Raw genomic sequence first — 72089 nt, forward strand, 5'->3', positions numbered from 1 at the left:
ACATTTTATATTTTTGGCGGATACACATGACAGTAAAGCTAGATACACATCTTTTCAAACCCAGGTACACATGTCAATAAAAGTCGGATACTTGATACACATGATATAACTACTAGATACACATGTATCCCGCAGTAATACCATGTGTATCCCGCAGTAATACCACCCAAAATCTTTGCATCTACTGACATCTGAGATAGATCACTCCCATTTGTTATCAGCATTCCATGAATTTGCTTGGCTAATTTTGAATTTTTTGATTTTGTGCACTTTTGTAGTATTAAACTCACCTCATCATATGATAATTTATATCTCCTAAACAATTCAAATATTCCCATGCCTTTTGGCACTGTGCTCAAGCTCATCTGATCTGTGAAAACACTTATAATCAACCCAGAGCATTGTTTCAGATTTTATCGAAAATTAATGATTGGGACGGAGGGAGTATTCGTAACAATGGACAGCAGTTGCGGAATTTCAATCACAGTCCAGAATTTAATTAATAAGTGAGATTAGAACAACAACCTAACGCAGAAATTCAGCACATGAGCCTCAGCGCATAGCCGCAGAGTACACGGCCTCTCAAAAATCGTTTGAATTCTTGACAGGAAAAAATTGGGTAAAGCCGTACTTCAATGTGAACTCAGAGCAACACCCCCTAAGCCATGAACCAAATCCATTATCCAAACAATGAATCACCACCAAATCACCAATATCAATCCCAACCACATTAACGCCCAAGATAACCACCACACCGACCACCAAAACATTTCTCAGGGAATTTAAAATCTTCGCCGGATCTACAAATGAAACGATGCTCAGATTTAAAGATTGTGAAACCTGTGCCGCACCACCACGGTCATAGCCGCCTCAGATCCACTGTATTTGACACCAATGGCGCCATTTCTGACCGACGATTACATTATGTGGATCGAAATACTCCGACATGAACCCCGGCGTACTCGATTTTTTGAAAATAGTCTTCGATTGTTCTAGATCTATCACCAAATCAACACGAACCATCTCCCATTTCAATCACCGCCATTCCGAGCCCATAATTAACCACGAACTGCTACTACCTGGGTCGTCGACTTCAGGCCACCACTTCATGCATCCACAAAGCAGCAATGGCGGCACTAACATCGCCATAATGAAACTCGGGATCAGAATACGAGTTTAATGCGAGTTTAATCGAGCCCGGAATCGGAATCAGAGTTTAACCGAGACAAGAGTAGTTCCGACGAAACGCTAGCAGAGTAATCGACGGTGACGCCACCGTCGAAGGGTGGTGATGGTTGGTGGATGAGGATGATATAAAGTATTAATGTGGGGGATTAAGGGTGAGTGTTCGGCAGCAGACATGGTGTTAAGCAAGGTTGTCGGCGACAGAGAGGTCGGCGTCGGAGTCGCGTCGGAGTGGTCGGCGTCGGGCGGTAGTGTTTGGGGGAGGTGGAGGGAAGTTATATGGTTGGTGGGTATGAAAAAGAAAGGGAGTTGTGGTTTTTGTGTTACTGTTAGTTTGTGAGGTAGTGAAAGTATGAGGGGAGTGTCTGTGATTGTGATTAATAAGCGTTGATACTTTAGTTCGCACAGTTCGCACCGAACTTTAGGTTCGCACAGGATCCTATTTCTATATATATATATATAGAGGAAGGATCAAGTGAGTCCACCCAAATTGATTGAGTCCATGAGTCCTCTTAAGGGCCATTGAAAAGATAGGATGGAGGGTTGAGATTGAAGGGGAAAAGGGAGGGATTAATGCTAAATGGAAGGGATTGAAGCTAATTAATTACTTTCCCTCACTACCATCACTAATCCACCCCATAATTACACTATATAACCCTTCTTTTTCCACTCACTTCTCTCTCATATAACACAAATATCATTCCTCTCATCTCTCTAAAAACCAAAAAAATCAAAAAACTCAAAAATCAAAAAAATCAAAAAACTCAAATCATTTCCCTCATCTCTTCCTCACTCACCCACCTACCACCACCAACCACTTTACACCCACCACTACGCACCACTACGACGACACCAACGCCACCCCACACGCCCCACCACCACCACCACCACGACAACAACAACGCCACACACCACGACCTCCAACCACGCACCTACTCCCCCGACCACCACGCACTTGCGGCTGCCGCCCTCAACCACCACAACAACATCCTCCCTATTCCACAACATCCTCCTTCTTCCACTCCCTCCACCCGACAGACAACCCGACACCAATACAAGATCTGGCCCCACGACCTCAACCCGACAACTACCCACCACAACCCGACACAACCCCCACCACCACCTGCCCACCATTCTCACACCGCGACACCACCATGCACCACAACAACACCATCGCGCAACACCAGCAACACCACCCTTCTCTCTCCCTTCCAGATCTGATTTTTAATTGTTTTTTTTTCTGTTTTCGATCACCATCCACCATGTCTTTCGTGTTTCTGATTTTAGTTTCTGTTTTTAAAATGTTTCCTGTTTCGTGTTATTGTCTTTTGTTTGTTTCTTTTTTTTTTTTCTGTTTGTTTGTTTTTTTTTAGTTCTTGTCTTTTTTTTTTAGTTTTGATGAGTTGTGAATGAGCGTGTATTTCAATTTTTGTCTTTGTTGTTTATTTTGTTGCTCCTTTCTTCCAGACCTCGTTTCAATTTTTTTTTTTTTTTCTGGGTTATATTTTTTTTATTAAAGTTAGAGATCTACTTTTTAATTTTGTGTGGGTTGGTGGGAGAGGACGATGGTGGTATTGGTCTCATTTTTTAGATTTACGAGTGCAAATCTTAAAAAAAAAATATCACATTTATTATTGTTATTATTATTAGATTTAATGTTATATTTTTGTTAGATGTTTTTTTTCAATCTCTCTTTATTTGATCTAGTGTTGTTGATGTTGTTTTATCATGATTTTTATTCTAGATCTAATAAATATATTTATTATACTCATATTTTTTTACATTTACACTCATATTTCTTTGCATTTACACTCATATGTCTTTACAATTACACTCGTATTTCTTTACATTTACACTCATAATTTTTACATTTACACTTGTATTTCCTCACATTTACACTCGTTTTTATTTAAATTTACACTTGTATCTCCTCACATTTACACTCGTATTTCTCTTAAATTTACACTTGTATCTCCTCACATTTACACTCGTATTTCTTTAAATTTACACTCATATTTCTTAACATTTACAGTCGTATTTCTTAACATTTACACTCGTATTTCTTTACATTTACACTTGTATTTCTTTACATTTACACTTGTATTTCTTTACATTTACACTCGTTAAAATTATATAAATTTGCACTCATATTTTTTGTGGATATGAGTTGGTGGGGAAGGACGATGATGGTGGCGTTTTTTGGTAGTCGGACTAAAGTTTTACTCGTAAAGGACAAAGTTACACTTATAAAGGACCAAATTCACACTCAAAGGACAAAATTTACACTCTAAAACCTTCAAATTGACTAAAAAATTAAATTTACACTCTTAAAACGTTACATTTACACTCTTAAAACATCAAATTTACACTTGTAAAATGTTAAAATTATATAAATTCAAAATTTCCGTCTTAAAAAATCAAATTTACACTCTTAAAATGTTACATTTACACTCGTAAAACATCACATTTACACTTGTAAAATGTTAAAAGTATATAAATTCAAAATTTCCGTCACAAAAAATCAAATTTACACTCTTAAAATGTTACATTTACACTCGTAAAACACCACATTTACACTTGTAAAATGTTAAAATTATATAAATTCAAAATTTCCGTCACGAAAAATCAAATTAACACTCTTAAAATGTTACATTTACACTCGTAAAGCATCACATTTACACTTGTAAAATGTTAAAATTATATAAATTCAAAATTTCCGTCACAAAAAATCAAATTTACACTCTTAAAATGTTACATTTATACTCGTAAAACATCACATTTACACTTGTAAAATGTTAAAATTATATAAATTCAAAATTTCCGTCAAAAAAAATCAAATTTACACTCTTAAAATGTTACATTTACACTTGTAAAATGTTAAAATTATATAAATTCAAAATTTCCGTCACAAAAAATCAAATTTACACTCTTAAAATGTTACATTTACACTCGTAAAACATCACATTTACACTTGTAAAATGTTAAAATTATATAAATTCAAAATTTCCGTCACAAAAAATGTTACATTTACACTCTTAAAATGTTACATTTACACTCGTAAAACATCACATTTACACTTGTAAAATGTTCAAATTATATAAATTCAAAATTTCCGACACAAAAAATCAAATTTACACTCTAAAAATGTTACATTTACACTCGTAAAACTTCACATTTACACTTGTAAAATGTTAAAATTATATAAATTCAAAATTTCCGTCACAAAAAATCAAATTTACACTCGTAAAACATCACATTTACACTTGTAAAATGTTAAAATTATATTTCCGTCACATTTACACTTGTAAAACTCATACAACATTACATTTACACTTCTGAAATCTAAAACTCAAAACTGATTAATTAGGGGCTAGAGAGAGAAAGAAAAATTAATTAGTGTGTAGAAATTTGATTAGTGGTAATTTTTTTGGGTAATTTTCAATCTCAACCATCTATCTCAATCCAACCATCCACATTTTTTTCCTTTTCTTTTTAATGACCTTTAATCAAATTCATCTCAACCTTCCATTTAGTCCATCCAATGGCCCTTAGAGGGACTTATGGACTCAATGGCCCATGTTGGACTCATTAGATCTTACCTATATATATATATATATATATATATATATATATATATATATATATATATATATATATATATATATTCCCAAATGCTATCAACATAAGCATCGAAACATATAAACATTAGAGATCAAAGAGTGAGGCATCACAAAAACCTTGTAAGAGTGACAATGGGGAAAACAGCTGAGTCGCAAGTTGGGTCGAAAAGCGAAGACGCAAATGAGATGGTGATGAACGGTGACATGCAGTCTGAATGTTATGACATTGTGGAACCAGAAGCTAATAATGGCAGCGAGTTAACTCGCTATTCCGATACGCGTATCACTTCTGTCTTCACCTCGTTCAAGCAATCTCTTCAAAACACTAAACTCAATCTAGGTAACTCGTTATCCCTTCATTATCACTTACAAATAATGTTATGTAAAGCAGTTTTACATAAGCAATGTGTTATGAAGTCTATCGGGAACATCGTCTTCTCACAGGATATGGGCTCAATCTTGAGTATGACTATAGTGCCTTGGACGATTTATCAAGTCATCTAATCAACAACTTTGGTGATCCATTCATGGGCTCCAAATTTCATGGTAACTCGAAGAAATTTGAGGTGGCGGTTTTAGATTGGTTTGCTCGTCTTTGGGAAATCGAGAAGGACGAGTATTGGGGATATGTTACTAATGGTGGCTCTGAAGGAATCCTTCATGGCATCTTTCTTGGGTAATTCTACTCTTTTCCTATATCTTTTTATTTTAATTAAATTACTCACTCCGTACTAGACCAAATGTAACACTTACTATAAACGGACGTATACATCAAAGGTAACATTCCTTATTTAGACCACAACATTACTAAGTTATCCTTATAACCATTTGATATTTATACAAAATGTCATTACATACTCCAACTACTAACCCACAATTAAACCCACAATTACATACCCCACCTATTTTTTCCTTCTTTACCCTTACTTTTTCCACATTTTCTTAAATACTCCACTTTTCCCTACGTTATCTTTGGTGTGGTACGGAGGGAGTAATTGTTTTTATAACCCATTTTATTCCAACCACTTATTTCTCTCAACTTTTTTTCCTTTTATTGGTGATTCATGAAACTATTTAACAAAATAGTAGTCGTTTTAAACTAATTATTCCCTCCTATTCATTTTAACATTCTCCCTTTCCTTTTTCATCAATTCATATAACTCTCCCCATTTCCTTCTTTAGTAAGTTTTATACTTATTTTAATCACCTTACATCACAACAATATTCCACAATACTTGTACCTTATCTTATTTTAATCATCTTACCCCATAACAATACTTATTTTAATCATCTTACCCCACAATAATATCTTCCCTCCCTCCAATTACCTTACACCACCACAATACTTTACAATAAAATAACTCTCCCCTTAATTTGCGTGTCTTTTTGAAAGGGGGGAGTTAAAATGAATAGAAGGGAGTAACATTTAATGGGTTCACGTAAGCGTCAATTTAAAAAAAAAAAGGAACGTGGGTTTTGTCTTCTAAGCTAACTAATATTGGTGTCCGGTGTCCGAACTACCTCTATTTAGCATTAAAAATTATTTTTAATTAAATAAAACTACTTAAAAGTTGCATAACTCACAAATTTATCATCAATATATTTTCTATGATATATTTTAAAATTACGATGAAATAAATTATGCGATAAATTCACTACTCCCGCTATTAATATTTTACTCAAATCGATTAGTTAGCTAATTGTCAATATATACTTTCTTTTGTTGTTAGTAATTTTACTTTTATTATATTCGTTATTACTACTGTTACGTTCACTACTTCTACCGTAATTATTGTTACTTTCACTATTGTTACATTAATATTGATAATTTCACCTACTCCCGTTGTTACTTTTATTACTTTCACTACTCCCGCTCGCTGCTAATATTATTACTTTGACTATTCAAATTCAAATGAGTGAGTACTATCATATTACTATATACAATGCTACTATAATTCTTTTCACTATTAACAAAATACTTTTACTATATAGGCATGCAATTTAATTTTAAGAGACTTATAAATTTATATAAATATATTACATAAATGCATTAAATCAAATCGAAATAATTATGGAATATTATATTTGTCTGGAAATCTAGCGTGATTTATTTACCTTTTAACAGTTTCTAAAATATAACATATATATTATATTTGTGTATGTTAAATAAATAACATCTTTGTACTAACTAATACCATAAGTGAGGCATGTTTATTTTAAAAAAAAATTATCATATTCTGGTGTTCTCTAAATTTATACTTCAACCAAAGCTATCGATTAAAACTGGTGTTCTCCAAATATTTACATTGAATTCCCTTGGTCAGGTCTATCACACAACGCTATCGATTAAAACTATATAGTATAATTAATTTGTATCGATTTATTTAATTACGTTGAAATCCCTTGATTTTCGGATTATATAGAAGATTGATAAGCTGTGAATTTGCAGAGTTGCACCCTTGGCATGCACAACGTAAATTCTTATATCCTACACCCATGTGTAGGATATTTCATACTCCCTCCATCTCCCCACTCATTCTTAACTTCCTATTTTATACTCCCTCCATTTTCTTATTTTTACCCCATTTGCTTTATTGCGGTCTTCAAGATGTCACTTTGACCGTATTTTTCGATGTCTATATGTTATTTTTTTTCCTTAAATTTTTTTTCGTGAAAGATGCCTTGATATTAATTATAAATATTTTAGTATTATAAATAAATAATTTTTATTGTCCAATTTATTGATGGTCAAAGTTCGAAAACTCACCTCCAAAAAGCAAATTCGGTGAAAGTAGGAAAATAGAGGGAGTATATTTTTTTTTTTAAATAAAAAAACTTTCAGTTTTGAAGTAGTTACCACTATCATATTCACTTTAAGTGTTATGTAACGTTATATTCACGATATGATGGTCAAAGTTCGAAAACTCACCTCCAAAAAGCAAATTCGGTGAAAGTAGGAAAATAGAGGGAGTATATTTTTTTTTTAAATAAAAAAACTTTCAGTTTTGAAGTAGTTACCACTATCATATTCACTTTAAGTGTTATGTAACGTTATATTCACGATATGATACTATCATATTCACTTTAAGGGTTGTGAATGTGACAATATTGTTTAATGAATATGTGTTATATAGGACGATATTCACAATATGACACTATTATATTCACTGTCAGTTAGTGGATATGAAAGTGTAGTTTGATGAATATGTATTATGTAGTGTGATATTCACCACATGACTCTATTATCTTATCTTCATAAATAAAAGATCATTTAGAGAGTTTCTGTGCGTCCTTATCGTCATCTCATGCAGTTTTTTTTTTTTTTTTGTTGAAATTGTTAAATGTGGGACCCACATTAAAGTAAAGGAATTAATTTTTAAAAAACTGTCGTTGTTGATGTTTTGTACGTAACTTTTTATACGTAAATAATTACGTTTATGATTTTTTCAGAATCGAAAATATTTATTTATATTACATTTACACAAAAAATTATGATTTTAACAGAATAAATTAATCATAATTTACAAATAAAGTTTATTATTAACAAATAAAGTTAAACTATTTATGAATAATGAATAGTTTATTATGAAATTATGAATTTTTTATATTATTATATTATATTGCATTGCATCAAATAACAATAAATTACATCAAGTTTATATTACACTATATAACGACAAATTACAATTGATAAATAACAAAAAAAAAATTATAATCTTATCTTTATTAAAACACAGACATTTAAAGCTACCACGTCACAGATTTGCTTTTTTACATAATTGTTAGCTTCCTATCATGCACAAATAAATCAAAAAATTATCCACCGCTCTTTGTATTCTTTTCCTTTATTTCAGCCTTGCAATCAGTTTTTTTCATTGTTTGTAAACTAAATCTTCACAACAGAACAAAAACAATTATCATCATTTTTACAATCATCCCCAACCTAACATAATACGTTAACCAAAATTCAGAAATTATTTAGATTTTAAATAATTAATCACAAAATGCCGTTTTTTTAAAAGACGAAAATAATCAGTCTGAAACAAGGATTTAGGTGAGTTGCGGTATTGTTGGGTCTTAATGTTATTTGTATTTGATCAATATATAGCAGGCCAAAAATTAACATAAACTATACTGAGTAGATGGTTTTTATTATAGGGGTTGCTATAAACCATTGACAAAATATTATACATAGTTATGCATTTTTTTTCCCACTTTCTTAAATTTTCCATTAATTTTAAAATCTTCTTTTTTTCTTTTGGGGGTTAATTTTAAAATCGTATTCCCTCTATATCGGTCATTTATTTACTTTTTATATTTTTAAAGGATATTTTAGTCAAAGGTAAACAAATGATAATTGAGATAGTGGATTACTTTTTATCTCATTTTCACTCTTTTAATAAAAAAAATTAAAATCAAATCAATTGAAAAAAAATTACAAATCTATACAGATTAAAAAAAAATGAATAAATTCGACAAATGTCAATCGCATTGGCGATAATTCTAACATTTATAATATATAACAATGACTGGATGTGGGGGGGTCCACGTCTAAGATTCTAAAGTCGACTTGGATGCGAATCTCCCATGTCCCTGGGTCAAAATGTGTGAGATCCATGTTTAGAAGCAGATAACTATTTAAAAGAATTTAAAACTTAATTGTTTGAATTATTCGTAGAAATTGTATGGAGTACGGCTTGGTAGGAGCTTATTAATTTGTTTGATGGAGTTATAGGTTTTGATCATTGTTGGACTGCTTAAAAACTTTGGCCAATTTTCTAATTGTATGGCATACAGGTTAATAGAAGGATTCTGTTTTACACATAAATTCAACCCAATTATATCGTTTATGTTTTGTAATAACAATCAATTGTACTACATTTTCTAAAACATACCCATGCAATGTTGCACGGGTGTAAAACTAGTACTCACTTTAAGTTGAATAAATATGACATCATAGTTTGATTAATATTTATTATCTAATATAATATTTAGTTTGATCATGAATGTTGTATTCTATATCAAAACCGCATAATGTAAAATAATTTAGAGGGAATAAAAATTATTATATGCTATGAGATGTATATTATTATGAATATGTTAATTACGTGATGTGAATATGTGAGTAACATCAATATAAATTGAAGAACAAAAATATTCCAAATATGATCTTTACCGGAATAAAAATTATGAATAATGGTATATTTTTTTTCTAGTTTATAAAAATTTAAGATTTAAATCTTTTATTAAAAATAATTAAGGGTGAACAATTAGTTTTAGGTGTACAATATAGTCATACTGATTCTGTGGCATAGTTGGTTTAATGCATAGAGCAGCTGTCTCCGCAGTTTTCTGTGTAAAAAATTCTTCTTAACAAGATTTGAACCTTCGACCTCAATTGTAAAATGTTAATGTTTCAACCATTGAGTCACTAGTCTTCAATGTTGCATATGGAAAAAATTTAATATATCTTAAAAGAGCTTTTTTTCAGTGCTATGAATTACGTTTTGTAAAAAAATAGAAATTCGATGTACTAACTCATTAATTTTTTACTTTTTTTATTACTTTATACAAAAAAAATTATAATATACAAAATATGCCTTATAAGATGGAAGACGATTTGTTTAAGAAAAATTTGTGTCCCCCTTATCCCAAATTCCCGCGTCCGCCCCTGAAGGTGAAAGTACCATGTACCATACGCATGGGAGCATAGTATAATTTATCAATATCATTACTAAGTATCTTTTAAGATGATACTATCCGTCTTACTGATCAAGATATACCACTTGACACTTGTGTGTATAAGAATGCATAGAAAAAAATAATATATTTATCTTATATGTACAAATGGTATGATATTTAACCCATCGAAAACATAAGACGGATAATACCGTCTTAAATAAAAATCTGGGTATTATTGTATAAGGTGTTAATTATACTATGCACCCAAGAATTGAATAATATTGGGTGTATAATAACCACAATTCTACTCCGTCAAAAGAAATACTCCTCTCTTGGTTGGACTTCATTCACTTTGATGAGATTTTACAACAAAGATAAATGAATGACTTGATAAATAGCGTATTATTACTTCACCTTACATTGAACATAAATGAATGACTTGGACAAATGGAGTATATTGTTATTCCATCTCTTAGTAATTTATTTACTCTTAATTAAAATATCATCACAAAAAACAAACATAAAAACAAAAAAGGTTAACACATAATTGAGAAAGTATAATGGATCAAATGCTTAGCCATATTAAATTTGTTTCAGTAATATTCTTGACGATTTTTTCCAAATTGTTAAAAGTGAGAAGTGCTTCAATTACGATATCTTCCTTCTATTAAAGGAACACCATTTGGTACACTTTGGTTAATCATGTCATCCTTGTAGTTCCAAAAGCAAAATATAATGGCAGTTAAATTTCCTTTTCTTTTATATGTGTATGCATAAATTAACAATATCAATAAAAAATACAATAATTATGGTTAACCTGGTGTATATCATAAAAATATGTTATAAAAAGAAATTTAAAAGGTTTCTATTGCAACAAATTATGTCTTATGTTGGTGGGAGAATATGGCTTTTGTGGAACCCTATCTTAGTACAGGTTAAGATCTTTGAGATGAGTTCTCAGTATGTTCACAGTATGACACTCATATCTTAACTCATAAGAACATCTTGGCTACTTTTGTCAACGCTTATAACAGGTTTGTGGACAAGCTGGCTTGATGGATCAAGTTAATTAAATATTTCATGGATCATCACCTTCCTTGGGTTTGTTTAGGAGACTTTAAATTTTCCTTAATTGTTGAGGAAAGAGTGGGTTGTATTACTTGTGATAGAGAGATGCTGGAGTTTGGGGATTGCTTGCTTAGTTGTAAGCTAGTGGATCATCCTTACACCGGGGTGTGTTTACTTGGCTGTCAAACACTCTTATTGATATGGAAAAGTAATGTTTACAAACTTATTGAACTCTAAAGCTAGCTGAAATGAGAGCTTCGTCTCAAAAAGCTAAGATCTATCACATGCAGTTTAATAACATGAATTCTAAGTGTTTTTATGCTCATATTAAAGCTAGAAAACTAAAGAATACTATTGGGGTTACAGGGGGATGTTAGTGAGTTATTTTCATGGTTAGGAACACGTTGCTAAGGCCTTCCTGGATTACTACATGGCCTTTTGAGGACTATAGCATTTGTCACTCTTATTCCTAATTTTTGTTTACACAAAATTCCTTGATTTCCCCGCTTCTATTCTTGAGGTTATGGTCATTCAGTACGACATTGAGTCAGATCTTTTTGTTATTGATAGGAACAAGAGTCCAAGAGTTGTTGGATACTCTTCCGGCTTCTTTAAATATTTATGGGCTATTACTAGTCCTGACTTTAAGGAGGCAGTTATAGAGTTTTTAAGGAAGGGAAATATGACTTGTGCAGCTAATTACATTGTCAATGCTTTAATTCCCAAGGGCGGTTCTTCTAAGTCTGTATCTCTTACTATATACTCCCTCCCATCCAAACCAAAGGTAACATGGGAGGGAGCACAAGTTTTAAGAAAAGAGAGAAAAGTTAAGGGCAGTATTGGAATTGAAGTATGACCACTTTTAACTTGATTAAAGGAGGGCCACAAACATGATGGCATTGTATGTAAATAACAAAGGTATATGAGGAGTCTTTAGTAATGTTTTTTTACCAAAAAAGGAATGGGTAGTTTGGTTTGGATGGTCCGAATAAGGTAAGTGTTACCTTTGGTTTGGATGGAAGGAAGTAGTGTTTTTATAAAATTATAAGCAAGATTCTAGCAAATAGATGAAATTTAATTTGTGCTTGGTGAAATTGTGGGTCTGGAATAGGCAGTTTTTATAGAGGAAAATGACCTTTTTTATAACTCCATGTTGTGAAAAGGATAAACAAAATGTGAAAGAACTTTTTATGGGGAATTGAAGAAGGGGACAAAAGGTTGACTTCAAAAGTTAGGAGTGATTTTGTCTTCTTAGAGAGGAAGGAGGGCTAAACATAAAGGAGATTTTAAGCGGGAACAAGTCTCAAATAACGTCTTATATTAAGAAATGTGTTGATCATTTAGGTTCCATTTGGTAAAGTGGGTTGAAACTTATATTCTAAAATGTACGAACTTTTGGGAATTTCAACTTACTTCTGCCTATTCGTGGTTTTGGAGTAGTGTCATTCATTGTAGAGACTTGCTTGTTCAAATCTTGGTGAATGCTGAGCAAGTCAGACTGTTTCTATTACAAAGAGCTACAAGGCTAAATTTTAGGAGCTTATTAGACTAAGGGGCCTCTATTTCCTCAACATAAGACTTTTTGGGACTCTTTTAACTATGCTAAGAATATGGTGATTGGTTTACTGGCTGCTCAGAATAAATTATCTACTATTGATAATCTGTGGAGCAGGGATGTGGTGTTGGTGAATAGGTGTATCCTTTGTGAAGTTGGCCTTGAATCCATCCCCACCTTTTTTTTAATAGTTTGACAAGTTAAAACTAAGTCGCTAAATGTATCTCCTAGTGTTTGCCTTAATCAAGTCTTTCATTGGTATAAATACATAACTGTGGTAAAAGTCGAGTTAATAATCAGATACGTTGTGCCTTTGTATGTACTATATACTTACTTTGGCAACAAAAAAACAAGCGTATATTCAAGGATTCTAAGTCAGCCCATGCGTCTTTGGTTTGGCGCATGATGTTCTTTGGTTGTACTTAGGCTTCCTCGTTTAGCTGGTGATGTAAATAAGGGTGTATACTCATAACTTATAAAGTCATCGGGTTGGATGGGGCTTTGGCTGGGTCGGGTCATCGTCGAGTCGGGTTATTAACGAGTTTATTATTGAATCGGGTGACGTCGGGCTACGGGTCATCATCGGGTCGGCTTCGGGTCGCAATATTTTTGGGTCCAATTGGGTCGGGTTTGCTCGGGTTCGGATCAAGTCACTCGGGTCAGGTCAGACTTGTCAGCTCTACTCATAAGGCTGCATCTCTCTTGGATGTTTTCTTTTATTTGGTTTAAAAGTGACCTCACTGGCTTCCTTGTAGGATCTTAGGATCTTGTACTCTCGTATCTTATTATTAATATATTTTTGATCATAAATTTCTGCAAAAAAATATAAATATATATGAAACATTACTATAACATGCGAAATGCATTAATTTAGACAAATGAGTCATGATTAAAACGTTTTTAGAAAACAACCATTCCAAAATTGAAACAACTGGGGTTACTCTATTGGAAAATATACGCTTTAATAAAATCAATCATTTTCGAAATAAAATAGATATTAGACTAATACAAAAAACTATCTAGTGGTGGAAACAAACGTTGAAAGTAAGAGTTACCTTTTTAACTTCTTATGAGTGAATGACTATGTACACTTTATATAAGTAATGTGAGTGTAGGATTGAAGCAAGTTAATCGTAGAACTATTTTTATATATACTATGTGTAAATGATAGAATTATTTCAGGGAAACGTAAGAATATAAAGGTTGAACAACTAAAGTAGGTTAGTGAACATTATCAAGGACAAACAGTGATGAAAGTTAAGTTGGAGAGATACTTACATGAGAAGATCAAAAGAAGGGCTTTTAAAGGAAGGGGAACTAGAAATATTAGTCATTCATAATCAACCACTCAATAGTTTTATTCATTTTTAGGATGCATGAGTTTATTAACATAAATAGACTAGTTGTCTTATAGTGACATTTAAAGAGATGGACAACTACTTTTTAATGTTATCGTATAGATATATGTATACTAACTAATTCGTTTTATCCAGGAGAGAGATGTTTCCAGAAGGAGTTCTTTACCTTTCAAAGGAGTCGCACTTCTCTGTTTTTAAAGCTGCACGGATTTGTAGAATGAAGTGTATTACGATTGATACATTATTTTCTGGGGAGATCGATTGTGCTCATTTGAAGACAGAATTGCTACAAAATAAGGATAAACCCGCTGTTATCAATGTCAACCTAGGTAAATCTTTCAACAAACAAGGGAACAAATAGTTTTATTTGTTTTATTTATAGTACTCCCTCCATTCTAACGTATACTATATTTGACCAAATATTTAAAAAGAAATTTGGTCAAATGTAAAGAACTTGATTGAATAAGGTAAGTATTATTCACACAACCGTAATAACTGCCAGGAAGTAAAAATTGAATGAGGATGTGCCATAACTACTTCTTGGCTTCTTTCTGTTGGAATATGTGCCCTCCGACAATAATGCGATCACGACTGTTGATCATGATGATCACATGTTTAAGTCTCATTAAAATGAATACAATTGGGAAGTAATTTTGTTATCACAACCGGTCAACATATATCGGTAATGATTGGTCGACTAGAGTTTGACATTATTACGTCGTGTGACGGTGGTGATCGATTGACCCCTAGGTCATACCTAAAGGGCAACACTCTTAATTGATTATTTAATTAATCGTATAATGTTACGAGTTAATTAAATTACTTGAAAATTGACGGACGATTTTGGAAGTAAAATTTACGTATCATATTGAAATGTGATTAAATGAGATACGGTCTGAGTAATTAAATTGTATAATTACTCGGATGGAATAGATTGTTTAATGTAACAATTAAATTGAATGAATTGTTATAAATACAATCAGTTGTGATTTATAAATTGGTAAAATTTTTGGCATAAGTAATTATGAAATTACTAAGTCAATTTTTGTATGTGACGTATTTTTTATTGATACGTTGATTTTTAATATGTTAAAAATACATAACAAATATATATATATATCACATGTGACATGTGACATATTTACAATTGACAAAAATAAAATGGATCACTTGTTAATCCATGAATGCCGAAATGAAGGGGTAGTGGTAGCTAATATTGTGCTTGGTTAATTTATTATAAGAACACAATGATTACCTACTTCTTAGCCATGCAACTCTAATTTTCTTGTGAAGACAAAATTGTTCATGCATTGGCTCCCCTAAAAGTCCCCCCTTCCACCCGGTTTTTTATGTGAAAAACCATCATTGGTTTTTCAAATAATTTTACCTATTACTACACTAAAGGAGTTTAGTAATATTCATTCAAAAAAAACTCATCCAAAATATAAGTTCTAGAGAAATAAAATCCTCTCTTTATCTCTCATCAAAACCGAAAATACTTAAGTGTTTATAAATATTTTTGGTTCAATTTTCTACTAAGAATTAATATTATAACTAGTATTTGTAATATTAATTTAATTAAGAGGAGCCTTGGGTATTATACATAGGGAGAGATCTTACACTTAGATCTTTGTTCTTCCATTGGAATAGCTCAAGAACAAGAAGAGAAAGGTGATCTCTCTTGTGCCCTAATAGCCGAAATCTACTATGTAAGGACATGATTTCTCCTCTATTTTATTATATTGTTTGCATGCATAAGATCCGTTTTAATTTATGACAAATTAATTAGACATATATGAGTATGTTAAATATGTATATAGATCTACATTTCCTTCAATCGGTATCAGAGCCACGGTTGTTTGCATGCAAATTGGTTAAAAGTTTTTCCGAGTTATATGAATAACAAAATAAAACTTGTAAAATTTGTGTTATTATGATATATCACGAAATAATTACATGCATGTTAATATTTCTGGTCCTAAAGTGTTTTAGGATATTTTGGTTAATTTTTCGGATTTTTATTGTTCATATTTAATAATAATGACATTTAAATGTGATTTTATGAGTAAAAATGTCATTTTTGGTCGAAAATTAGCTATACTTCGAATTTTCACTTGGTTTTTGGATATGTTGTCACATATATTATTTTGAGATAACCTGTAATTTTTCATAATTTTTGCACTTGTTATGCTCGAAAAATGAATTTTTCATTATTAAATATGGATTTAAGAGAAAAATAGGTTAATATGAGTTAAATTTCGAATCTGGTCATATAAAATTTATATGTTGTCACATGCAATTTTACAAGACGTGTGTAAAATAATTGGCTATAAAGAAGTCTTTTAGCATGATTTATGAATTTTTGAAGAAAAATGGCATAAATAGTGACATTATTAATGAAAATTAATAAAATATAATCTATGACTTAGGAAAAACGTCTAATGTTGCATTTTATTATATTTTTCAGATCTAAAATTGAAAAGTTAATGAAAATAATTTTTCCATGTTTTTATGATTATTTTATTAAATATCGATAAACCGCAACATTGTTTTTCCCGAAAAATTTCCAAATTTTTAACCTAAGATTTTGAACATTATGAGTGTCATGGAATTTTTCCAGAATGTTCATGAATTTAAATTTCAAATTTTGAATTTATTTGAAATTTTGTGATTTATTTGAAGTTTAATAGCTTATTTTTGTAATTTTGGTCCTTTTATGAACAATTTTGTAAATAAAAGTTAATTATGGTCAAATTACTAGTGGAGACTATATTTTGAGTCCTAAGAGGTTAGGGTAATTAACTTATGCATAAATATGAGTTTATGCATTTTTGTGATTATAAAATGTTGAAATCACGCAAATCCGTAAAAACCGAGTAATATATGATATTGGCTAATTAAAGGCGATTTAGCATAAAAATTGAGCATGTTCATACATATTATAATGCTGCATTTTTCCTTTATGATTGTCATAATTTTTATTTATGTAATTTTGAATTATGTAATTTACTTAGTATGGCCTTAGATTTTTAATTGGTATTTCCCGAAATGTATGGGAATATCGATTCGGTTGTAATTTTTATTGTGATCTCGTATCACCGTTTTGTAATATTTGATAGATTTATTTTATTTTAGTTACAAATGTATAATAGGAAATTATGTAATTTATTATGTAATTTTATTCATTCCGGAGTTCCAAAAGACGGATTTCTTCAAGGATGGCGATACATAAAGACGGTGTTACCTCGAGATGCGTGCCACAACCGAAGTTCAAGGGACCAATGGAGTTGGTTTCCGAATATGTAATAGATTAATAGTTTTTCTATTTTAGGAAAGGCCATACTAGGATTTATTTACTTTTATGCTTGCATTTTATTTTATGTCACATGCATCGCTAAATCGCCATAACTAAACATGCATTGTCTTATTTATCGAATTTATCGACCGTGTCAATTAAAATTATCGTAGTTCACCGCTTTAGTTCACTTAAAACGTGATAGATAATAAATTGACATGACCTCTCGCTAAAACAATCAATTGAGACATAGCCTTACCAAATAGTAGAAACCATGAAAACCTATTTCGCGAGGGAGTGCACTCGGCTACCCCGGGGTACAAACCTTGTTACATAGGGGAAGTGGGTGATGAATGTTAATCCACCGAATTCATGTTGATAAGGGATGTATCGGCTACCCCGTGCCCAAGTTGATGTGGGTTTGGATAATGGACACATTTATTCGAAATTTGGATTGAACTCAACAAAAGTAATTGATAAGGGTTGCATCGGCTACCCCGTGCCCTTATTGATGTGTTTTGGGCTATAGATAAACATTAGAGTAATTTTATCGACCAAGAGTTCCAAAAGTAGAATCGATTAAAAAGTTAATCCACCGAGTTATATTGATAAAGGTTGCATCGGCTACCCCGTGCCTAAGTCGATATGAATTTGGGTCTTGGAATCATTTATCTAGTTGGGTAGAGGTCACTAGAAAAATGCTTAAAACTTGTTTAAATCATACATTTTTCCGAGTATTATTAAAACGACAATTGTTTTACTCCTTATATTTTGTTTTGTAGACCACTTCTTTTTCATAACAAATGGCAACACCAACACCGACTCCTAATGCTACACCTCTCGCTACTTCATCTTGGCTCCGATCCTTTATGGATCGATGTAAACTTGAAAAGAATGGGTCAAATTTCTCCGAGTGGGATGCCCAACTCAAATTAGCCGCCGAGGGTGACGACAAGCTTCGTTACCTTACCGAGGCCTCTCCACCCGAGCCCTCCACTAGGTCCACCGCGGCCACTAGGGAAGCCTATGAGGCTTACCAAAAGGAGTCCGCCGCAATGAAAAATGTCTTAATATTTGCGATGGAGGCGGAACTCCAAAGGAGAGCCTTCAAAATGGGCAATGCTAATGAGATTTACTCCAAACTTGTGACCATGTTTTCACAAACTCCGCGGATCGTCAATATGAGGCGGCCGCGGCATTCTTTGATCTCGACTTCAAAGAGGGCCAAAAGGTTAGCCCTCATGTGCTCAAACTCATGGAGCTTGTCGAGACCTTGAAGATTCAAAAGGTTGAAATCCCCAAAGAACTCATCGTAGATAGGATTCTACACTCCTTGTCTAAGGTTAAGGCATATGTGCAATTCCGGGTGAATTTCAATATGCAAGACAAGGATGTGTCTCTTGAGGAGTTGCACAAGTTACTTGTGCAAGCCGAGAGGGACATGGGGTTAAATGTGAACCCTCCCAAGGATGTGCTTAACATAAGCACTAAGAGTAAGGGGAAGTTCAAGAAGAATGGGAGAAAGGGCAAGAAGCTAGCTCCCACATTCACCAAAGCTAAGTCTTGTGAAGCTAGCACCTCCAAAGTCAAGAAGGGTCCTCTTGACAAATGCCATTATTGTAATGGCATGGGACATTGGAAGAGGAATTGTTCCAAATACCTTGGTGATATCAAAGCTGGAAAGATCACTCCAGTAGGTAAATGACTAACCTTGTTTTATGTTTCAAGTTCAACTAAGGTAATATGATGCAAAGTTGTGATAATGTATCTCCCTTTTTATTGTAAATAGGGCCTCCACCAAGCAAAGACAAGGGAAAAGAAAAACAAGCATGATAAACCATGGAGAAGCTAAGGATAGCTTTTATGGAGCTTTGTTTTTCATTGTCTTATTTTAAGTTATGTTTTGAATTTTAGAACTTTAAGTTTCCGTGTTCGACATGGAAAGGTATTTTGGATAATGGTTTGTATTTTGGATGATGGTGACTTGGTTTGCAACCCAAGTCACCCGTTTTATCATTTATCCTTTTAATGTTCTAAATTTCATCTTTAAATTGCTTGCGTTTTGAAACATAAGATTATTCACTTAAAGTGATCTAATAGACAAATATAATGACGGGTTTCATTATATGTCCACATGCTTAATGCTTGTGTATGATCATTTATAAAGCGATTTTGAGTCTATGAACTCTCTTAAAGGAATGTCAATCACCAAGTACATATATGAAATCCTTTTTCTTTATTAGTCAACCTATGAGGTAGTTCTCCTTATACTTCAACATCATTAATTTGTGTCTCATATGCTATCTTTGAATCGATAGTGTATTTATTCTAAAGATAGAGTGGGAGAAAAATGAGGACACAACACACATGGCAAGATATAATTGTGTACTTGTGTAAATAAAGATCTACGCAAGAGAGAATGATTTGAATGAAGGTATATCTATTTACATAGTATACCAAATAGATGAGATCTATAGTCTCAAGTTAGTTCTAAATGACTTAAGAGACCAAGTGAAGTAATCATAAGAGTTTATACTCAAGATTACTACACGAGGAGACCAAAAGAAGTTTTGGAAGAAAAATGACTAATGTAAAGTCTTGACAAGCTTTTGACTAAGGTTATGAATCAATTGACCAATAGTTTCAATCATGAGTTTTACTTAAGAGCCTAAATGAGTCATAGTAACATACTAGTTATGATCAAGTTGCAAAGATTGATATTCCAATATCTTCAATAGCCAACGTTTTAACCACGCAAATGTCATTGTTTAACCTCGCTATGAAATGGTTAAACATCCTTCCGAAAGGGTATTCCAAAGGACCTATTCTAAATATTATTTGTATTTGAATAATGACATTGCTACACATCATTATGACATGAGTGTGTTAGAGATTTAAAATCTCTTTCCGTAAGGTTGAGATGAGACCACTTCAAAATAGGCATTTTGAAAGGATATGATGGGAACATATATGGTTTTATCCTAGTAACTTGGCAAAGCGATTTATATTTATATTCTTGACAAATTTCGATTGAGAAGTCAATTTCGAAATATGTAGAATTGAGTGGGAGTTAGGAAATTCTCATGTGAAGACATGGGATTTAGTGGGAGCTATCATCCTTGAATGTATAAAACTCATTACTCATTAAAGAATGACGAGCTAATACCTTCTTTAATAAAGAAGCCTTCGAGTTTTCAATTCTGGATGAAAATGGACAATGATGAATCCAATTACATCATGGGATGTTGAATTAGTATTAAGAGATACACATCACATCAACATACGTGTAGGTTATTCGTATGAGTGAAAATGGGATTACCATTAGCAGTCATGGTAGTTCATTGAACCTAAGAACGGTTGATCTCATGATTATTAGTAACTAATGTTTCCGCCATTAGAATAATCATGTACATGTCCAATTATGAATCATATGCATAAGAGCATGATGATTGACTTGGTGAGCCATAATAGAAGCGTCATGAATTCTCAAGTAGAATCCGATGAGCGATTTCAGTGTTTGACGGAATGTTCTATTATGTTTCAAGAAGTTGCACATATTATAGAAAATCCGAGAACAATATGAGGATTTATGAGAATCCTAATTCTTTCAAGCCTAGAAAGAGAAATGAGAAGTTTTTGGAAAGATGCTTGGTTAAGTAAGAGGTTATTCAAAACAATCTTTCCTAATAAAGCTAGGACTTGTGAGAAGTACTAAGCTGAATGATCTTGTAAATTGTTACAAGATTCTACAAAACATATACCCAGTGCATTGTGTGTGGATGGAATACTTGATCGGTACAAGTTGTATTATTCATCGCAAATTCGTTCGTTATGAGATGATCGATAAGAAAGTTCTTTCAAGTTAAAGAACCAACACCAAGGTCGAGAACCTTGATGTGTGCTTGGTAAAATTCATGGTATGAGAACATGAATGTGAAGGAAATTGCAAGTGTAAGAAGTTTGAACACGTGGACACATGGGATGTTAAACTTCTATTGCAATAAATAAGTGTTTACACTTATGATAAACATCACAGGGTTGTAATATGATATTGACTACCCGAGTGTGATGTCGACACTTGTCGTTTGAGTTATTATTAACTCACCTTGAACATTGTTATATCCAAACGGGTTGTAGAGACAATTGAACCCCGTTAAAGTGAACATGGATTAACATTGTTTTTGCCCATAGTTACTTATATGAGGTGACGTCTCGAAGTGACTAGAGTGTGATGCGATTGATGGCAAGTTCAAGTGCCATAGAGTCATGTGAGATGACTAGTCGATCACATAGGCAGATTGTTAGGAACTTTCTGTCGGGCCTAATGACCGCTTATAGAGTTCTGGCAAATTTATATAACCTGGTCGTGGCGAGAGCTACTATAGTATTCAAATGAGTCGATTCTTTTGACTAAAGACTGTTCACCTAAGATGGCACAGTTTTCGATTAACTTTGATTTGTGTTACTACGACCTTCGTAAATGGGGTCAAATGGGCATATTTTGGGTTATGATGGCTGTGGCTAGTCGAAGGGATTGAGTGCGATAGGAATTGTCCACCCCTAGTCGGGTTATAATAATATCTCGGGGCCACTCGAGGAGTAATGAATCGGAAATGCGTGGCCACGCTCGGATGGTATCCGAGTGGATAAATCCGGTCAATCGCTTATTCTCCGATCGAGGAAACCACTCTCGATATGATCACTTGCAAGTACGACCTGAAAGACACCTTGCATTGAGTGGGAGATAGTAATAGGACAAGAGAATTGGTGACGCACACTTGTCGAGGACAAGTGGGAGATTGTTGGAATATGTGTCCTCCGACAATAATGCGATCACGACTGTTGATCATGATGATCACATGTTTAAGTCTCATTAAAATGAATACAATTGGGAAGTAATTTTGTTATCACAACTGGTCAACATATATCGGTAATGATTGGGTGACTAGAGTTTGACATTACTTCGTCGTGTGACGGTGGTGATCGATTGACCCCTAGGTCATACCTAAAGGGCAACACTCTTAATTGATTATTTAATTAATCGTATAATGTTACGAGTTAATTAAATTACTTGAAAATTGACGGACGATTTTGGAAGTAAAATTTACGTATCATATTGAAATGTGATTAAATGAGATACGGTCTGAGTAATTAAATTGTATAATTACTCGGATGGAATAGATTGTTTAATGTAACAATTAAATTGAATGAATTGTTATAAATACAATCAGTTGTGATTTATAAATTGGTAAAATTTTTGGCATAAGTAATTATGAAATTACTAAGTCAATTTTTGTATGTGACGTATTTTTTATTGATACGTTGATTTTTAATATGTTAAAAATACATAACAAATATATATATATATATATATATATCACATGTGACATGTGACATATTTACAATTGACAAAAATAAAATGGATCACTTGTTAATCCATGAATGCCGAAATGAAGGGGTAGTGGTAGCTAATATTGTGCTTGGTTAATTTATTATAAGAACACAATGATTACCTACTTCTTAGCCATGCAACTCTAATTTTCTTGTGAAGACAAAATTGTTCATGCATTGGCTCCCCTAAAAGTCCCCCCTTCCACCCGGTTTTTTATGTGAAAAACCATCATTGGTTTTTCAAATAATTTTACCTATTACTACACTAAAGGAGTTTAGTAATATTCATTCAAAAAAAACTCATCCAAAATATAAGCTCTAGAGAAATAAAATCCTCTCTTTATCTCTCATCAAAACCGAAAATACTTAAGTGTTTATAAATATTTTTGGTTCAATTTTCTACTAAGAATTAATATTATAACTAGTATTTGTAATATTAATTTAATTAAGAGGAGCCTTGGGTATTATACATAGGGAGAGATCTTACACTTAGATCTTTGTTCTTCCATTGGAATAGCTCAAGAACAAGAAGAGAAAGGTGATCTCTCTTGTGCCCTAATAGCCGAAATCTACTATGTAAGGACATGATTTCTCCTCTATTTTATTATATTGTTTGCATGCATAAGATCCGTTTTAATTTATGACAAATTAATTAGACATATATGAGTATGTTAAATATGTATATAGATCTACATTTCCTTCACTTTCTTCTCCAATAACATCTTTTTCATAAGGGTCTCTTCTTTTTCATACTCTATTGATCCCTTTCTTTCCCAGGCTTCTACTTTCATAACAGTCAAATCCCTTTTGTAGGGGCAGTCTTTCCTCAAGTGACCATAACCGTGGCGCTAGAAGCACTTGATCTTTCCTTATATTGGGGGTGGGTTAGTTTTATTTCTCATAATCTCCTTTACTTTATCAAGCGTGGGTTGAGTTGTTGGTCTAGGTGTTTCCTCAATCTTAAACCCACTATAAATCCTGGACTGAAGTGCCTGGTGGCAGTCTTAGGCATTGTAGTCTTGGAATTTCTCATTTTCTCAACCTTAAGGGATAGGTTTACAACATCAACAAATGACCACAAGGGTTTCATCCTAACTCTGTTAGCAATGCTAGTATCTAATCCTTCTAGGAACCTAACAATTCTCTGTTCAGACTTCACATTTATATCACATTGCAGGGTTAATTTCTCAAAGTCTCTCATATAAGTCACTACAGGTCTTTTATTTTGCCTCAATTTAGACAACTTAATAAACAAATCCTGAGTGTAATCCTTAGCAACAAACTTACTCAGCAATTTCTTTTAAGTTTAGACCAAGACTTAATTGGTTATTTCCCCTCTCTATTCCTTTGAAATTTCATTTTATCATACTATAATGAAGCATATCTTTTTAACTTTAAGATAACAACTTTGAAAGTCTTAGAATCACTGTATTTCTTATACTCAAAGACTTTCTCAATATCCCTTAACCATTTGAGCAAATCAGCGGGGTTTAGACTACATGGAAATTCATGTTTTCTACCTTTAAGTGCTTTTCAACATACTTCTGGTTTGAAGCATTGTTCCTGGTGCTTTCATATGAATCTAAGATGTCTTCCTATTTGAATTTTTGCCTTCTTTCACCTCCACCAGGTGGTGGTCTTCTCCCTCTGCCTCTAGGTGGTGTACCTCGATTTCCATCTTGATTGTTGTTAATCATCATAGTGTTTAAGGCGCGCTCTCACCATGACATAAACAACTTCAGTCAAGTCTTCAACTTCAACCTAAATTTTAGCTAACCTCTCTTCACTCATAGGGTTGTTTTTGTGTTTTTAAATGTAGTTAAGGATAATAAACTCATAATACTCTCAATCAAAGCTTTAATAACCAATTTGCAGTGTAAACCCTGGAGTCTATACTGAATTTGCAGAAACTAGGAATTATGACACTGAAAGTAATAGGATATAATTGAAATACCCCCATTTAATTAAGAGCCTTTAGCAAGACATTCCGATCTAAATGAAACTGTTACCATCTCGGATGCCCGTGGTAATGAATAACAAGAAAACAAACACAAGATAATTTAAATAGAATTGCATAAATACTGATAAACTGAGTTAATAGTCTTACAAATTCAAAACCAAAAGATGTGTTTTATATATTATAAAGCGGAAATCATTAATGTCTAGGTAATAGTAATAAATAAGCTAGGTGTCGCTCTATTCGGATCGTAATACTCGTCACGCGCCCAGTTCCCATGCAACATCATTCGATCTCACCCACATCATTACCTGATTGACTCACTGCTCCCCAATCACAGATTTGAAAACAGTTTTGTCACAAGAAATGCACACAATTCAACCAAAAGTTGAGTAGGGATAGTCACTATAACATTTTACTTTATTAAACAATCTCCATCTATTATTACGACATCGGTAAACAAACACGGACCGAACACATACATTATCACAATGTTAATAATACAACACAATATCACGAACCGTCTGAAGAACATTAGTATCACATCTTTTTATCACAGGCCAAGTTAATGGCATTAACACCATGAACCGAATTAACGGCATTAATATCATCCCCAGTCCTGAATGTGCACATACCTCAAACGATGGCTCCCTAAGAGGAGAACAATGAGGTAGCATCTATAATCAATGGAGCCAGGATCAACCTCCCCAGGTGATCCCGGAATAAGTCACGGTGCGCAAAGGCCAATATCATAATCTCATTATTTCACGGAGTCCAAAAGCCAATATCACAATCCCATCTCAATATAACTTTTTTAATAATATAAAATAATCCATCAAAACAATATAAATCATCTCAAGTGTAAGTCGCAATATCAATAATCATCTAGTAACGCCTGAAAGATCATAGATCCTAATTAGACTCACTAATTAATTACCAAATTATCTCATAATTTGAGTTTATGTGATCTATGTAACATGCATGCAATATAAAAACATATTAGCATAAAAGAAGAGGAAAGCGATTTTCCTTACATTGAGAAAAGGTAGTATTTGGGCACAACCAAGATCACCCATCTTGGTTGTTCTTGAGCTTAAAATAAATGGCAAGATCCTCCATCTTCAAGTGTCCAAAATAGAACACCTCCTTTCTTAAGCACCCAAGAACTTACCCAACAACCTTACTGATATTAACTAGATATTAAGTAAGATTACCCTTGATAATATGTAAATATTACTAACAATAATCTTAGTAATACTTTTGTTTACTAACATTTTAGTAAATGATTTTATTGGTTTTTAGAGAGAAAGACCAACAAGTCTTATTCACATGCAAAATAGTGTACAAGTAAAGTAGTGCATAAAAGAACAATATGTTGGTCTATTTGGAGGGGAAGAGGACGGGTGGAGAAGGTAGTGTGTGGGAGTGGATTTATTTCAATTTTTGTCCTATTTTTTTCACATGCACAAAGATCATATGACAATATTATGGAAAAATAATAAGCAAAGTGTAATGATCATGATCATCCACTACACTCCATTTACACAGTCCAATGTCCCATTTACGGGTCCATTTTAGTTCTTATATTTGCCTCACAAATACGTGTAAATTTTATTTAAACATCGTATCATGTTTAAATGCTTCCAATTAATTTCGTCCAAATCACTCCATAAATATACGTATACCGCTACACGTATTATTTACGTACCAATACTAATCACAATAGTCAATTAGTATCAATCTTAACAATTAACTGCTTAATTTTTAATTCCCGTCTCAAATAATTTACTATTTAATTATCGCATAATTAAATAATAATTTCCGCACCTCGAGTTCACAATTCAATATCTCTCTAAATTAATTAATCGACTAACTTTTTAGTCTATTTATCAAGGGACTAACTTAAACTGTATCTCATACAATTAATTAGCTTTTCTGTTGGGGCTCGTTCCTTTAGGTGTGACCGAAAGGGATCAGCTGAACACCGCCGTCTCACGACAGTAACGTCAAACCCTAGTTGGCCAACCGTTACCGATATACGTTGATCAGCTGACTAGTATTGCCAATGAATATCCCATGCATATTCCTTAATGAGATTTAATAATATTATCACGCACTATTGTGGAAGACAAAACTCCAACAATCTCCCACTTGTCCGAGACAAGTTGTGCGATGATTATAACACACAATTGTGGATAACTCCTTATCTCAACAATATCCTGCTTGTATTCTACAAGGGTGTGTTACCAATTCTCTTGTCCGTTTTGACAACAATCTCCCACTCAATGCAAGGTGTCTTTCAGGTCGCACTTACACATGAACATATCGTGAGTGGTTTTCTCGATCGGGAGTGTGACTACCTGACCGAAAAAATATCCCATAGATTATTTCCGAGCGTGGCCACGCATTTGTAGTCATAACTCCTCGAGTGGCCTTGAGATGTTTAAACCCAACGTGGGTGGACAATTCCTGTCTGCCCTAGTGCACAATACAGATCACCATGACCCAGTAGATGTCCTTTAGCCCCCTTTCACGACACGACCTTGGACAAAAACCAAAGTCACTCGAAAACGGCACTTGCTCAGATAATAGTCCCCAATTTAAAGAATCGATTCATAGGAACATCTTAGTGATCCCTGCCACGACCAGGCGTCTATAATAGAACTAAGGGACTCTATAAATGTCACTGCCCGGTAAAGTGTCCCACAGTCTGCCTGTGTAAACGACTAGTCATCCTTATGACCTTATGGTGCTGAACCTACCATCAATCGTCTTACAATCTAGTCACTCCGAGACGTCACCTCATTAAGTGACTAGGGGTCAATACAATGTTCATCTTATTCACTTGAATTGGGGTTCAACATTGTCTCCACAACTAATTCGGATAAACACGGTATTCAATATTTTCAGTCAAACTGAATAATTGAGTTCTTAAAGAGACTCAAACAATGAATGCGATAATCACTTATGTAAATATCAGTACTCTATCCAATATTTACATAACGATCTTCAGCAATTAAGGTATACTCCTCAATCACATTGAGATGACATTACTATCATGTCTACCTTATGCCAAAGGTTTTGGCTAGAGGATTAGCAACAATTGCATCACTCTAATTTCCATTACTATTTTACTTTTGTTCTATGTAATCTTTTCATCACATAGAACCTTTCTAAGTACATGTCTAAACAAGTTTTTAGACTCTGGTTCTAAAGCCAGTCAAACACTCCCACTGTTTTCACAGTCTCTCGGGAGACGATATTCAGCTAACACAACTACTCTAGTTCCATTAAAATTCCGGATATCAACTATCTCTTTTACAACATCGGATGTTGTAATGTACTTAGCTTTCGTTCATGATTTATACGTATAACTCTTATACAAATCCTTCATATGACATCTTTTATGTATGACTCCTCATACATATATAACTTCTTATACATTTATATATATAATTTCTTATACATATTATTCTTTATGCACATAATGCTTTTACATGCTAACCATTCCTTAACGAGGCCCATAACATCTTATAAGCATAGAAATGTTTCCGTGTAATCCTTTTACATGAAAATTTATAAATTCCTTCAAATTACAAGAGTAAATCCTCAGTGCTTCTCAAGTACTCAAGGATGCTCTTGATAATCATTTAGTAACACTCACTAGTAAATGATTGTTAATGACTTCTCATATTCTCAACATGATGAGTCCCGATGAGAGAAGCTTTTAGCATATTTAATAGATCCTGCAGCGGAAGCACAAGAGATCATATTAATAGTTCAACAACTTGAACGAGGCGAGAATCTTATCACATAAGTCTCTTGACTATAATGCTAATATCCATGGAGATCTATCTCAATAGATCCGGATATTTAAGATGCGCCATGCTACTCTCAAGTATTCACCCAAGAATATTTCTAGTCACTAATATGTCAAACACATATTTAGATTAAGAAATATCACCTTAGCTACATTTATAGTCATTAATATGTCAAGCACATATTATAGACTAAGAAACTCACTTTAGCTCCCACTAAACTTCATGTATCATCATGGTATCTCGACAACTCGGGTAATACCATTTTGATAGACTACATGATTGAACCAAAGTTCCAACTCTTTGACGTATATAAGATCACAAAAGGGATCTTTCAAGCATGCTAGGCTTCTTAGCATTGACAAGATCAAAAAAAAATTCTCCCAAAGAGAAAGTTTCGTTATTCTTTTGCTGAATCTCATCCTCATGAGAGGCTATATTGGTAAGAACATACGAATTGATAAAGGCATTTGGGTTGTCACAAACTCTCTATAACCAACCCAAAATTTAAACATCTTATGTAACCTTTATGACAAGATCAAGGTTGCATTGATTTAGTGCAAAGTATTCGCCCAAAATCAAGTCACGAAAACATCTCATGTTTCCTTCCTTATCACATCTTGTGCAAGGAGACCAATCCGAGTTGCATGGTGACACGCCATCACATAGAGTTCATACTACAGAAAAGCCTTTGATGAGGGTTTAAGATTCGTCACTTTTGAAAAGTAACGCAATATAATCACAAAATTATCTCCTAATAACCACTGAGCCATAATAAAGAACGTCTTCTTGCATTGAACTCACCACTGAGCCACAATAAGGAACGTCTTCTTGCATTGTACTCAGTTTGTGGGTCTTGGACTTCCGCAAGTTCAAAATTTCAAGCACATATTATAGACAAAGAAACTCACTTTAGCTCCCACTAAACTTCATGTATCATCATGGTATCTCGACAACTCGAGTAATACCATTTTGATAGACTACATGATTGAACCCAAAGTTACAACTCTTTGACGTATATAAGATCACAAAAGGGATCTTTCAAGCATGCTAGACTTCTTAGCATTGACAAGATCAACAAAACTTCCCCCAAGGAGAAAGTTTCGTTATTATTTTGCCGAATCTCATCCTCATGAGAGGCTATATTGCTAAGAACATACGAATTGATAAAGGCATTTGGGTTGTCACAAACTCTCTATAACCAACCCAAAATTTAAACATCTTATGTAACCTTTATGACAAGATCAAGGTTGCATTGATTTGGTGAAAAGTGTTCGCCCAAAATCAAGTCACGAAAATATCTCACGTTTCCTTCCTTATCACATCTTGTGCAAGGAGACCAATTCGAGTTGCATGGTGACACGCCATCACATAGAGTTCATACTACATAAAAGCCTTTGATGAGGGTTTAAGATTCGTCACTTTTGAAAAGTAACGTAATATAATCGCAAAATTATCTCCTAATAACTACTGAGCCATAATAAAGAACGTCTTCTTGTATTGAACTCACCACTGAGCCACAATAAAGAACGTCTTCTTGCATTGTACTCAGTTTGTGGGTCTTGGACTTCCGCAAGTTCAAAATTTCTCCCACTCTATCGTCCATAAAATTGAAAATCATTCTGAAAAGACAGCATTATGAGCCACAAACTCTTTGTTCTCATTTTGGAGGAGCAAAAACCAAGTGGTTCAATTTTGGATAACCCTCACAAATACACAAATTGGTTCTGAACATAAACATTTATGGTCCCAAATATATAAAAATGACAAGTTAAGGACTCTCTTTATCCATATCTCATATGGAGTCATTTAGGTCATAATAGTCGGGTTTTAAACTTTTAGTGAGAAAATAGCTTACAAAATTGCGAAAACCTCAAATTATATCTCATAAAGTTCGGTTTATATTCTTGACTACACCATACTCTATGGTGTCTTTAGAAGAAAGTATATGTGAACTGGTTCACAATTTTCTTAGTGAGCATCAAGGTCATTACTTGATATTACCCATTTGACCTCCAAAGTCATTACTTTGAAATTTTCGATCAATCATTTTGATCTTGTCGTGCATTTGGTTTACTACCTCATTTTGAAAATATTATACGTTTTAAAAATCACTTTTATGTCTTATTAAATAGATATGAGGTATTCATACCTACTTAACATTACAGTAAAAGTAACGAAGTATATAAAAGCTACTATTGGCATTACACATTCGTATGTATATGGTCAATCACCTCACTATTTGTGTTTCTTTTCTGCAAAAGAAAACATAATAAATGCACATACCATAAGATTCTCAATCAAATGGTTGTACGATGTGCTAATCGTTTATACGTTAAACGAATTTACTTGAGGTTTGATCAATTGGGTTCACCGGATTAGAGACTTTAAAATCTACAAGATAGTATAATATTTAGTTTTCTTGAAGAATGTAAAATTCCTCTAACTTGAGTGGTCTAAACCAACCACCAAGTCATCATAGGAGTAGGTACAACCTTTTGTTTTAAATCACATGAGTGATGCCTTCTATGTATAAACATAGATGATTACATTCTTTTAAAAACAAATTTAGGTACATTTGTCCCTATCAAAATCATTCCTACTCTAGCACCATTTTGATACAAATGTCCTATGCTAGACGTCTTACGTTTTATCAATTCATGTAAACTTCTTTACAAAGAAATGACCCATACTTGATATCTCATACTAAGATAGTGGAACTAGCCTATCCTTTGAGTAGATGTCTCTTTCAACTTTGTCCTATTCTATATATCTAGAGTTACATCTTCTTAACTCCCACTCACTTTCACATTCCTCTTTGCTTCAACAAGCAAAAATGAATCTTATGAAGACCTCTCTTCAAGTCATTCGTGATATTTTATACACTTAGTAAGAGTGAATTACTATAAAGTGAGTGCAACATGTGGCAAATCTCAACTTCTTGCGAAATTGGATTACCCAACCGTTCAATTGTCATCATATGCCTAAACTCTTTAGCGCATAAACAATCGATTTGGCCTTTCTCGAAGTGAGCCATTTAACGGTATCATATTGGAGTATTCTAAGTGTTTTTGAAAACTCTTTTCGCAAACTTTTGAATTACTCTGGAGTAATAAAAACTAATATGTCATCTTCATGACGGAGGTGTCACTTCCGAAATCAAGACTCTCTTGATAAAATGTGACTTCCTTTTAAACTCGTAATATGAGTTTGCAACATGAAGCCCCTTTTTAATATGTATGGACGTTAAGTTGTATAATAATCGCAAAAATCGTTGTAAGCTTATGTAGGTGAATTGGTAAATCATGTTACCAATCATTAATTCTTTCAAAGAAACCGCTTTCTATGAAAAAACGAAACAGGTATAATAATAAATAGAGGATGAAAGTGCGCGATGTCATACATTTATGAGAATGAACGAAAAATAGGAAAAATTAACATTCAATGTTTTTTAACAATACTTGTGAAAACATGTTCAACAAGTTTTAACATTTATATAATGATCTCCCACTAAATTATATAAATGATTCCAAGACCCGTCATTTGACAAAAATAGGCATCGCTTGGGCGAAACATCCCATAATTATCAAAATTCGGTAAGTCAACGCTTGACTAATTCTACCATGAGAACTCTTGGTCGACGGATTTCAACAAACCAATCTACTATCCCCGGAATACAAGACCGTCTTATACCCCGTTGAGTCCAACCAACTTTGGCCCGTGATAAGCGTTTACTACCCTACTTACCCGAGGTAAAAAGAGAACACCCCGCTTGGGCGAGCGTGGCTCTAATGAACAAAGGATTCATAGGTGTTACTAATTGGTAAGGCTAATCTCAATTTTAGTTATGTGAGAGATCTTGTCAATTTAGTCATAAATTCCCTATAAGTGAACTAAGTCGGCGAATGTAAATGACGTGAATTGACAACCGCGAAAATAAAATGCATGTGAATGGCGATTTTGGCATGCGCGAAAAAATAAAAACAAGCAAGCAACTAAGCATATGAATAAATCCTAGTATGGCCTCCTATTTAATAAAAACTAGTCTGTTACATTTCGGAAACCAACTCCTTGGTCCCTTGCCTCTTCATAGGAACATGTTCCAAAAGTGGCTCCTTCTTGTGGGATTTGGAACACCTTCCAAAAATAGACTCCGTCTCGATGTAATCCGTCTTTTGGAAACGCCGGTAAGAATAACTATTACAATTGAATTACATAGCTATTCCTATTATACATTAATTAATAAAATAAATAAAACTATTAATTAATTACAAACCGACGATACGATATCGTATTTAATTACAAACAAATAAATCACTATTCCCATTCATTTCTGGTAATAACGATTAAAGTAACTAGGCCATACTAGGTACAACAAAATAAATACTTTAAATAAATTACAATCATTTATTCAACTTAAATAAACATGCTTAAAATGCTGTAAAATGATGCCAAAATCGCCCTATCAATCAATCGTTGGTATCCATCTCGGTTATGTGGATTTAATCGATTTTTAACTTGTAAAAATCAATAATCAACTCTTAAATCTAATTTAAATCCAAACTAATTTCTCAAACTGTTTTGGAACTCAAAATTAGTCCTCACTAATTTTATGATGAATAATTAGTTTGATTTGGTGATATTTTGCTAATTTAATCGGAAAAATCATAATTTTAAGTAAAAATCCAAAATAATTGAAACATTACCCAAACAATTGAAACAAAAATTTTAAGTATTCTGGAACACTCCCAAGAACACAAAATGTCAGGAAAATGCCCCATAAATTCGGATAAAATTTATGAAGAAAAAGATCGATATTTATCGGTTTTTAACCACTAAAACCAATAAACATCAAAACAAGGTGAAATTACATTTTAAATTTCACTTTTAACTTTTAAATAATATTTTTAAGTGTACATAAATTTATAAAGGGCAGAATTAATCGTTTCAAAATTATGATTAATTTATATCACTTTTATCGACTTTTATCTCATAAAATCAATAAACATGCAAAACTTCAAACCAACCTTCAAAATTTTGCATACAATCTGTAGAAAACATGCATGAAATACCATAAAAATTTCATTACCCGAATCAAACTTTATATATTTTTAGTCAAATCTTAACTAAAATACGGCATTTTGACTCGGTTTTCTACCAAAAATCATTAAAAATAGCAAAATAACTTCATAAATCACCAACTTTTACCACAAACCTTTTGAGATCAGTAGGTATGCATGTCATAAAATTTTTTTTCTAAAACTTCTTCTAACACAATTTTTGAGTTTTTATAAATTATCTCATAATTTATTAATATACTTAAAATCAACATGCAAATTACAAGCCTAAGCTCTGATACCACTTGAAAGATCATAGATCCTAATTAGACTCACTAATTAATTATCAAATTATCTCATAATTTGAGTTTATGTGATCTATGTAACATGCATGCAATATAAAAGCATATTAACATAAAAGAAGAGGAAATTGATTTTCCTTACATTGAGAAAATGGTAGTATTTGAGCACAACCAAGATCACCCATCTTGGTTGTTCTTGAGCTTAAAATAAATGGCAAGATCCTCCATCTTCAAGTGTCCAAAATAGAACACCTCCTTTCTTAAGCACCCAAGAACTTACCCAACAACCTTACTAATATTAACTAGATATTAAGTAAGACTACCCTTGATAATATGTAAATATTACTAACAATCTTAGTAATACTTTTGTTTACTAACATCTTAGTAAGGGAGTGTTTGGCAACAAGAATTTAATTTGAAATGAATCATTTTAAATTTAGCAAAATGAAATAAAGATTTGAAATAAGGGGGGTTAGAGTGTGGATTTCAAATGAGTTTATTTTAGCCTTACTTGGATTTGGTAAGGATTTGGAAATCCAAATCTAATAGGTTTGCCAAACATGCAAATTGGTTCAAATCTTAATTTGAGAATATAATCTTTGTTCCCAAACACACCATAAATGATTTTATTGGTTTTTAGAGAGAAAAACCAACAAGTCTTATTCACATACAAAATAGTGTACAAGTAAAGTAGTGAATAAAAGAACAATATGTTGGTCTATATGGAGGGGAAGAGGACTGGTGGAGTAGGTAGTTTGTGGCAGTGGATTTGTTTCAATTTTTGTCCAATCTTTTTCACATGCACAAAGATCATATGACAATATTATGGAAAAATAATAAGCAAAGTGTAATGATCATGATCATCCACTACACTCCATTTACACGGTCCAATGTCCCATTTACGGGTCCATTTTGGTTCTTATATTTGTCTCACAAATACGTGTAAATTTTATTTAAATATCGTATCATGTTTAAATGCTTCCAATTAATTTCGTCCAAATCACTCCATAAATATACGTATACCGTTACACGTATTATTTACATACCAATACTAATCACATTAGTCAATTAGTACCAATCTTAATAATTAACTGCTTAATTATTAATTCCCGTCTCAAATAATTTACTATTTAATTATCGCATAATTAAATAATAATTTCCGCACCTCGAGTTCACAATTCAATGACTAAATTTTTAATCTATTTATCAAGGGACTAACTTAAACTGTATCTCATATAATTAATTAGCTTTTCTGTTGGGGCTCGTTCCTTTAGGTGTGACCGAAAGGGATCAGCTGAACACCGTCGTCTCACGACAGTAACGTCAAACCCTAGTTGGCCAACCGTTACCGATATACGTTGATCAGCTGACTAGTATTGCCAATGAATATCCCATGCATATTCCTTAATGAGATTTAATAATATTATCACGCACTATTGTGAAGGAGAAAACTCCTCCAACGCCGTCGCGGTACAAATAGGACAAAAAAAGACAAATCATGCAATTGCATAAAGAAAATAAACAATGATTTAAAAGCGCTTTTTTACGAAGTCAGTGCCAATAACAAGCATATAATAGCCTACAATCACTATAACGAGCAAAACAACAATTATAATTCAAAACCTGCAAATCCCAACATAGAGTTCAATCGAACGGTCTAGGGCAATGGTATCGGGCCTACTATATTGAATATTAGTTATGATAATGATTTAAAAACTTACAATTTAACGGTATGAATGTTAATTTTCTCAAACTATGTTCCCAATTCTCACGATCTCTCTCCCGAACCTTTCTCACATTGGATTGTATGTGTATGTAGGTGTATGTATGCAAAAAGGGTTCTAAAACTAATGTGCAAAGGTATCTATAGGTTCTAGGTAAGCTTAGGTCAATTAAGAATGACTATAAAATAACGACTAAAACTCGCGGATATCAAATTAGTTGATCGACAGGACCCCTTAGTAGATCGACTAACCCCAACAGATATCCCTCACAACATGTCCCAAAAGTCGATCGACAAGACGCATTAGTCGATCGATAACCGACTAGTCGATCGACAGGACAACCTAAACTGGTCGATCGACTTATCCTCATGCCAACACATTCCTAACACCAACTTAGTTGATTGACCACCTTACTTAGCCGATCGACTAAAACAACAGCTCACACGTACAAACATACGCTAAAGTTTATCGACAAACCTATCAAAGTTACCGGTATTACAATAATTATCAATCTCATTTTCACAAAGATTCACAGAAAACTAGAGTAATAATTTGAACAATATTGAGCCTAAATTCCACATATTAACACATGAATTCAAGAACAATATCAAGACAACAGGTTTAACTTAATCATAGAACATCCATAGGTTAAATTACCCTTATTAAACAGACGATGAACAATTAGCCACATATGAACATAGGTTAACCTCCAGGCCTGATACAAACTACAAAATAATTCACAAGTTCGTAACGTTGAGATAAAAATCTAGGTTTTTAGTTTTCATTCAATAATAAACTACCTCAATGTAGTGTGGGAAGGGGTCCTTATATAAACCTCTTTCAGGAGTTCATCGCAATGGAAAACCCTACATCCAAAGGCTACAAATTTATCTTAGGAAAAAAATAAAATAACAACTATATTTTACATAAGATAATTAAAATAAAACGGGATGAAATAATGTTGTAGGAAAGCTGTTCTTGTTCTTATTTTGTAAGCTGCAGCTGGTTAAGCCAAGGAAATAAGGATGATGGGAATTTCTGGTATTATTGTTTAGGAAAGAACATAGCAAAAATACTTTTGAAACAGCCTTCAGCTTGTCTGACCAAAAGACGAAATTCTGCTTTTCCTTTTAGCTTTTCCTACATGTTTTTGTAGCTTGAATTCCTTCCTAAATGGTTTTGAATTGGCCTTGGATGTCCTAGAGCAATTTGTAACTAGTTAAGGCGTGTTTCATTATGTCAAGGGGATATCAGATGGTTTGAACCTTCCTTTAGACACTTTTCCTTTACACTGGGCTGCTTCTTGCCTAAGCCGAAACCTGGTTCAATTCTGTATTTTTGCGCTAGCAATTCTGTTGTGGCCTATGCCTCAGCTTCTGCTGCAATGACCATATTTTATTTATTTATACTTGACTTTTTTTTTAAAAAATTATAACATATGAAAGACTTTTTCATAACAATGTAAATATGTTCGTTTCATATTTCAAAGTTTCATCCTTTTAGTTATACTTACGGTCAAAATGCTTAAAGTTTGACGTTCAAAAAGTAAACGTTGCCATGATGGAGGGATTATATAAGATATGAATGATATAAAATTGTTGAATTATAAATATAGTAAGATTATTTTAACAATAAACATCGGTATGGTCTATGCAAAAATGTAGCAAATGAAATAGCCAATTTAAATCACAATCAACAATAAAACTATATATAACTTAAAACAAGTAAAATGATGCAAAAAAAGTGCTCTCTCATTGATTTAATATGAGAGACCGTGCCTCATAACCAAATGTATATTTTTTAAATAAAAATAACAGATTGGGAAATACAAGTAACATATGTTTAAGGTGCCTTACACAAGAAATTTGTAAAACTGAATTATTTAGTAACTAACTTGTCAGTTAAACGAGTTATGGTATTTTTATATGTAATTATATTTTGCACAATGCTTAGGGTTAAAGGACCTTTCTAAAGTTCATAAACTATACCATCAGTTATAGCACAACTGGTTGTATAATTTTTGATCTTTATAATAAAGTTTTCGAGTTTGTTGTAAATTTTAGGATCAATTGATGAAAACACCCTTTAATGTTGTACTTTTTAAAACTTAAAACCTTATGAAAAGTTTTAAAACTTTATTTACATTTTGGTACATTAAGTGGATTTAGGCAAAAAAAAAAAACAGTGAAATACTGCAAAGATTGAATCAACCGTGACTTATAGTTATAAGAGGGAAAGGAAGAGGTTGAAAATGTGAATGAAGTGCATCATAAATACATCGTCATGTCTTTAAAAAATAGCGGAGACATTCCATTTTTTTTTTTGGCCTAAATCCACTCAAGGTAGCAAAATGTGAATGAAATGAACATTAAGTTATTAAGTTTTAAAAAACTTGTCATAAGGTGTTAAGTTTTAAAAAGTGCAACATTAAAGGGTGTTTTTATCAGTTGATCCTAAATTTTATGAGCATTAATGTAAAGTTTCTGAACTCATTCAATTAAACATTACGTTCAAAAATTTACCATGTAACTAAAAAACAATACATATAAGTTCAATTAGAATTTATTTACGCCAAAAAATTAAAATGTAACTTAAAAACACTTAGAAAATATATGTATAAGCTGAGTTAAGTTTGAGATGACTGTACAATGATATTGTACATCTCAACTCCGAAGGCATAATTTTGTTTTATTGAATAACTGATTTATAGTTTTGTTCTATTGAAAAACTAATTTATAAATACATCTCAACTCCGAAGGTATATATCATATGAAAATATTTATTAATAAAAATAGTCGCAACGTACAATAACTAGCTACATGTGTTTACTATGAAAATCCGTATCACATATTTTTTTCATAGGTGGAAAAACTCTGTCTTGACTGATGCGTAGGGAAAAGAGTTTCGCAAAGGCGATATTTAAAAAATAAAGCGTTACATCTTTTCATCATAAAACTGTAGGTTTTGTTTTTTAGGTTGACCATAATTTATCAATTTTAACCATAAAAGTCTCGAAATATGTGTATAGAAACTAGAAACATTATCAAATTTTGTAAGCTTTGATCGGGCAAATAACTATTTGCATATTATCTTTTTTGTTTTACAAAATATTGTGAACATTATATATTGTAGAAAATAACGATAGAATAGACTAATCAAAGTTAAGGGAGATATAATATAAAGTAAACATAAATTCTTATGCGTTACGCTTACAAATTATGACGATTCTTACAAGCAAGTTAAATACTCCGTATTATTAGAAAGAGTAAGAGTCGCGAGGCGTTAATGCATCATAACTTCAGTGATATTCATAACCATGACTTGTCAATAACGAATAGAGACATTATCCATCTATCTTAATTATAATGCAGGAACTTCATTAAAAGGAGCTATAGATGATATTGATCTAGTGTTACAGACACTTCAAGAATGTGGCTTCCAACAAGATAGATTCTACATTCATTGTGATGGTTCTACATGTGGTTTTATGCTGCCCCTTCTCCAAGAGGTGGTAAGCTACTAACCATTTTCTTCTCTTTTATGGGAATAAAACATATGTTTTAAATTCTCATGACATATGTGTGATTTGAATTTGGCTAAAGCAATAATTTAAATCATTTATTTTGAATGTCTACATGTAGAGCTGGCCAATGTGGGAAGTAGTCGGCTCTGCCGGCCACATTGGTTCCAGTTTTCACAAGCTCGGTAGGCCAACACTGATTCTAGGCCGCCCGGTCATAGTGCCCGACATGACTCCAAAGTCTCCCATTCTAGGCCGCCCGGTCCCACTAAAAAAAGATAATTTGGACCAAACCTCAACCTGACATAAAAGAGTACGACCCAACCCAACTCATTGATCACCTCTAGCTATCTCGAGTAGTTGACATTTACACTTCTAGAATAATAGAAAATTTCAAGAGATTTAAGTTTTTTAACAATGTCAACTAAACTTGTCAAACGGGTTGGATCATACATATCTGGTCAAAATACATGTCAAGCCGAATAAGGGTCATGTCAAATACGTGTCGAGTTATACGGGTCTCCGGTCGGGTAAGGTCGGAATACAAGATAAAAAAAGTTTTTAATGTCTTATTTTACCCGTTTTTAGGCCGATAACACATATTTTTAAAAACAAACATATTTAATATTAGTATAATTATACATTATTTATCATATTTGTATTAAAATTGTAAAAAATTAAATTGCATTAATATTTTTTTAGTTATTATCTAACAGAAAAATTATATAAAATTGATTTTTAATTATTTATTCAATGAAATAATAAAAATGATTAATTTTGTTTTTATTACTTCAAATATAATTTATGAACATGAACATTTTAATACTCCGTCTGATTCTTAGGAACTGCCCTATTTGAATAAATATTCCTCACAAATCTTTATAAAAGAGACATTTCTAAAGAAACGTCGGTAGTAAAAAAAACTTTATTATTTTTTACCTAACTAGTTAGGTCGGGTTTCGACCCTATAATAACGAGTCATTTCAAGTTCGATTTAATCAGGTGACAAACAAGATTTACGGGTCTTTGACCCTGAAAAATTCAAGAGTTATGAGTCATGTCAAGTTTTGATGTATTGAAGTCAACCAATCATTTTATTTTTCAAAATTTCATGGATTGCATTAGTGAACATGTTTCTTGGAAAAAAAAGGAACATACATCGGATGTACTACCTCATACCTTATTTATTTTGAGCATATGTGTAATTATTCCGAGCTTATTATAGTTTATAAGTTAGGTTTTGATTTATTTTCATCGAAACTCAAATTTAACTAAGCTTGTATGTAAAAATTTTGAGTTATATTGTAATTTTTTGAGCTAAATTTTTAAGTGAATAAACTCAAAACCTTTAAACAAAAACTCATAATTTTTTAAGCAAAAGTCAAAAATTTTATTATAATGCTCAGAAACTATACAACTGGTGGTAGTAAATAAGATGTATTTCCTACGAATTTTAAGTTCTTACGAAATTCAATTAGTTTATCAAACAACTACTTTGCTTAGGAATTCGTATAACCCATTTAATAATATAAAAAAATCGATGTATCAGAAAATGTTCAATCATGAAAATTACAAAACTAATTTCATATATATATATATATATATATATATATATATATATATATATATATATATAGTTTTTTCTTTAAATTGCTTCTGAATTTATGTTTGTTTTTATGAAGTTTATTATCACAGTAGACTCAAATATATATAATAGAATGTCCAATTTATATCCAATGAAAACCGATGAATCTATGCACGTGTTATATCTATATCAGGTTCCAAAAATAACCTTCAAGAAACCAATAGGAAGCATCTCAATATGCGGACACAAATTCATTGGATGTCCAGTGCCTTGTGGCATTCAAATGACGAGGATGAAACACATCAAGTACCTATCTATGAATGTCGAGTACATATCATCAAGGGATTGTACCATTACGTGTAGCAGGAGCGGTCATGCTCCAATTTACTTATGGTACATCTTAAGCTGTAAAGGGTACAAAGGTTTTGAGCATGACTTTCGAAAATGCATAAGAAATGCTAACTACCTTAAAGATGTAATTTACAAGGCCGGGGTAAGTGTGATGCTTAATAACTTTAGCTTCACCTTGGTGATTGAGCGTCCTCCGGACGAGGACTTTGTTCGTCGGTGGCAACTTGCATGTGAAGGCGACTTAGCTCGTGTTGCTATAATGCCTAGTGACTCTATTGAGAAATTGGACACTTTCTATCGCGAACTAGTGAAGAGTCGCTCGAGTTGGATTGAGAATAGAGGCTACCAACCTTATTGTGTTGCTCCTCAAATTGGCAGGGATAATTGTGTGTGCGCCATCCATAAGTGAGAATTATTAATTTTTTATTGCAAAAATAAAGAATTTAATCATTTGATTATTTTCCAATGGGGTGAAATTGTTGTGTGTTAAATTTCTTCAGCTTTTAATTTTTGTGGTACTATAAGATATATTACAATGTTTAAGTTATGTTAGTGTATCATGCGTGGTATTGTAACTTTTAATACTCCATCCGTCTAAGTTATTTATTTACCTATTCTATTTATGGATATTTTAGTTATTTGTTTACCTTTTTATATTGAGAATATACTTGATAGTTAATTGTTCATCCACATATCATATTGCCAACTTGTCACTCGACGACAATTAGGGAAGATAATGGATTAGATTGGACCGGGTTTTGCGAGATTCAAACTCGATCTACTTACTTAGTGGATCACTTATCCATATCTAAATCCGATCCATATTCAAAACTTTAAAATACCCGATCTATTATACCTTTTTTCAAATCCATACCAGCTCCAAATCCATACCCGATCCACCATACAATCCAAAACTCAATCAGAAACTTAATTTGACTATATAAAACATTTATCTTACCTGACAAAATTAAAATTTGAAGTTTAGTAAAGCATAAAATTTCAAAATATTAGATTATGTATGTTTCAGATATGAGTGGATCGGGTTTAGATATCAGGTTTTTCTATTGTTGATTTGGATATGGGTATATATATATATATATATATATATATATATATATATATATATATATATATATATATATATATATATATATATATTAGGCGCGGTTCGTGCACGAATCAAGGTTAACGTTGAACTGCATTTAATTACCTGAGTTGACCTTTTTTTTTTTTTTTTTTTTTTTTCAGATACACTTTATTTCTCTACCACATACACCTCTTATTCAGATACATTCTATAACATATGTAGATACACTTTTTCCACCACGCACGCACCACCCCACCGCCGCCACAAATCCACTGGCAACAACTCACCCAGACCCAAATTCTTATTTACGGTGCTTAATTGTCTTTATATGCCAGATATATCCTTCATGCATACGACCACTATGATATGAATGTTGATGAAATTAAGCTTTGTTGTACTTCCTGGTCATCAGGTATGACTTGTTATCCACTAATCTGACTGCAAAAATAAATGAGAGAATATATAGAGGAAAATAGAAATTAGTTTCATTATCTATTCTAATGACCCTAATAACGAACAAGATCATTTATAAAAAAGAACCCGACGTGATCACAACCTACCACAGCCACAACCACGGTCACTATGTACCCATATCTAACACTATACCACAAATCGTGTCCATTAACCACCACCGCCATCTGAAACCACCACCACCAACATCTGACCATCTAAACCACCACAAATCGCCTCAAAACCACCAGAAAAACATAAAACCCATGCGCACCACCACCGTCATAGTTGCCTAAAATTCACCACCTCTGACGGTGGTTGTAGATCTACAATCTAATGGCAGAAAAAATCAAGTCAAATTATTCTTCAATTATTTTGCATTCGAAATCTCGTTTTCTTCAAAAACTAAGTGATTCAAACCATAGATCTACGAAAAACGAAGAACAATTTCATAAAATTAATCGCATTACTGAATGTTTTGGAGGATTTCGAATCTAATAGGGTTGTTTTAGTCTGGGTGGCCGGTGACGGATTTGCAGCTTGGTGAACTGCATCGGAGCTGCGTCAAGGTCACTGCCTCGCTGGCGATAAGTGGGATGTGCGGTTGATGCGACGATAGGCCACCGTTGACAGGCCACCGTCGGAGCTGCATCAAGGTCACCGATAAGTGGGATGTGAAGTTTGGAAGTGGTTGGTGAGTTTTGGGTGAAAATGAATGAGATATAATAGGTGAGGGAGAGTGATACGGGATGAGATAGAATACATGGGGGAGAGTGATACGAGATCAGCGCCCTTTATTCTGTTTAATTCAATGGTTGAGATGAGTTCGTACGGTTCGCACCATAATTTGGTTCGTATAGGATCCTGATTCTATATATATATATATATATATATATATATATATATATATATATATATATATATATATATATATATATATATATATATATATATATATATATATATATAGGGGCGGGGTCAGGTGCGAACCAAGTTTTAATACGAACCGTACGAACTAAGACTCGTATACACTGTTAGTCTATCTCACACAAAACTCAACAAACTTAACCCTTTTCCTTTCCTATTCCCAACCCCACCCCCGACCTCCATCCACTCTCCTCTCTCCTCTATAATCACCTATCCCCACCTGTTGCCGCCGGCGCCAATACCCCACTGGCGACCAGTGTCGGCGCATCTCTTCGTTTGGTGCGTATCTTCGGTCACCACGACCTCCATTTTTCCTTGTCTTTCCACCACCGTAGAACACCATTAGCAACTGATTTTGTTGTCGCTAAACCTACTCTGCCGGCGATGTCGACCTCACACAGTTGATCCATTTCTGGAGAGAGAAGGGCGACCAAAAACAGCGAGGGGATACGTGTTCATTCTTAGATTTCAGGTTAGTTGATCTGAACAATTAAAAAACAACAGTGGTTTAGTAATGTCGGTGGTTGATCTTTAATGGAACAAATTCCATAAAATGTACAGTAAGTAATTGCTACCAATTACTGAATTTCTTGCAAATTTTGTTTTACGGTAGTTCGCTCTTGGCCAGCCTTTTATAAACATTCAAAAGTAGGAAAATAATACTAGGTTGAATACTTGTATCTATTAGAAATGAGCTTTGCTAAGCTCTTTAATTTTAACTCACCCTTATTTTGGTTTTGCTGTCTACTAGCCTATTCATGTGGTGTATAGTTAAGGCGGCTCCAAATGTTTCATTAAATAGATTGAGAAGGAAGTAGGTGTGCTAGTGTTAGTGGTTGTGATGGCGACTTTGGTGGTCGTAGTTGATCTTTAGATCGTGGATACATGAAATACCAGCTCGGATACACAGGGTATTACTACTAGATACAAATCGAATTGTGTATCTAGTAGTAATGCCATGTGTATCCGGCAGTAATACCATGTGTATCTTTTAACTTTTGAGCAATAGCTACTAACATGGACATATATATTCAGGCTGTGAGATTTATAACTTGGATATGCAGTACTACCATGAATAGAGTTTTTTGGTGTTAAATTACAATCTAGTAGCAGGACTTCCAACTCCTCGATCACGACTATTCTTGGATTAGAACAACTATATGTGAGATGTCGGTTCTTAGGATTTTCACTTTTAAGTTTTGACAATAATTGTTGGAAGTTGAAAATATTTCATTGGGATGTTAGCAGTCTAGAATAGAGATGCCATGGAATTATGGAAATGAAAGGTATTTCTCATAACAATGGAACGTCATTCTTAACTGAATTCTATTTCAACTAACTTTTGATTTAACTCGTTTGTCTATAACTCTCTAAAATACATGTGGGCCCAAAACATCAATTTGGAAGATCTATTTTTCATCTTCAAGGATTGCGTCCTTCAGCATGTTGATGCTTGTCAAGTTGTGGTGCATAAGACGGAGCTACCTCCTTGAACCTACGATCATGTGCCACAAAGAGTATGCTACTCTGAACTGCTCCATCTCTTTTGATTTTGGTCAACATTATGTTCTATTGCTTTATAATTGTGTTAATTTCAGCTAGTTTTAACATAGGTTTGAAACTCGTCACCGTTGAAATTCCTCTAGTGACTCCCTCTAGACTCTAGACTAAATGTAGATATCTTATTTTAGCTTTCGCTTAGTGTAACATTGAACTGTAGACTCTGATCATGTTGACTATGTACTAAGCTCCTTAGTTAAAAGTTTCCACGAGGACTCTGCCTTCATTTTTCTTAAAACCTTGAAATGGGATGCTATTCGAAGACTATAGGGACATTCGTGACTCAACGAGCTGTAGCATGTCGATAAGCGAGGTTGTAACTCGGTCGGATTGGATCCTTGATTTCAGTTTGTTTTCTGGATTGTACGTATATGCTTAATTGTTGTAATTAGACCCTATGAATCTAGGGTTTGATGAATTTGATCTTAAATTTTTTGGAGTTCTTATGCTTAATTCGGTTATGCAATTAAAGATAGACATGTTTTCTGAGCACTTGGTTTGAACTGGGTTTCAAGTTGGGTATTTTGGATTTGCATTGTCTAAATTCTAGCTTCCGAATTCTAAATCTATAACCGTGTAAGCAAGTACTCCGTCCGTCCCAACCATTCTAATGATATGAATGATGTTGATCATCTATGTAGCAGTCTTCGGGAGTATCAATGTCGTCAGTCATCTCGTGATGGTTCGAAATTTACTAGGCTTATATCTAGTTTGAGTAATGACGCAGATCCTTCTGTTCAATTAATAGCTGTGACTGAACTTTGTGAGCTTTTATCATTTGTTGTTGGAGTCTATCAATGTGTTTATTATATGACAGTAGATGATACATAATTTGTACTTTGTGGTTGAAAATGTCACGGTTTTGATTGATGACATGTGGTATGGTTCTGTATTTAGATATGGTGAACTACTTAATGTAGGTTCATTTTCATAGGATCATCGATTATGTTGATAGATTATATTCACATGAATTTTCTGTTTCTCCCTTGATTATAATCAATTAACTACAATTTTTAAAATTCTTGTCGCCTTAGTAAGCAAATCGGGATAATTGAGTTAACTAGGATGATTTAATTATATTTGTATTAGGTTTTGGTGTTCTAGAATTGGATTATTTATGTGTGTTATGTGCTACAGATATTGGATTTAAATAGGAGTGTCTTAATTATACTTTTTTTTGGTGCGTAGTGTTTTAATTATACTAATGTGCAGTTTTGGGTGGTCCTTAATTTGATTTATGGTGTATGGTATGTCTCTAGGTTTGAAGTTTTTGAATGTGGAGCGTGGTTTTGCTGAGAAGCACTATGCAGACTTGTCTGCAAAGCCCTTTTTCACTGGTTTGGTTGAATACATTATTTCTGGGCCTGTTGTTGCTATGGTCTGGGAAGGTATGGGTGTTGTCCCCACCGGTAGGAAGATCATTGGAGCTAGCAACCCTCTAGCTTCTGAGCCTGGCACCATCCGTGGTGATTTCACCATTGACATTGGAAGGTACTATTTTTTTATGGTTGTTTCATAGCATTGTTTTCATGGTTAATTTAATTATTTTTTTCTTTTTTTTTCTGGAATCCTTGAGTATCATGCCATTAGAAACTTTGGTTAATCCACTTCTTTTGCTCAATTGTCTCGTTTTTAAAATGTCCCTGAGAAGAAGTTACTGTTGTTGTTGACTCCTTGTATGAAAGCAGCTCCTTAGAGTTGTTTCTTTAAACAAAATTGAAAGAAAAGATGAATGATTTTTTAACTGTTGATGATGTGGTAAGGTGTAGGTTGGTAAAGAGCTCCTAGGCTTCTACCATTGCATGGTTTGCGGAAGGCATTTCTAGCCGAGAACATGTTTGTCAATAGACCCTTGTGACAACCTCTTTGATTAGTTTGATGGATGATATATAATGATGACGAACACTCGAGCAGTATGTCTGTGAGTCACAAGCTGGTGGTTCATTTGCTCTTACTTGGGCAGTTGAGTAATATGGAGATTATGGGCAAAGCAGCATGTGATCAATTGGGAACCAAAAATTGTAGCATGTTGCAGAGTAAAGGCCAACTGAGAATGAAAAATTGCAGACGGGATTGCTGCTAGATACGGTATGCATGTGGCCAAGAAACTTGGTGTTCAAAAGACTATCAGTGAAAACAACTCTTTATTTGTAGTTAATACAATTACTTTTCAGAGCTCCGGAAAATGCCCATGGAGCTTGATCATAGATGACATAGTTGAATCATCCCATCTTTTTAATTCTTTTTGTTGTATTCATGTCAAAAGGGAAGAGAATACCGTCGCAACAGTGTTTTGTTTGTTGGACATTCCGGCAGCTATCTTAACGCTAACGGAGATTGATTTACTCTAATAATATCATCCATCCTGTTTTGCTCAAAACGAAAAAGTCACTGATTATGTAATCTTCCATGATTATATTTATAATATTTGATTTGTAATGCTTAATTTGGTTTCTTATATTGTTTTTGAGGTCTTTTCACATTTAGTAAGTTCATAAGTGTTTTTTTTAGACAAACGTAGTAAGTTCATAAGTTGTTTAACAAAGTATGTTTTTTCGGTGTAATCATCAGGTTTTAAGTCGGGTAGACTAATATTGTGAGGTTTGGATTCAATTATTCATTTTGTTATGTTTCTCTTCTAAATTTAGTTGTTATTGTTGTAACTCCAAGGCATCGCCACTACTTGAATTGCCTCCTTAGAATGACTATGATCCTAAAACTTTTGGTTCAAAGGCTATTGTTTTTTGTTTTATTTTAAACTAATTATCGTTAATGAGTAGATGTAGTTTAGAAATAGAGTTGCTAGTTTGCTAAACTGCTTGTATCTAGTAGTTTTTAAAAAAGTGTATTTAACAAGGTTAAGGAGTATATTTAGCAAGGTAAAGATGTGCATCTTTCTTGTCAGAGATGTGTATCAAACAAAGTAAATGAGTGTATCTAGCTTGTTAGAGATGTGTATCTAGTAAGGTAAAGATATGTATCTAGTAAATTAAAAGAGTGTATCTAGCTAGCTAAAAGGTTGTATCTAACCACTTAAAGGAATGCATCTAGCTAGCTAAAGACATGTATCTAGTAACTTAAAGAATTGTATCTAATTCTTTCGTTAATAATTTAAGTAAATAGTAGATACATTTCTTAGATACTTCAATTTTAACTACCACTATGCATTATTGTATGTCCGCAATTATCACTTTACGAATTAGCTGGATACACACGCTACTATCCCCATATACACATACTAGTACCCCGAAATACAAAAGCTCATTTGTGTATCTAGAGCAATATACTAATCACTAATGTATAGATTGATAGTTAAATGTATCCACAGAGCACCGCCTAACCAACCTTCACTGTAACCACGCCTAGTCACCCACCACCACCACCACCATCATTGGTCCCGCTGGCCTCATCATCATCAACCCGTCCACCACCATAATTGTTGCTGATCATCAGACTGTGGTGGCATCATTATCGGCCATCCCAACGATCCTAACTCACCAGATCGTCAACGTCATCGATCCCTTTCACCCATCCATTTAGATATCCTCATCGACAACCACCAACCGCATCACCGACGACTATTCTCCTCACCACTCCTTCCCTTCGCGGACACCACTCAGTCAACAACCACCATATCAGGCCCTCACCCCCATTTCATAACCATACCACCACGTTCTCAGTATCACCATTCACCATATGCCAACCGTCATCGCATGATTACCACGAAACCGCGACGCCGAGCACCCTTCTCTCTCCACCACAACCCAAAACTCCGTCGAACATCAAATCACACCATGCCATCGCACACAACGACCACAGTAGATCTCAGTTTAGGAAAAAAAATTGTGATTCAAACCGATTTGTGAAAATGAAGAAATTCAAAACACTAATCACAGTAGTGACATTGTTGCAATATTTTGTGTCAAATAGTCAAAGTTGATTATAACCGTAGTAAGGTGGTGGTGGTGCGGCCAGAACGCCAGCGATGAGGTTAATTAAGGTGAAGCGGAGAAAAAAAAAAGAGAAAGTAGGGCCGCTGACGGTGGAGTTGTGCGCGATCGCCGGCGAGGTTCTTGACGGAGCTCCGGCGACGGTACGTTGGTGATTAATGGTGGTGGTGGATAAGGTGGGGGAGGTAGGGAGTACACTGATTGGGTTTAGAGGTACGATAAAGGGATAGGGGTATAATATAAACCTTTGATTTAATTTGATCCAATTTGATCTAAGGCTGAGATAGAGTTCGTAAGTTCGCACCGAACTCTTAGTTAAATCTGAGATCCTAATTATATATATATATATATATATATATATATATATATATATATATATATATATATATATATATATATATATATATATATATATATATATATATATATATATATATATATATATATATATATATATATATATATATAGGCCGAATCCGGTGAGGTTGTTAATTATATGCGGCGGCCGGCCTCACCAAATTCCTTCATTAATCCTTCATTTATGGACTAACTACCTATTATTCATTGGCCTGAAAATTGAGGGGTCATTCCAAATCTTTTCATTTAGCCCAAAATACTTTCTCTCACTAAAATATTAAATCATACAATAGCCCAATTACACACTCTCTCTTTAAAATATATAAACAAAATTATTTTCCTGAAAATTCTTCAACAAGCAAGCTCTCGTTCGTTCAACGGAAATTCTTCAGCAAAGCTCATCAATTTGTTCATCGATTGTTCGTGGATTTCATCAAAACAACATTCAACAACGTTGATTCAAGTAATTTCAGAAGAAAAATCGATTAATTTCCAGGTAATTTCATAATTTTGATCAAAATTGAGTATATTCATACAATTCTATCAATTCACTCATAAATTCATGATATCAGGTTCGAATTTGATCAAATTGAACGATTTTGTAAATAGAACGTTCGAATTTGACCAATATTTTGAGCGATTTCTTTTTTCTCGCGATTTCGTACTACTTACGAATTTGTTTTTGACGATTTTGCAGCTTTAATTGCTATGGAGATTGTAGATATCACAATGACTGGTGATATGTGACACCCTCATTTATTGCGGAAAAGTAAACACATAATTATAGATAAAAACTGCATGGATATGTTTGTAATAGGTTCATTTGGGTAAAAACCTGTAAATTTTAAAACCTGAACCTGTTATAAAAATATCCAAATGGAAAGGTGTCAAACATGTAAGGTCTAAAATAAATCTCATGAATAAAACATCGCTAAAGTCGCGAAACAAAGTTATACAACCCAAATATGAAAAAGGGAGACATATGTCCCTAAAAAGTATATGACATAAAAAGTGTTTAAGGGTCACAATAAAATAAAGCCAATCTAGGTCCCAAGGTTACTTTGCTCGCTAGCTCGTCCATGTACCCCATATATGCATCACCTACCTGTCAATCGCATTTTATACAAATACGAAAGCCACAGTCAGTGGGAAGTAACTCCGAGTTCTCCCAGCCACAAATGTCATAATTAATATAACATGTAAACATAAGAATATGAATATGGATAACACATATCCTTAGCATATAGATGCTAGACAATCGTGCTTATCATGTGAACAACAATATAACAACACATAGTCCTAGCATGTGAATACTAGACCGACTCATACTACACTATCATGTGAATCACATAACATCCAGGAATCCAAACTCTATCAACCATAGCCGGCTTGCATCTCACCTTCTATGATTCATAGAATCATCAAACAAGAAAGGACAATATATCTAGAGATAGGCATAAGTTCTTAGGACAGTCAATAGTCACTCTGTAACTCGAGTCTATACCACGAGGTAAGGTAAACACCCTAGTCCTAAACCTGCGCAGACCTAGCGACATGCGGAAACTACCGCATCCAAGACCCATGATAACACCACATGAGTACCCCTAAGGAGTCCACCAAAGGGTTGGCTAGTACTTAAGCTGACCACATACTTCTACGAGTACGTCGGAGGTCATGCCCTAACTTGGATATAAACCCACCAAGCTAAGACACAAAGGCTATTAAGTAATGAACATACACTCGTCAAAGACTATAATGGCCTATCTATGACGATGGTCTAAGATACCAACACCACACAAGACAAGTAGGACACCCACTTAACCATAAGAGGGGCAAAGAGTCCAAACTTGCACACAAAAATGATCATACACACCCTAGCATATGAAAGGCTACGCAAGAGCATATTCAGCTGACAATCCAACAATATCTCCAATATCAATAATAATCCAAATTCCAGCAAATTCCAGCTAACCAACAGTACCATAATCCATGAGAACAAGCTAAAATGACAAAGAGGCAACAAGACTCAAGCATAAGGCATCCAAAGCATTCAACAACCAACATGTGAAATGATAATTACAAATATCAAGGCATAACATAAAACATCCAATAACAACCAATCTCACCTCAAAGACAAACCCTCGACCCGAGTCCCGCGACGAGTCATCGGTCAAATCGAGGTTGACCGGTTTAAACCTAGTTTGACCAAACTCGTTCGGTTAATCTGGCCCAGCTCAGAGTCTTGACCTACTTTGGCCCAAATCACAAAATTCATCACAATATCATTCTCATGCCATTTCCAATTTCTATCATGTGAAAGACTATCAACATAAGAAAATATATTCCAACTTACAAAATAACTAATTCCACAAAATTCTCGCATAATAAAATAGCATAAATAACCGTCTCATATAAGGGTAAAATTTTCTATAAATTTTAATCGATAAAACGACGCTATTTACTCATACGGACTCCGAATTGAGTGATTCAAGTGGCTAAACCACCTAATTTTTCGATGCCGTTCAATCTGTCATATTTTTGGAAACATTGGAAACCGTCTCGGTCCGGTACCGACGCGTTCCAGCCAAAACACGGGCTTGTCACAACACATAATTCCTCATCCAAATTTGTTCCAAACAATAATATACAAATGAGTAACATAAATTAAACATAAGCATACTCATCTTACTCCATTCATTCATTTATCAACAAGATCGTCTCAAACAACAACAAACAACAACAAACGACAACAAACAACAACAAACAACAAATACAACTACTAATGTGACATTAATTCGTCGAGTAACTCGGAATAGTTACCTTAAGCTAGCAAAGAGACAAGTAATAACTTGAGAAAGTTTCTAAAACCCAAAATTACTCTTCACCTTCAACAACATATGAGTCACCTAACTCATCTTCAAATTCTTCACCTATAAGAACAACAAAAACACAATTATTAAGCTTAAATTCGAAATCCTAAAAAAAAGTGTCTTAAACAAAAATTGGGGGAAATGAAAATAAAGCTTACTAGTAGATGAGGATTGAAGAGAAGATTCCAAATATATAATTTTTATGAGATTTGGTGGAGAAATGAAGGATTTATGGTGGATTTAGGGATTGTAAGGAGGATTTTTGAGATGAATTTGGTGTTTGATGAAAGGAAGAGAGAGAATGAGAATTGAGGAAATGAAAGATGAAGAGGAGACCCATGGAGGATGGAGGGTGCATGGTATTGGGGTAGGGTGTTTGGGTGAGTTTCAATTGTTTACGTTTTGGTTCGTTTCGACGGAAATTAGAAATATTCGTCGAATGCGATTTCCGAGAATATTAAAGTTCTTAAACACGATTTTACTAAAAGATTAAGTACTCATATGCCCAATATCCAAACTCGTTTACCCAACGACTGTAAGAAATGGGAAAATCCCAATTTTACGACTTTTATCCGAAATCTATTTTATTAAAGGAAAAGGTTTAAATATAGTTTAAATCACTTTTAAACATTTCTAAACTATCAAAAATAATTACATTTTTTCAAAATAAAATAAGATTATATTTTATCAAATAAATTTTATTTCAAATAAATTAATATTAAATTGAAATAGATTAAAATATTACTTTTAAAATATAATAAAGGTATTCAAAATTACGGGGTGTTACAATCATCCCTCCTTTTAAGAAGTTTCGTCCTCGAAACTTGCATGTAGAAAACGAAAATATAATAAGGACGAACTCAATTTTCCAAGGGCGAAAATCAAAACATTCAAAACAAATTGGAATTTCAAAAGATGATCCTTCAAAAAGGGCTTAAGAAAACTTTCAAAAGCACGATGTCCATATCAAGGGAATGAGAGAACTCTTGATGCATGCAAGCGCGCTATCATTCCGAATTAAGGACAAATCAAAATACGAAATCATTCGCCGATAAGTGCAGAACTAGTTATCAGACGTCTCCAATAACGAATCCTGACAACGAATCAACGCCAAAACAAAATGAAAGCGAAAGGTCAAATGCAATTGTTATAGAAAAATGTTAAATCATTTTTCAAACTTTACCAGACGTCAAGTTTTTCAAATATAATACAAATTTTAACAATGAATCGAAAAGTTAGCTCACATTGGTCCGAAATTACACAAAACGAGAAATAGCTTAGGTATCAAATCGAACACTAAGGTTGAAAGAGAGTGAGAAATCATTTTCAAATGTTATAGAAAGAGGTAAATTTGTAGATTTAACTCCAAATTTAAAATAATGAACCAAAAGTTTACTCAAACTAGATAAAATCTATGCAAGATGGAATACAACTCGGGAACGAGAAGTGCAAGTCGCGATAGGGAACTCACACCCAACAGACAAGAAGGAATCGAACTCTTAAAGGTGGAATTTTGGGATGAAGTCAATAAAGATGGCAACGAACAAGAAGCTTTACTCAAAAGGTCAAATGAGTTCCAAAAAGGCGAACTCAACGGAACAAGCCAGAATAGCAAGAATGACAATTGTCGGAGATCGGAATTAGGAAGATCGGTACATCAAGAAAGGTTACTCACTCAATTTTCCAACCGCAGAGTCATCCTACTAGGTCCTCCGAACATCATTAGGGCAACAACCAGAGGCCACACTAATCCAAAGAGCCATCTGAACTACTCATCGACAAGTCTACTTATAAGCTAATCCTTGAGACAATCCTATCCTCTACAATTATAACTTAACAATTTCCCAATCAAAATGTTTCCACCAATATCCTCCACCGAACAAAATCAAAATCCAAAGTCGAAACTAGTAACAATATTATACCCTTACCAAGATTCAATATTCCCAAACGCATTCATGCTTGAAACCAACCCACAAGCAGCAAGTTGCACTATCCAATCCATAATTAGCACTAACTATAAGATAAATGGGTTCATCACACAAATCATCTGATCGGTTTACTCAAGATCCACTATCCTACTTTTCAACAATATTCCAATTCCAATAGAAAGATTCCTCAAAGGATTAAATATAAGGTCCAAACTTACAATAACCTTCCACAAACTTAGCTATCAATCCCCAATATCGTAAAGTGAGGCTCAAATGACAAACGAACAATCCCCGAACGAAAAATGCCCAAAACAAATCCAAAATAACCATAGAAATACTCCACCAAGGTAAACTAATCCCATTAGTCTCATCATCAAATCGAAACCAAAGTGAGTCTTATACCACCAAATCACACGAACCTCAAATCGCAAGGAGACTACAACATTGCCATCATAAGAATTCCATCAAAAATCTAACTCTCATATCACATGGTCAAATACAGACACAAACTCCTACACCAATTCCCGACAAAAATCAAAATACAAAAATCCTCAAATCACATCCCACTAACTCTGTAAACATGGTCAACAAGGTACCAACTATACTAAGGAGATAAGGAGTGATAACGGGATAGAGAAACGGTAAAATATTTTTGAAGGGTGCATGAGCATGACAAGTTAGGAAACTAAGAAGTCGGACCGTAAAGATAACGGTTGACAGAAATAAGAGGTACTCGAGTTAAGAAGATATCTCGGGCAAGAAGAAGATACGTAAACTTCGGCATAGAAAAAAACAGGGTTCAACGAACGCTAAAGAGAAGGAGAGGAGAACAAAAGCGGCATAATGAAAGGGTTACCGCTTAACCAAACACTCCTCAAAACTTATGATCGCTATGATAAGGTTACATCACTAAGGTGCTCAACAAAGCCTCAAAAGTCTACCAAATCATAGGACTAATAAGGACTCCACAATGGTAGGTATTCCTCAACTCAATTGGTTCCAAGAGCCAAAATCAATTCAACACACAAATTCATTTGTTACCATCCAAGTCCCAAAGTATCTCCTTTACAATTCTCGTCATCGAACTTCACTTGCTATGTCATCCCCAAGTACCATGGCTTGTTTACACTATCATCTCACCACTTCATACTTCTAATCTCCGATACCATAAATTAGAATCGCATCTTTGAACTCACGAACTACATCGAACAACTTTCCACCAAAATTCTCAAATTCAGATATGATTAATAAGGTCAACCACGTGTTCTCAAATTTTAAAAGGTCAACAAGGGCTACTCTATACTAGATTTGGTCAACTCAAAAGGTTTAACAAACTAACTAATTCCAAAGTACGATACCAATCCATTAAGCAACGTCAATGTCCTATTGTATTCCTTTCAAGGCCTACAAAGATTGGGGCTAACTATCATTCCTTTAATTCTCCCCAAGAAACATCGAGACTCTCAAATGAAGTAGCTTAGGTTCATTCCAACTTATGTGCTAAGGTAGCACCCATGCTCAATCACCTATAACAAACAAGCTCTCAACAGACATAAATCCCAAGGTGTTTCTCAACTCACTAGGCTCTCACATCAAGCACAACTAACAAGACTAACCAAAGGATCCCAAGTTATATTCTCATATACAACTCAAACCTTGAACAATCAATTTCTCAACTCGTTCACGCCCTCCAATGATACATTCACTCACCCCAAGGTACGAGGCTCAGTTAAAAACATTCTTTTAAAACCGGGTTCTCTTGAACAAGGGGACTATCCCGCGGAATAAAAGGAAGGTGTCCATAAGGACTCTTATTATAAGAAGAAAACGAACCAAGGATGAATCAGGAGAAAGAATAGAAGAGTAGTTACCAAGGCGAGAGAAGAGGAATTAGAAAGATGAATAAACAACGAGATTTAAATATTAAGGTAAGGTACACTGAATACGAAAAGAAATATCGAGAAAGTGGAAGCATTCTTCATTTGGCATAACCAATCTTCAACATTCGGCAACGGCCACTCAATCTTGGTCACCAACGAGTAAGATCACGGTTATAGCTTCAACGGCATGAAAATTAATAACTAACAATTAACAAACCTAGCTTGTAAGATTGCATTATCTACGTTTCTTGGAGGGGCCATCTTGCAAAAGAGAACATTGGTTAGCACCTAACAAATAGCAATCACAAAGAGACTACAACTTAAGGTCCTAAGTCTACCCATCTCTCAAGTTTATTATTTTAAGGTCAAGTTATTTATATTGGGGGTGCACAAACGTGCGTCGGGGGCAAATAGGCTCTGATACCAACTATAACACCCTCATTTATTGCGGAAAAGTAAACACATAATTCTAGATAAAAACTGCATGGATATGTTTGTAATAGGTTCATTTGGGTAAAAACCTGTAAATTTTAAAACCTGAACCTGTTATAAAAATATCCAAATGGGAAGGTGTCAAACATGCAAGGTCTAAAATAAATCTCATGAATAAAACATCGCTAAAGTCGCGAAACAAAGTTATACAACCCAAATATGAAAAAGGGAGACATATGTCCCTAAAAAGTATATGACATAAAAAGTGTTTAAGGGTCACAATAAAATAAAGCCAATCTAGGTCCCAAGGTTACTTTGCTCGCTAGTTCGTCCATGTACCCCATATATGCATCACCTACCTGTCAATCGCATTTTATACAAATACGAAAGCCACAGTCAGTGGGGAGTAACTCCGAGTTCTCCCAGCCACGAAATGTCATAATTAATATAACATGTAAACATAAGAATATGAATATGGATAACACATAGCCTTAGCATATAGATGCTAGACAATCGTGCTTATCATGTGAACAACAATATAACAACACATAGTCCTAGCATGTGAATACTAGACCGACTCATACTACACTATCATGTGAATCACATAACATCCAGGAATCCAAACTCTATCAACCATAGCCGGCTTGCATCTCACCTTCTATGATTCATAGAATCATCAAACAAGAAAGGACAATATATCTAGAGATAGGCATAAGTTCTTAGGACAGTCAATAGTCACTCTGTAACTCGAGTCTATACCACGAGGTAAGGTAAACACCCTAGTCCTAAACCTGCGCAGACCTAGTGACATGCGGAAACTACCGCATCCAAGACCCATGATAACACCACATGAGTACCCCTAAGGAGTCCACCAAAGGGTTGGCTAGTACTTAAGCTGACCACATACTTCTACGAGTACGTCAGGAGGTCATGCCCTAACTTGGATATAAACCCACCAAGCTAAGACACAAAGGCTATTAAGCTGTGAACATACACTCGTCAAAGACTATAATGGCCTATCTATGACGATGGTCTAAGATACCAACACCACACAAGACATGTAGGACACCCCCTTAACCATAAGAGGGGCAAAGAGTCCAAACTTGCACACAAAAATGATCATACACACCCTAGCATATGAAAGGCTACGCAAGAGCATATTCAGCTGACAATCCAACAATATCTCCAATATCAATAATAATCCAAATTCCAGCTAACCAACAGTACCATAATCCATGAGAACAAGCTAAAATGACAAAGAGGCAACAAGACTCAAGCATAAGGCATCCAAAGCATTCAACAACCAACATGTGAAATGATAATTACAAATATCAAGGCATAACATAAAACATCCAATAACAACCAATCTCACCTCAAAGACAAACCCTCGACCCGAGTCCCGCGACGAGTCATCGGTCAAATCAAGGTTGACCGGTTTAAACCTAGTTTGACCAAACTCGTTCGGTCAATCTGGCCCAGCTCAGAGTCTTGGCCTACTTTGGCCCAAATCACAAAATTCATCACAATATCATTCTCATGCCATTTCCAATTTCTATCATGTGAAAGACTATCAACATAAGAAAATATATTCCAACTTACAAAATAACTAATTCCACAAAATTCTCGCATAATAAAATAGCATAAATAACCGTCTCATATAAGGGTAAAATTTTCTATAAATTTTAATCGATAAAACGACGCTATTTACTCATACGGACTCCGAATTGAGTGATTCAAGTGGCTAAACCACCTAATTTTTCGATGCCGTTCAATCTGTCATATTTTTGGAAACATTGGAAATCGTCTCAGTCCGGTACCGACGCGTTCCAGCCAAAACACGGGCTTGTCACAACACATAATTCCTCATCCAAATTTGTTCCAAACAATAATATACAAATGAGTAACATAAATTAAACATAAGCATACTCATCTTACTCCATTCATTCATTTATCAACAAGATCGTCTCAAACAACAACAAACAACAACAAACGACAACAAACAACAACAAACAACAAATACAACTACTAATGTGACATTAATTCGTCGAGTAACTCGGAATAGTTACCTTAAGCTAGCAAAGAGACAAGTAATAACTTGAGAAAGTTTCTAAAACCCAAAATTACTCTTCACCTTCAACAACATATGAGTCACCTAACTCATCTTCAAATTCTTCACCTATAAGAACAACAAAAACACAATTATTAAGCTTAAATTCGAAACCCTAAAAAAAAGTGTCTTAAACAAAAATTGGGGGAAATGAAAATAAATCTTACTAGTTGATGAGGATTGAAGAGAAGATTCCAAATATATAATTTTTATGAGATTTGGTGGAGAAAAGAAGGATTTATGGTGGATTTAGGGATTGTAAGGAGGATTTTTGAGATGAATTTGGTGTTTGATGAAAGGAAGAGAGAGAATGAGAATTGAGGAAATTAAAGATGAAGAGGAGACCCATGGAGGATGGAGGGTGCATGGTATTGGGGTAGGGTGTTTGGGTGAGTTTCAATTGTTTACGTTTTGGTTCGTTTAAATGAAATTAAAATATTCGTCGAACGCGATTTCCGAGAATATTAAAGTTCTTAAACACGATTTTACTAAAATATTAAGTACTCATATGCCCAATATCCAAACTCGTTTACCCAACGACCGTAAGAAATGGGAAAATCCCAATTTTACGAATTTTATCCGAAATCTATTTTATTAAAGGAAATGGTTTAAATATAGTTTAAATCACTTTTAAACATTTCTAAACTATCAAAAATAATTACATTTCTTCAAAATAAAATAAGATTATATTTTATCAAATAAATTTTATTTCAAATAAATTAATATTAAATTAAAATAGATTAAAATATTACTTTTAAAATATAATAAAGGTCTTCAAAATTACGGGGTGTTACATGATAATAGTGTTATTGAATCAGGTATATCGTTTTTTATGTAATTTTTGTAAAATCTCATGTTTTCTGATTCAATTTGCATTTGTCAAAATTTCTGCTCGATTATTATGGAATATATGGATCCATATTGTATTTCAGTTTTTTTTGCAAGGTTTAGTTTATGAATTGAGTTGAATTTGTGAATCTTACGACCTAATTGAGTGACTGTAAGAGTTGGTTGAATTGTTACTGTAAGAGTTTATGAATTGAGTGGATTTTGCTGTTTGGTGAATCTCAGACCTTATTTTGTGAAGCTCAGACCTAGTTTAGTGAATCTTAGAGCTTGTTTTATGAAACTTGGTCATCATAAGTTGTTAGAATCACCTTTGCTGCTCTTTTACTTATTTTGTGAATCTTAGACCTTACTCAGTGAATCTTAGCAAATGATGATAGTGTGATAATTAAATAAAACTTAAAAATCTTCACCAAAAATTTTTTAAATTATTTGAACTAATAATCTGATACTTTATTTAGTGAATCTCGGACTTTATTTGGTGAATCTCAGCCTTTATTTAGTGAATCTTGGGCCTTATTTTGTGAATCTCTGTTGTTAAACGTTATTGATGCAATTTATTTATTTCTTTTTGTGTGAAGCAAAGACCGTAGTTTGTAAAACTAGAAGGTTATTTTGTGAAACTTAACTAATATATACAACCTGGGTAAGATAAAAAACTGAACTAATAATCTGAACCAAAAAGTGAACTTGTGAATCTCAGTCCTTGTATTTGTGAATCCTAGAGCTCTTTTTGTGAACCCTTTAGGAATGACCTATTCTGCTCTCTTCCTTGCTCAGATAATATCCTCAGACTTTATTTGTGAATCACAGACCTTATTTAGTGAATCTTAAACCTTATTTTGTGAATGTGAGATGTGACTTTTTGAACCTTTTATCTTCTTAGGTATTGATTCAAATGTCAACAACAACTCACAGTGTAGTGTGACGCCTCGTGTCGGTTGTGGTGAGGTTCCTTGCTCTAATGTTGGTTCTCGTCTGGATGGTGAGGGTTCTACTGCTGTCTTAACAACCCCTACAATGCCAACTATTTCCGCACCTACTACTTTGGTAACTTACACACCGGTGCCAACTGAGCAATGGATAAGTAGGATTGAAGAGAAGTTTACACCCGTGCTTGGCAAAACATTTGTGGACTTAGAGTCAGCAATGTTATTCTATAAAATTTATGTTATTGCTTGTGGGTTTGAAGCAAGGAAGTCTTCAACTAAGAGGTTTAAAGATGGTATTATTCGAACAAAATGCATGGTTTGTCATCGTCAAGGTTTTAATAACAGGAAAAATTGTCCTCCCAAAGCTGATGTAAAAACAGCAACTGTTGAAACTGGTGACAAAATAAAAGCTGGTGCAATAAGTGCAAATAGAAAAACAAAAACTGCTAAAACCAGTACGAAAAAGGGTGGAGTTGCAGGTGCAGGTGAAGCTGAGAGTTCCAATAAGCAAAGTGGTACAAGAATAACTAAAATTAAAAGGTGGGGTTGTGAAGCAATGATAAAATTCATGTTCCATGAAAATATGTACAAGATTGAACAATTCCGTGAGGGTCACAATCACCCTGTGACGCCTGTCAAAAATAGGGAATTTGAGAAACTTGCTCTTAATATAAATCAACTGAACGAATATCATAAGCAATTGATTATCCAAAATTCGAGATTAAATGTCGGGGCTAGTTTAACATACAAATTATGCAAAGAACAAGCAGAGGGTTTCGAAAATGTTGGAGCTACCCTTACGCAGTTCAAGAATTTCCAAAGGGAAGTAAAGTGTCTACTTAATGGCAAGGATGGACATATGTTCATCTCTCGTTTAGAAACCCTCCGAGAAACAAAAGGGTTGGTATTTTCATATAAAACAGATGCTGACAGTGCTTTGACAAGAATTTTCTGACAAATGCGGATTCCATCAGATGTTACGCATTGTTTGGTGATGCTATTTCATTCAATCCAACCTATGGAACGAACAAATATAATATGAAATTTGCACCTTTCACTGGCATTGACAATCACAAAAAGTCAATAACATTTGGATGCATGCTTTTAGATCATGAAGATGATGACTCATTTATTTGGCCATTTCAGCAGTTCCTGAAAGCAATGGGTGGCAAAGAACCCAATTACATCATCAGTGACCAAGATGCTTAATAATAAATGCGATTCCGGTGTGTTTGGAATATCTTACTTTTGTGAAACTGGTTATTTATTTGGTGAATCTAGGAACATTATTCGTGAATCTTGAAGTTTATTTTGTGAATCATAGAGCATGTTTTGTGAAAGTTAGATCTTGATTTGTAAAACACAAAGCTAATATTCTTAAACTTGGTCATAAGTTGTTGAAATTGCCTATTTTGTTATTTCTCTTATCTTGTGAATCTGAGACCTTGTTTTGTGAATCTCAGACCTTATCTTGAGAATCTCAGACCTTATCTTGTGAATCTCAGACCTTGTTCAGTGAATCTTTGGGCTTGTTATGTGAAACTTAGTCGTGGTTTAAAATCATCTATTTTACTCTTAATTTTGTGAATCTCAAACCTTATCTTGTGAATCTCAGACCTTGTTCAGTGAATCTTTGGGCTTGTTATGTGAAACTTGGTCGTGGTTTAAAATCATCTATCAGTCTCTTAATTTTGTGAATCTCAGACCTTATCTTGTGAATGTCAGACCTTGTTCAGTGAATCTTAGGGCTTGTTATGTGAATCTTGGTCGTGGTTTAAAATCATCTATTTTGCTCTTAATTTTGTGAATCTCAAACGTTATCTTGTGAATCTCAGACCTTGTTCAGTGAATCTTAGGGCTTGTTATGTGAAACTTGGTCGTTGTTTAAAATCATCTATTTTGCTCTTAATTTTATGAATCTCAGACCTTATCTTGTGAATCTCAAACCTTGTTCAGTGAATCTTTGGGCTTGTTATGTGACACACAAAGCTAATATTCTTAAACTTGGTCATAAGTTGTTGAAAATGCCTATATTGTTATTTCTCTTATCTTGTGAATCTGAGACCTTGTATAGTGAATCTTAGAGCTTGATTTGTGACCAAAGATCTCTGACAATAGATAATGTGGATTTTGTGACTTGCAACTGTGTTCAAAAAAGCAAGACATCGCTTTTGCATGTGGCACATTATGAAGAAAGTAACAGACAAGGTTGGGAGCACAATTTGCAAAGAGACTGATTTCTTAACCCTTCTGAACAATGTTGTCTGGAGCGAGGACTTGGAGCCTGAGGAATTTGAAGAGAATTAGGCTAAGGTCATTAGCGAGTTTTCGTTAGATGAAAATAAATAGTTGACTGACAAGTTTGCGGAACGAGATCAGTGGATACCCGCTTATTTCAGGAATGTGCCGATGGGCAACATTTTAAAAACCACACAAAGATCAGAGAGTTCGAATAGCTTCTTCAAGAGATTTGAAAATAAATATGGGACTCTTGTAGAATTTTGGATGAGATTTGAGAGTGACATGGACCAACAAAGGCACAATCTAAAGCTTCTTGAAGCACAGAGCCACAACTCAATGCCTGAAACCTTATTCGGGTCAAACTGGGAGGCCCATGCAGTGAAGGTCTATACACATGAAGTGTTCTTTGACTTCTAAGAGGAGGTTAAATTTTCGGTAAATGCGTGTAGTGTTTGTGGATACACCCCACCAGATCCAGTAACTAACTTTGAAGTTTCAATTGTTGAGGACGCGAACAAGCGAAAGAGATATGCAGTTGAGTACAATAGGAGAACAATGGATGTCCGTTGTGCATGTAAATTGTTTGAAAGGAAAGGTATCTTATGCAACCACATCATTTGGATTTGCTCGAGAAAGTTTAAGGAAATTCCTGAGAAATACATTTTGCGTAGGTGGAGTAAGAATGCACTCAGAAACCCGGTTTATGATTTGAATGGAAATCTCTTTGGAAAACAATGATCTTACTGGTAATAGTAAATTTGGAATGTCTCGGGTGTGGTCTGAGATTTACGCAACTGTTGGTATGCTCAAAAGAAAAGAAGAAGAGTCAGATATGAGAGAGTTTGCCAAGCTAAAAAAAGAATTCCGAGAGAAGTTGGAGCCAAACCCAAAGCCTTTGATCAAAGAACAAGAATTGGAGGCCCTTCTCAACTGCAAGACTCCAAAAGAAATCAAGATCTTACCACCTAAAGTCTCTAGAAACAAAGATAGTGGTAAAAGGATGGTGAGCAGCAAAAATAAGGCAATTATGAAGGCAAAAAAACCGAAAAGGTTGTGTGCTAAGTGTAAACGCATGTCACACCATGATAAAAGAAATTGTCCAAATGAGTTTGCAGAGCATCCTCCTGAGAATCAAGTATGTATAATTCTACTCTTGTCTTTCCATTTTAGTATTGCTTGAAAACGCAACTACTATTGTCTACTAATTCTTTTTTTTTTCTAAAAAAAAGTATCTAATAAAGGTTTGATTCTTCACATAGGGAGACACATCAGAAGAAGAGGAAGAGGTCGAGAATGAAGAATGATGTAATGGAGTATTCTTAAGCAACGAGAATAGAGATGACGATTGAAGAAGACAAGTTTTAAGCTCGTTTTATTTTTGTCAATGATGTGAATCCTGTGAATCCTGGACCTTATTTTGTGAAATTGGAATGTAAAATTGTGAAACTTGGTTCTGAATCTAGCATCAAGCGTTTTTATCATTTCAGACCTTATTCAGTGAATCTTGTGAATCTCAGACCTTGTTCAGTGAATCTTAGGGCTTGTTCTGTGAAACTTGATCGTGGTTTAAAATCATCTATTTTACTCTTAATTTTGTGAATCTCAGACCTTATCTTGTCAATCTCAGACCTTGTTCAGTGAATCTTAGGGCTTGTTCTGTGAAACTTGGTCGTGGTTTAAAATCATCTATTTTGCTCTTAATTTTGTGAATCTCAGACCTTATCTTGTGAATCTCAGACCTTGTTCAGTGAATCTTAGGGCTTGTTCTGTGAAACTTGGTCTCAGACCTTATCTTGTGAATCTCAGACCTTGTTCAGTGAATCTTAGGGCTTGTTCTGTGAAACTTGGCCGTGGTTTAAAATCATCTATTTTGCTCTTAATTTTGTGAATCTCAGACCTTTTGCTCAACTCATTGACAATGTCAATGTCAAACTTGGTCGTGGTTTAAAATCATCTATTTTATAACTATCAAATATATTTACAAGAGTTGATGAAGGCAACAATCTTTACTGGAGCCTCGACCCACTTTTGCTCAACTCAATGTCAATGTCAATGTCAAATTAGCTCAAATTGCTCAACTCAATGTCAAATTAGCTACATAAGTCATATAAGTGACCCTGAAAAATTATTATGACTTTACAACTATCAAATATCTTTACAAGAGTTGATGAAGGCAACAATCTTTACAGGAGCCTCGACCCGCTTTTGCATATTATGACTTCACGGACAATTGTCTTCTTTAATTAAACACCTATACAACTAAAAACAAGTACAATCGACTTATTTACGAAATATTCGCCAAATTTATGAAGAAATGAACTTCACATCATTTTTAAGACAATGAAGTGTACCTTTTTAGTATTTTTATCCCATCTAAGTAGTTCCAATATGATCGATTTTCGATATTGTGTCAATTTCTGCCAAGAGCGACATATATTAATGAAGTATATAGACAACCAACCTATCCTTATTTGGTGAATATCAAACCTTGTTTTGTGATTCTCAAACCTTGTTCAGTGAATCTCAGAGCTTGTTCACTGAATCTCAGACCTTGTTGATTTTAAACCACTTATACTGACCAAGTTTCACAAAAAAAGCTCTGAGATTCATTGAACAATGTCTGAGATTCACAAGATAAGCCTTTATTTTCTTATACTAATGAACTTACCTCAAAATATTCACTTTTGGTCCATAAACTATCATCGTCCAAGGCACTCAACCACTTCAACAGAAAAATTCCACAATCATAACTAGACAAAAAAAAACAGTAAATGGTTTAAAATCAACAAGCTCAAAATAATAACTATTGATCTGTTAACAAAAGGAAAAAGATACATGCTTACATACCTTGTTGTTTGTTGAGGGACTTCGAGATTGACAAATTCGTTCGTGTGCATGAACTCCAAATATTTATATGACTCTCCCAAAATAGCTGAAACATGATGTACCTAAAAAAGAAAAAGCAATAACAAGATCAAAATATATTTTGGAGTATACTTTTAAAAGAAAAGGCAATAACAATATTTTGGAAAAAAAAAATCATACAATCTCTTTGGCATGCTTGTTGTCAGGATCCACATTAACAACCACGCATGAGTCAAGGATGAAATTTTTTCCCTGCTTTATATCACAGACACAAGCCCACCAATGCAGCGGCAGCGTGTTACTATGGAAAGGGATAAAAACCTGAGATAGTAAATGTACAAGACAAACCTAGAGATTAATGCTATAATAAGGAAAATAAGGTCCAGGATTCACAAAATAAGGTCAAGGATTCACAAAACAAGTTCACAAACTAAGGTCAAGGAGTTCACAAAATAAGGTCCAGGATTCACAAAACAAGGTCCAGGATTCACGAATTAAGTTCCAGGATTCACAAATAAGTTCACAAAATAATCTCCAAGATTCACAAAATAAGGTCAAAGATTCACAAAATAAGGTCCAGGATTCACAAAATAAGTTCACAAAATAAGGTCCAGGATTCACAAAACAAGTTCCAGGATTCACGAAATAAGGTCCAGGATTCACAAATAAGTTCACAAAATAAGTTCCAAGATTCACAAAATAAGCTCCAAGATTCACAAAACAAGTCAAAAAAATAAGCTCCAAGATTCACAAAATAAGGTCCAGGATTCACAAAATAAGGTCCAGGATTCACAAAATAAGGTCCAGGATTCACAAAACAAGTTCCAGGATTCACGAAATAAGGTCCAGGATTCACAAATATCTGACCTTGTCGATATGGCTACCAGCAAGTGGAGTGTAACTGTCCTTTATGTGTGCACCCCAAATTTCGGGGTTGTTTTCTCGATGAAGACCCTACAAGTCACAAGAAGGCAATTTTAGAAACAAAGCAACTTTAAGAACGCAAAATAGTTGAATATCAACATATAAAGGATTTGAGACTGACAAATATTGTTGTTGGCAAGTAGAGTAAATTTCTTCTACTAAGTGTGCACTTAATTCCAAATATATCAATGACCTACAAAATTAAATTTGTTAGGAAACATACACATCGAGTGACGTGAACAAAATGAAAACATGGGGGGGAAAAGGAAAATAATACTCAGGGGTTACTTACCTCATCCATAATAAGGCCTTTCGGTCCAAGGCTATGCAAAGCTTCTCTTGTGACTTCCATCCACGGAGTGGACACCATAACGTCACTTCATTATTGATAAAATTCAATTAGTAGATATATTTATTACAATAAAAAAAATCAAAAAAGCAAAAATATGACATTACTGTTTAGTTTTCTTTGATTTCTTTCGAACATAATTCAGCAATTCATTGTCAGTGTATCGAGGCCATTCTAGTGCATCATTTTGTACTATTTCTCTGGATAGGTTCTCTTGATTGCACGCCCTCAACTCCTTACTGGCAGATGGTTTATCAAGGCCGGAAACAATTGGTGTAGAAGGAGGATCATTGTTCCCTACCACAGGAGGAATAGAAGTCGCAGGAGTAGCTAGAACAGTAACGGTGGGGTGAGTGGGCTCACTGTTCTTAGAACATGTAATAATTTGATTGCACGCCCTTAACTCCTTACTGGCAGATGGTGTAGAAGGAGGATCACTGTTCCCTACCACAGGAGGAGGAGGAGGAGGAGGAGGAGGAGGAGGAGGAGGAGGAGGAGGAGGAGGAGGAGGAGGAGGAGGAGGAGGAGGAGGAGGAGGAGGAGGAGGAGGAGTAGAAGGAGTAGCTAGAACAGTCACAGTGGGGTGAGTGGGCTCATTGACGTAAAGGACATCATCAATAGCACTGGAACTTGTTTGCATATCTGTTTCACTTGTTCTCCTCCTATTGTACTCAACCCACCGTTCTTGATTATGATGATTATCCGCTACCACTATAGGCTCAGAATGGTCAGGTTGTTCATCGTTGACGGGAGGGGCATCATCACTGACGGGAGGGAAATCATCAGTAGCAGTATTATGAGAGGGAGATAAAAGATGATCAGGTTGTTCATCAGCTTGAATACAAGATGTTGAAGGTTCACCAAGTGGTATGATTTGGCATTCTGGTTTTGGTGGTGAACGACGTGACTTTATTGGCTGCAAAGCTTCACCCATCACGTCCAATGCCTCCAACAATTCAGCTAGATTATCCCCACTATTACCCTCCACACTCTCATGTACATTACCCTCCTCATTATTGTCTTCTTGAGATAACCTAAAACCATCTGACATACCATCTACAGCTGCAACTAGTTTAGAAACTGTTGCTGAGGAAGGTAGTTTGCTCAGAGCTTGGCTAGCAAGAGATTTGTACTCCATGAAAGCTTGAGCCATGACCTTTGCGAAACCGCAAGTTTATTAACAAACTCAGTAGTACTACCTGAATTATTAGGTAGAAGAGGATCAACATTTGCGGAAAGCGCAAGTTTATTAATAAACTCAGTAGGAGGATCAGAAGGTTCTTCATCTTCAGAATGTTGTTATTCATTTGTTCGCTTTGAAGACTGCCTAAACTCAATAGTAGGCAAAGGTGCACTCGGTGGCTTTGAAGACTGCCTAAACTCAATAGTAGGCAAAAGTGCATGTGCCTTATGTTGAGTGATGACCAGTGGAGGCTCAATAGAACCCTTGCCGAAAGTTTTATTGTCCGAACTTTTGTCATTCACTTCCTCCTTAATTCTCTGGGATATAGCTTCTTTAGTCCAAGTTGAGAGCGTTGGAAACTGCCGAGTAACAAGGCGTGCTTTGAAGACACATCGGTCTAGATAAATAAAAACCAAGACCATAATAGGTCCACCAAACCAATTTTCTTTCAGCTTTTTGGTCTTCCACTCCTTCTTTTGCCAAGACTCAACTTGGACAGGCAATTTACGTTTGATAAAATTGCACCAGTTAAATTCGGAGATCAACTCAGTGTTTACCAAACTTTTAAGAAGTCTCAAACTTGCCCGATTACCTACAACACCGCCTAAAAGAGCATTGAAGATATAAATGATGAAAGTGCGATTGAAATCATCTCCACCATCTCTTTGTGTAGAGAGCTTTTCCATAATGTGTTTGAGCTCAATGGAACTACCTTTGTATTGACTTCTGAACTCCTCCAAAAGAGACACATAAGAAGGGCACTTATCTCCAATTTTTGCTTCTTCGACAATGTTTGGACCCATTGGCAATCCCAGGCACAGATGGATATCTTCCTCTAAAACAAGGATTTTCCCATCACACAACGATCCTGTAAAGAGGTCATAATTTGAAACTAGCCAGTATGCCAAGTGACCCGGAACAACATCTGTTTTAAGATGAAATAGAGAACCAAATCCCATTTCTTGTATAGCTTCAATCTGCTTATCTGATGGTGGATTCTCCTTATTGTTGAGAAAGTTGTAAAGCCCAAATAGAGACATCCGAGTCCTCAACACAAAATCTGTCTTTGTAAATTCTTGTCTTTTTTGTAGGTGGCTCAGAGAGTGGTTCAGTAGCTTCAGTAGGTGCTTCAGTAGAATCAACAGTTGGTTCAACAGGTCGCTTCATTTTAGCTTGCTTCCTATTATGCACCAAGTAAGGCAAAATAACATCAGAACTAAAATCCAAAATATAAATATTTTAAGTAAGTTTGACAATAGAGAAGGTGATTTCATGCACTTATTAACAAGTATAACAATATTATCTTCCAGTTTCACAAAACAGGGTCTGAGATTCACACAATTAGGTCCTAGATTCACACAACTAGGTCCTAGATTCACGAAATGCAAATGAGATGTAGCTACTGAAAACTTAACCAACAATACATTTAAAAACTGGCAATATAGAAGGATAAGATAATGAAAACAGATAAGGTGATTTCATGCACTTATTAACAAGTATAACAATATTATCTTCCAATTTCACAAAACAGGGTCTGAGATTCACACAATTAGGTCCTAGATTCACACAAGTAGGTCCTAGATTCGCGAAATGCAAATGAGTATAGCTAACAAAAACTGGCAAAAACCCTAAACCCTAAACCCTAAACCCTCACTAACAAAAACATTTAAAAACTGGCAAAGAACATGCATCCAAAGAACGATAAATTAATCACAAAACCATACGCAAGAGAATCGAAATATACTAAAAAAACCCTAAACCCTCACTAACAAAACTGGCAAAAACCCTAAACCCTCAATAATAAAAACCTGCATAATAAAAACAATAATTTGACGAATTAAAGAAGTTGATTGAAAATTATGGTGAAAAATACGAAACAAAAGAAGGATGAATCGAAACTTGAGAAAGTAGATAGAAAATACCTAATTTGCGGATGATAGCGATAGTAGAAACGGTAACGCTAATGGTAGACGAAAAGCTCAATGATAATGGCGGATAATGGCGAAGACGGATGTGAAATTGGAGCACTGAATATGGAAGTTGAAAAGAGAAGCAGTTAGTGAATAGGGAAGTTGAAGAGAGAGCACTGAATATGGAAGTTGAAGTGAAATTTGAAATTGCGAAATTTTGTGAAACTGGACCACGTGGATCTTTACTTAAGAATACATGACTCCTAATTTTGAGAATCTTGGAACTAATTACGTGAAACTAGAGCATGAAATTGTGAAACTAAGTCTTGAATAGTTGATCTTCACTTAAGATGTTTCTTTTACTCAATGTTGTGAATCCTGAAACTTATCTTGTGAAACTGGAACATAAAATTATGAAACCTAGACCTGAATCCAGCATTAAGTATTTTTGTGATTTTGATCAAAATTTAGTGTTTAGTCGATGTCATCGTTTCCCAATTTAGCCTGAATCTAGCATCGTTTCCCAATGAAGTAAAGCCTTTAGTTGATGACATTAAACATGTAATTGTACATAATACAGAAAAAGATGCGAATCAAATGAGAAGGCGGCTTGCATTAAACATCTTTGTCTCTCAATAAAAGACCGTCATCATACGAAGTACACCCGTCTCATCTTATGGTCAAATCCAAGTTTCACAATTTCTTGTAGCATTACATTCTCGACTACTAAATACATTCTCGACTACTCAAATATAAGACTACAGACTAATCAATTCATGGTACCATTACAAACAAACAAGGTCATATGGCCGAATTTCACCATTTCGAATACTGAGTACATCAACACAAGATAGATATAGCAGGCCTGCTGAAGCAAGGGATGTCCGCAAGTGAACACATATCCATCGGAGAAAGATCATTTGTTTGCAAAAAGACTTTCATGTCATCAATGAAACACCTATACCATCAAAAACAAGTAACAATTAAGAGATGTTCACCAAAGTTATGACCAAATGGACTTTGCATTAATTTTAAGTCAAGCAAGAGTACCGTTTTTGTATTTTTATCCCATTTAAGAAGTTCCAATATTATCTTCTTTCGATAGTCAGGCAATTTCTGCAAAAGAGATTTTCATACAATATAGTATATATTTAATATGTAGCAATGGCAAGGTAGGAGGCAAAACCCGTAAATCTATACCTCAAAATATTCACTGTTGGTCCATAAACTTTCATTGTCCAACACATCCAACCATTTCAGCACAAACACTCCACAATCAAAACTACAAATAAATAAACATTTATGAGTAAAAGAAACATCTCAACTGAAGATCAACTATTCAACCATTCATTTCAGCAATATGGGATTGGGTACTTGGTTTTGGTCAGAGAGGGACCAATCAAACTTGTACGATAAAAACACAAATATAGCCTAAAAAACGAAGATACATGGTTACATACCATGTTTTTTGTTGAGGGACTTCAAGGTTGACAATTGGGTTCATGTACATCAACCGCAAAGGTTCAAATGCAGATGAACCACCACAAAGAACAGGTGAAACTTGGTACAACTGGAACATGAAAAAGGCAATAGAACATAAAAATATGACAGGGTTATATTTTTAAGAAACTAAAGATAAATACTCCAAAATATTTTGGGAAAAAATCATACAATCTCGTGGGCTGTGTGGTTATCAGGATCCGCATGTAAATCGGTGCTCGAGTCGAGGATAAAATTTACTTTTTGCTTTAAATCGCAAACGCAAGCCCACCAATGACGACACTTATCGTTAAGCATAGGGATAAAAACCTGCAATAGACAAA

At 34.2% G+C, this 72089-nt stretch overlaps 2 protein-coding genes across 2 annotated transcripts; one reads left to right on the forward strand and one right to left on the reverse strand.

The window, feature by feature from the left end:
* Window positions 1–4889: 4889 nt before the first annotated feature.
* LOC141588428 (serine decarboxylase-like) lies at window positions 4890–41877 on the forward strand. The gene is made up of 5 exons (XM_074409871.1): window positions 4890–5145; window positions 5250–5481; window positions 14604–14797; window positions 39384–39523; window positions 41311–41877. Exons 1-5 carry the CDS (start codon window positions 4938–4940, stop codon window positions 41875–41877), a joined length of 1341 nt encoding a protein of 446 aa, XP_074265972.1. The 5' UTR covers window positions 4890–4937.
* A 23248-nt stretch (window positions 41878–65125) lies between these two features.
* Window positions 65126–67176, reverse strand: LOC141588429 (ubiquitin-like-specific protease ESD4). Its single transcript, XM_074409872.1, has 8 exons — window positions 67117–67176; window positions 66946–67017; window positions 66768–66854; window positions 66081–66221; window positions 65883–65983; window positions 65704–65785; window positions 65387–65452; window positions 65126–65152 (listed from the first exon to the last, which is right to left on the reverse strand). Exons 1-8 carry the CDS (start codon window positions 67174–67176, stop codon window positions 65126–65128), a joined length of 636 nt encoding a protein of 211 aa, XP_074265973.1.
* Between the last annotated feature and the right edge of the window lie 4913 nt (window positions 67177–72089).

The sequence above is a fragment of the Silene latifolia genome, chromosome 6 (genome assembly GCF_048544455.1).
Source record: "Silene latifolia isolate original U9 population chromosome 6, ASM4854445v1, whole genome shotgun sequence".
In the NCBI taxonomy this organism is placed as follows: domain Eukaryota; kingdom Viridiplantae; phylum Streptophyta; class Magnoliopsida; order Caryophyllales; family Caryophyllaceae; genus Silene; species Silene latifolia.

Bases quoted from the DNA above. Each gene is read 5' to 3' on its own strand.
- LOC141588428 (XM_074409871.1), top strand. From the start codon at position 4,938: ATGGGGAAAACAGCTGAGTCGCAAGTTGGGTCGAAAAGCGAAGACGCA. The intron at 5,146-5,249 runs GTAACTCGTTAT...GTCTTCTCACAG, and splicing joins AAACACTAAACTCAATCTAG to GATATGGGCTCAATCTTGAG. The intron at 14,798-39,383 runs GTAAATCTTTCA...ATTATAATGCAG, and splicing joins TGTTATCAATGTCAACCTAG to GAACTTCATTAAAAGGAGCT.
- LOC141588429 (XM_074409872.1), bottom strand. From the start codon at position 67,176: ATGGAAGTCACAAGAGAAGCTTTGCATAGCCTTGGACCGAAAGGCCTT. The intron at 66,855-66,945 runs GTCAGTCTCAAA...TGTGACTTGTAG, and splicing joins ACTTGCCAACAACAATATTT to GGTCTTCATCGAGAAAACAA. The intron at 65,984-66,080 runs GTATGATTTTTT...TTTCTTTTTTAG, and splicing joins ACAAGCATGCCAAAGAGATT to GTACATCATGTTTCAGCTAT.